At 64.2% G+C, this 65794-nt stretch overlaps 5 protein-coding genes across 12 annotated transcripts; 3 read left to right on the plus strand and 2 right to left on the minus strand.

Annotated features, from left to right (window-relative positions):
- Window positions 1-6231: 6231 nt before the first annotated feature.
- On the minus strand, window positions 6232-11817 carry FBXO2 (F-box protein 2). Its single transcript, XM_055331185.1, has 6 exons — window positions 11364-11817; window positions 8117-8524; window positions 7570-7699; window positions 7404-7499; window positions 6861-6999; window positions 6232-6666 (listed from the first exon to the last, which is right to left on the minus strand). The coding sequence occupies exons 1-6, from the start codon at window positions 11383-11385 to the stop codon at window positions 6532-6534; spliced, it is 930 nt and encodes a 309-aa protein (XP_055187160.1). The 5' UTR covers window positions 11386-11817; the 3' UTR covers window positions 6232-6531.
- Window positions 11818-12001: 184 nt separating this feature from the next.
- Window positions 12002-17536, plus strand: FBXO44 (F-box protein 44). Of its 3 annotated transcripts, XM_055331192.1 has the most exons (7): window positions 12002-12081; window positions 12550-12672; window positions 13144-13432; window positions 14632-14758; window positions 14929-15024; window positions 15137-15272; window positions 16125-17535. In XM_055331192.1, the coding sequence occupies exons 3-7, from the start codon at window positions 13168-13170 to the stop codon at window positions 16266-16268; spliced, it is 768 nt and encodes a 255-aa protein (XP_055187167.1). In that variant the 5' UTR covers window positions 12002-12081; window positions 12550-12672; window positions 13144-13167; the 3' UTR covers window positions 16269-17535. The 3 variants fall into 3 exon arrangements, with proteins under 3 accessions (XP_055187167.1, XP_055187169.1, XP_055187166.1); XM_055331194.1 differs by lacking the exon at window positions 12002-12081 and having other exon boundaries at window positions 12344-12672; window positions 14632-14729; window positions 16125-17536; XM_055331191.1 differs by lacking the exon at window positions 12002-12081 and having other exon boundaries at window positions 12344-12672.
- A 1183-nt stretch (window positions 17537-18719) lies between these two features.
- On the plus strand, window positions 18720-25377 carry FBXO6 (F-box protein 6). 5 transcript variants are annotated; one of them, XM_055331189.1, is made up of 7 exons: window positions 18720-18804; window positions 20572-20650; window positions 20924-21216; window positions 23106-23232; window positions 23648-23743; window positions 24637-24772; window positions 24948-25377. In XM_055331189.1, exons 3-7 carry the CDS (start codon window positions 20952-20954, stop codon window positions 25176-25178), a joined length of 855 nt encoding a protein of 284 aa, XP_055187164.1. In that variant the 5' UTR covers window positions 18720-18804; window positions 20572-20650; window positions 20924-20951; the 3' UTR covers window positions 25179-25377. The 5 variants fall into 5 exon arrangements, with proteins under 5 accessions (XP_055187164.1, XP_055187162.1, XP_055187161.1 ...); XM_055331187.1 differs by lacking the exon at window positions 20572-20650; XM_055331186.1 differs by lacking the exons at window positions 18720-18804; window positions 20572-20650 and adding an exon at window positions 19315-19632.
- Window positions 25378-25501: 124 nt separating this feature from the next.
- Window positions 25502-30211, minus strand: MAD2L2 (mitotic arrest deficient 2 like 2). Of its 2 annotated transcripts, XM_055331196.1 has the most exons (9): window positions 30128-30211; window positions 29817-29868; window positions 29483-29601; window positions 28428-28499; window positions 27822-27922; window positions 26988-27082; window positions 26606-26679; window positions 26027-26119; window positions 25502-25846 (listed from the first exon to the last, which is right to left on the minus strand). In XM_055331196.1, exons 2-9 carry the CDS (start codon window positions 29854-29856, stop codon window positions 25805-25807), a joined length of 636 nt encoding a protein of 211 aa, XP_055187171.1. In that variant the 5' UTR covers window positions 29857-29868; window positions 30128-30211; the 3' UTR covers window positions 25502-25804. The 2 variants fall into 2 exon arrangements, with proteins under 2 accessions (XP_055187171.1, XP_055187170.1); XM_055331195.1 differs by lacking the exon at window positions 30128-30211 and having other exon boundaries at window positions 29817-30072.
- Window positions 30212-49240: 19029 nt separating this feature from the next.
- On the plus strand, window positions 49241-59341 carry DRAXIN (dorsal inhibitory axon guidance protein). Its single transcript, XM_055331184.1, has 6 exons — window positions 49241-49649; window positions 51821-52011; window positions 53949-54060; window positions 54422-54511; window positions 55840-55929; window positions 59209-59341. The coding sequence occupies exons 1-6, from the start codon at window positions 49241-49243 to the stop codon at window positions 59319-59321; spliced, it is 1005 nt and encodes a 334-aa protein (XP_055187159.1). The 3' UTR covers window positions 59322-59341.
- The last annotated feature ends 6453 nt before the right edge of the window (window positions 59342-65794 follow it).

A 65794-nucleotide genomic window follows, 5' to 3' on the forward strand; every position in this document is an offset into this window, starting at 1 on the left:
GGCCTCGCTTCACCAGCAGGGATTTCTGTGCGCCTGCCCACCCCGTCCAGGGTCTTCGATCGTCCGGGAAGGTTCAGGACCCTCTTGGCCCAGTGCCCTCAGTCCTTGGGTCCCCCAGGGCTCAGATTTCGGCTCAAATCCAGCTAAGGCGAGGGCACCTGGCACGCTGATGAATTATAACAATAAGCCTCAGGAAACGACCAGTTAGTATCATGGCTCCAACCGAGGGGATGGGAAGCTGAGAGCTGCTTAGGGAAGGGATTTACCTCCCTGCTGCTCCTCAGATCAAGACTCGACCCCCTGCTTCCTCCAGGAAGCCCTCGCTGACTAGTGCCCCTCCTCGGGGTTCCCAAGCGCAGTGGGCCGTGTCCTCCCGGCCCTTTCACTTCTGAACCATAAGCTGCCAGACTCGCCCATCTTCCCTTTCCAACAAACCCACCCCTAACACCCGCTACGTGCGGCCCTGATCTTCACGAATAGTGCTTTGGGCTTTCAAATACTAATTCATTTGGTCCTCGTGCCAACCCCCTGAGGCCCTGTTTATGGACGAGGAAACTGAGGCGCTGACGGGTTAAATGATTGGCCAAGGTCACCCCGCAGGGCGGGTCAGAACTGGCAATCTGGGTGTCACCCCCTTTAGCCGCTGAGCTCCCAGCGGACAAGGCTTTCGTGGGCTCCCTGGGCCCTGAGACCCGTGCCCTTCACCCGTCCCACCCCATACGGGACCAGAATCCACCACGAAAGCCACATCCTTGGTGCAGCCGGGGCTCCCCCCGCGATGTGGGTTCCAGCAAGACTACACCTGCCCGGTGCTCCCCGGGAGCCAGAGCTGGAAGGGCTCAGAAGCCGTGCACCACGCCGAGCCCGCGGCGCGCACGCAGCAGGTGTGCAACACCCTGAGCCAGGAAGCACAGACTTCGGGGACGCTCTTGCCAAGCTCAGACAACCCCAGAGACCTTATGGATCCCAGTGCAGGAAGCAAGGCCTGAGATGGGGACGGAAGGGTGAATTTTACAGTGGGAGGAAGATGGGTGGGTTGCCGAGAGTTACCAAGAATTTCGCAATCACACACGATCCGTTTACTTCTGGGCGCGACCAAGACGCGAGAGAGTCTGAAATGGGGACCTGCCGCGCCAGGAAGGGCACTGGAGCACCGTGGAGTCGGGAAGGGGCGCGAGCCCGGGGCCCCCCACATGCACCCCGGCGAGCTCTGCAGGCTCCGGTCTGTGACCTGGACCGCAGCACCCACCCCTCGGCACCTCACGCTTCCCTGCCATAAGCTGGGGAGATCACGGAAGCCTCCCCCAGGGGCGGCTACGGGGAGTCCGTGGGATCCTGTGCACGGGGCAGGAGATGGGCCAGGCTAGTCGGGCCCCCATACGACGGGCCCAGCAGGTGCCAGGAACCGGGCCTGGAAGCTTCAGCTCCCCGGAGCCTCAGAGCAGGGAGGCAGGTGGGGTTTTGTGGCCGAGGACGAGGGGCAAAGCCAGGTGAAACCCAGGTGCTTCCGTCTCCAGATCCAGGCTCTTGCCCCCATTCCTGGGACAGGAGAGGAGGAGGCTGGACACCCCTGCACGCAGTCCTTTCTCCAAGGCGACCCCCGATGGAGCCCCCGAGGCTGACACAGGTCACGAAGCGAGTCTCTGAGGCAGGAAAGGCAGGGAAGGGCGTCCGGTGGCCTGGGGTGGAGCTGGGTGAGGGGTTGGGGCTTCGGGGAGCCAGCCCCTTGTGTGTACAGCGCCCCGATGCTCCCAGGGACCTCCCTCCTGGTCGCACAGACCTCACCTGGCCATCCGTACGCTTCACGTCCTCCTCCTCCTCCTCGGCGTCAGCCCCTTCTCTCGCCCAGGCAGCTCCTCCTCACGTGCAGCGGGAATCTCTCCGGCTGCGACCCCAGCTGGAGCCCCGGGGGGCACCCCCCGCCCTGCCCGCCCTGTGGGGTCCTGGTGGCTCCTGGCTCAGGGCGACCCCGTGACAATTCATTGGCTTTCCTCGGAGGAGAATGAACACCGTCTCATCTTAATCTTCTTCATTATTCTCCTTGTTCAGCGGAGTCAACACAAGATTAGGTTTAATTTACGGGGGAAAGAGTAGCAAAGTCATCCCTCACGGGGAGATCGGTGGGGGGGACGTGCCCGGGTGCCCTGTGCTTGCGGCTGGCGAGGGGCCAGGAGAGGGCCCGGGGCTCGGCCAAGTGGGAGATGAACCGGCGGGGGTGGGGGGGGTTCTAGGCCCCCACACCTACGTGGGGCTGGATTCCCAGAGACCACAGCCCTTCCTAGTCTTCGAGGACGCCAGCCTCACAGCACCCCGCGTCCCCAGCGTCTCCCGGGAGCTGTGGCCTCGGAGCCGACCCAGAGCGGACGGAGGCCCAACCCTCAGACCTGGCCTCAGCCTCGGCCCTGCAGGCGCCGTCCTCTGCAGAGAAGGGGGCAGGAGCCCAGTCCGGGGACTCCCGCGACGAGGCCGACACCTAGTGGTGACGCGGGGACCTGGGCCTTCCCTCCTCCTACAGCCGGGCGGACAAAGAAAATAAATCGGAGACAGAAATACCGCCCCCCCCCCGCCCACCCCCGTATTGCAAAGTTGCTAAATGGACGGACCTACCAGAAAGCTCAAAGGGACTTCCCGTTACCCCCCAGGCCCTTCCCCACGCGGCCCAGAAACACGCAGCCTCCCAGTCCTGCCCCGTCCGTCAATCAGCGGTAGCCTGGAAGGCCAGGAGCCCCGTGTCCCCCGCTTGCTGCCTCAGAGCCCCGTGGGGGGGGTCCTCCCTCTGCCCCCTGCCCGGCCCGTGCCCAGCTCTGACCCTGCACCGCCGTCCAGGGGCTGCAGGACTTGAGCTGGAGACGCAGCTCACCTGGATTTGAAACTGTGTCCGCGTGTGTGTGTCCCTGGGCGAGTGACCCCCCTGCCCCCCGCCCCCGGGAGCCCGGGCTCCTTCCCCCGTAAGACGGGATGTCTGCGCGGAGAGGCCCCGAGTGGACGGAAGGAGCCGCTGTGCCCACCGGGCCCCCACGGATGCTCACCCCCGTCACCGCTCTTGCCAGCGTCACGCTCATCGGTACTCGTGGCAAAGTCGGTCTCCCCGACGGTGAGCTGCGGGTCTAACGGGCCCTTCTCGGGTCCTGCTGGGCGTAGAGCAAAGGTTCTTCCTTGACGCGCTTATGCCCCGGGAGACCGAGCACACAGTGGGCGCGCAGGAAGCCCCCGGGGTGGCCCGCCTGTATCGCCCACCACGTCCTGCTCTCGCTCTCAGTGGATTTACTCCCACCTCGGGGCCCTTGCACGTACTGCGCCTCCAAGGACCCTGCCCACGTGTCGTCCCTGGTCACTCTGACCCAAGCCACCAGCCTCGCCCTCACCCTCACCCTCACGTCTGTTTACTTCGCTGTGGAGGTGAAGCGCCTGAGCGGCCGAGCGGAGTTCCAGTTCCACCCCGACAGGCTGTGTGGCCTCGGGCGACTTGCTTAGCCTCTCTGTGCTTCAGCTTTGCCACCTGTAAAAATGGAAGCGATAGCAGTGCGCCCCCCCATAAGGTTATTTTAATGAATCAATATGTGCAAAGCCCCCAGAGTATTGCCTGGTATGTACAGTAAGTGCTGCACCGTGTTGATGATAATCATCTTATGCATTTTTTTTACCGTCTTTAAATTTATTTTTATTTTTTAGATTGTATTTAAATTCAATTTGCCGACGTATAGTACGACACCCAGTGCTCACTGTGTTTAGCTGCCTGGATTTAAGTGTCTCCGTCCAGCCCGTGTATTCCGGGGGCACAGCCCTCGTCTGCTTCTACCGTCCCCAGCGATACACCCGGCACCTCGGGAGCGTGCACCCCTCCGTAGCTGATGCGCAGGGGCCCTCGTCCTTGGGGCTCACGGTCTGCTACCCACCCTGCGCAGCGTCCGCCTCCTGATGGACAGCGGTGCTTTCAGGAAGCTGCCCCCTGCAGTCCTCTAAGCAGCTGGTGGGGGGCGGACAGGAGTCAGTTGGCCGGAGTGTCAGCTGCCCAGTCTCGGCTCCCCAGTGCCCTCACGTGTGCAGTAGGGGTAGCGGTGCTGTGCCCCCCGCCTCCTTCTGGGCCAGGGCGGTGCCCTGTGCACAGTGAGCTCTTCTGGCCCCAACCCTGCAGCATCAGCCCATGGACGGCGTAGGTGGCTGTCTTGTCCTCCCAAGCTACATACCAGCCGTGTGTCCAACCAGCCCTCTAGTGCCAGGTACCCGGGGACAGTGGTTCTGGAGCCCCTCAGGTCTCCTCTGGGGGTCCCGTGCCCTGCGGCCCTCGGGCAGAGGATCTGGTCTCTGGGTTTCCTGCTCCCTCCTCTGAGAGCAGACGACTGGCTTCAGTGGCCTCGCTGGGCTGGCGTCCTCCCTCCCTCCCCACCCCCGCCTCCCTGGCTGCTGTGTCTGCCCCGTGGTGGCCCCAGAGCCTGAGGCTTCTCTGTGCCCCCACTCACCTCCCTCCACACTGGTCCCCAGCCCTCACCGGCGGCCTGGGCCACATGCACTGCACATCCTGTATCTCCAGTCTAGACCCCCAGCCCCCTCGTGGGCCCCTCTTCTCCTTCTTCGTCTTCTTTTTAAAGATTTTATTTATTTATTCATGAGAGACCCAGAGAGAGAGGCAGAGACACAGGCAGAGGGAGAAGCAGGTTCCACGCAGGGAGCCCGATGCGAGACTCGATCCCAGGACCCCGGGGTCACGCCCTGGGCCGAAGGCAGACGCTCCACCGCTGAGCCCTCCGGGCATCCCTGTGCCCCCTCTTCTGAATGCCCCACGCGGGGGGGGGGAGCTCCTCCACGCGCAGCACCTTCCATGCCCCCACATCACAGCCCTGACACCTGGTCCCCACAGGCACCTGGACGCAAGCCCTGCCTTTCATGCTGAGTCTCCAGCCAGCCTCCCCCCGTAGCCTCCAGGCGGGTCCCAGTTCTCTCCCCACCAGGGGCCTCCCCACCCGCCCCCCCAGTCCGTTGCCCAGAGCACTACCTTGCCTATTACTCTTTCGTGTGAACCTGAAGCTCATAGAGGTGACCTCTCCCTTCACGGCGCTCATCAAACTCATCAAGGCATCAATTCCCCTGATTGGCAACTCGGGTAGGTGTGAACGGCACCTTCCCTCATCGGACTGTGAGGTCCCCTAGGAGGGATGAGGGGTGCCCATGGGGCAGGGGCTGTGCCTCCACCCTCAGACTGGGAGTTCTCTGAGATCAGGGTTGTCAGGCTGAGGATGCCTTCCGGAACCAGAGTCCCCCACCCCGGGACACTGGATATCTCTTCCCAGGTGCCTCGTTCTTCTGGGACAAGAAGGGTCTTCCTCACCCTTGGAACCTCAAGGCCCTGCACAGAGCCTGGCCCCAGGGCTGGGGCTTCCGGACTCGGGAGTGAATGAGGGAACCCGGGAACACGCGCAGGTGTCCCAGCTTCACCTGCAATCCCCCCTGGCCAGCAGGTGACAGCAGGGTCAAACCAAAGGAGAGCTGGAGGGGGCCTCGGCAATGTCATTCCTCACCATTTCTGAGAGGAGAGCAACAGTGTGTGGAGGCGCCCCTCACTCCCACCGCCCGGGGACCAGCAGCTGAGGGTCCTGGGGAAGGACTGGGTTTAAGAGCTGCCCGGGGGGGGGGGCAAAAAAACTCCCTGGCACCCCACCCTTGCCCCTTCTCCTCAAGCGGTGCTAGGGGCCAGCCTCTGGGCAGGGCTTGGAAACCATCAGAGACCTGATGCTGATGACTCCCGTTCAGTCCAACACCGGGCCCGCAAGGACAGCATGAGGTGCGCGTGAACTGAGAGGGCACCAGGTTGCTCCCCCAGCCGCCCTGCCCATCTCCCCATCCCCACCCCGGCGGCTGGCATCCATCCCTGGGCCCGGGGGAATTTGTATTCCCGGTGAGGTGCTGCCCCCCCCATCCTGCCCTCAGAAAGGAACTGGAGGGGATCAAGAGAGGTCTGGAGGGCAACCCCCACACACACACCCTGTTCTGGCCTCTGGGCAGCTTGGGTGTCAGTCAGGCGCCAGGCCCAGCTCCCCACTCCTCGCCCTCACAATCCCAGCCTTTGTCCGGCCCGCCCGGGCCTGGCTGGCTCTGCACCGGCCCAAGGGCCCCTGGAAACCAGAGCAGTTGGAGCCCCACCAAGTATTTTTCCAGGCTGGGCCCGGGGCCCTCGGGAGACAGAGAAGGATGCAAAGGGAGCGGGGTTCGCTCATCCGTTTGTTCATTCGTTCCTTCCTTGGACAAATAGTATTTATTAGGCGCCCACTTTGTGGCAGGCACTGTGCTAGGTGCAGGGGATCCAGCGGTGGGCCCAGCCCAGGCCCATACCCTCCCCCATCTTATTTTCCAGATGCAGATAGATGCCAACACAACCGCTCCTTCCGGGTGTGGGGCTGGACTATAGGGCGGGAGAGAAGTAGGTGGGGGTGCAGGTGGGGGTGCAGGTGGGGCAGATGAGGATGCTACCAGCTAAGGCCTAAGTAACCCCAGCCTCTGGCCCTCCGGGGCGGCCGAGGTCGGAGACAGGGTGGCTCAGGGCTCCACCCACACGCTGCTGTTGGTCACCCGAGCCCCGAACCAGCCCTTCCAGTAGACCGAGTCCTGGCCCCCGTGCTCGAAGCGGACGAAGCGGACGCCGGGCCCGTAGTCGGTGAAGGTGTGGGAGATCTGAGGCGGAGGCAGGAGGGTCAGCTTAGGGCCCCGGGGCCTCCCCGGGCCACCCACCCCGGTGCACTAGCCCGCCCCGTCTCAGCCTGGGTGGGTGCCGTGGGCGGGGCTTCGGGGAGCCCCGCCCTTGGTCCCGCCCCCGAGCAGATAGCCCCGCCCCTCGCCCCAGGCCCCGCCCCCAGCCGCGGGCGCACCTGCACCCAGCCCCCGTCGTCGCCGTCGGGGGGCACAGCCACCTGGCCGCTGCTGAACTCGGCCAGCACGTCCTCGTGCTCCGACAGCAGCCTCACGGTGAGCTCGTACAGGCAGCCCGCGTCGCTGCGGCCCGAGTACCTGCCCCAGGGAGGGAGCGAGTGGCCGCCACTGCGGCCCGGCCTGCCCCGGTTCTCCTCTCTGCCCCACCCCGCCGGCCGGGCCGGTTCCACCCACGCCCCCGGCTGACAGATAAGGAAACTGAGGCCAGAGAGAGCAAGGACTCGCCCAGGCCCAAACCCAAGGACGACTCCCCGGGTGGGCCAGACCCAACTTTGGAGGCTAAAAGGCGCTGGCGGTGACACGTTCTGCTTTTTTTAATTGCCAGCACCTAAGAGTCCGGAGGGGAGGGGCATTTCCACCTTCTCCTGCAAACCCGGGCGTCCCGGGACCACAGCCGCTCCAGGGAACAGCTCCGTGTTGCCCCCTCCCCCCGCCCCCCCTTTCCCCACGGCCCTGGCCCATCCCCATCCCCGGCCGCTCACCAGTCCTTCGCCACGATCGCGGGCTGAGTGGTGTCCAGCAGCTCCTCCCAGTAGCCCTCGGCCTGCAGGTCGATGACCTGCGCTTTGCGACACCACCTGGGGAACTGGAGTTAGGAGGGAGAGCAGGCCCTTCTCCCCCCTCGGCCCTCCATCCCCCTCTGCTTACTCAAAGGAGGAGGCGAAGTACTTCTTGACGCTCTCATCGTGGATGAACTCCACCCCGCAGTCTCCGGGCAGCTCCTCCACCCTCCAGCCGTCCCCGCCGTGCTCCACGTCGCACCAGCCCTCCAGGTCCTCTGTGGGAACACGACAGCCCCACCCTGGTCACCCACGCCCTGCGGGGGCTGCGGAGGGGCTGCTCTTGCTCCTACACCTGGGGGGCAGGGGGAGGCGGTACTGGCACGGTGGGGGCGCGCAGGTCACGGTGCGCGCAGGTGCGCCCAGGCTGGGGGCACTCCTGTCCTTCCCCCAGAGTCTCTCTCCCTCCTGGGGGCGTCGGCCACAGGGCCTTTGTCGCCCCAGCTCGCCCAGGGTGGAAGGACCCGGGAAGGGGGCCCCCAGGGCGCAGGCGGCCAGAGGGCAACAGCGGGGACGCGTTTGCTGGGGGCGCTCCGCGGGGCGTGGGGCCGCGCTCTCCCCTGGTTTAGCCGTGGGGGGGGGCAGGCTTGCTGGGCCGCGGTGCACAAGGGTCCCGGGAGCGGGCGGCCCCTCACCTTCCCCGCACGGATTGCGCAGCAGGTTGCGCCGCCGCTTGCTCAGGAAGTAGAACTGCTGCCAGTGGTCGCGCTCGCCCTCCGCGCCGCCCTCGGGCACCAGCCCCTCCTGCTGGCACTTGAGCAGCCAGAGAGGGCCGCCGTCCACCAGCTCCTTCCAGCGCAGGCACACCAGGCGGCAGGCCTGCACCAGCTGGGCGGCCGGCAGCTCCGCCAGGACGCGCAGCAGCAGCGGCTCGGGCAGCTCGTCCAGGTGCGCGGCCGCCCCCGCCTCCGCCTCCGCCTCCGCCTCCGCCTCCACCTCCGCCTCCGCCTCCGCCTCGGGCCGCTCCTCCCCGCCGCTCGCTGCCTCCGCCTCCTCCGGCTGCCCCTCGGGGCTCACCTCCTCCTCCGGCTGGCCCACGCTCTCTGCAGGCGGGGGTGGGGGTGGCTCGGCTCAGACTGTCCCCCCCAAGCCTGAGAACCCCCTTGTGTCGGGTATCTGCCCCCCACGCACCCTCGGCAATCGCAGCCGGGCCCGCAGCTCCTGCGTGCAGAGACTGGTACCCAGGGGGGACTGGGGCCCAGTGGGAGAGGCCCGGGGAGGCCAGGCCCGCAGTGGCCCCAGAGGCCTCGGTGGTCCCTGAGCCCGCAACACCCGAGCAGACAGTGGCAACCGACAGTGTGACTATGAGCACGTCCGTCCATCCGTGTATCACACACCCCCGCTCCCCTGCCTCCTCTGGGGAGTGCTCCCGGGCTTCCTACCACCACAGCTTCTCACTGTGGAGCTCCCGTCCTTCCTAGCTCTTGTCCTAGGGCGCGTGTTGGCTTGTAGACACCTCTCAGGGGACTAGACTGAGGGCAAGAGCACCGGAACTGGGTCCGGGACACTCACTGCTGCATCCCGGTGCCTGGCATCTGGAACCCTCCCTGGCACGCTGTCAGCAGCTAATGTTTACTGGGCATTAAGCAAGAGCTGGGCATTGTTCTAAGCGGCTTCTTTACTCCAAATCCTTATGGCATCTCCCCGAGGTGGTTCCAGTCGCGGCTGTTGGTGGGGCAGCCGAGGCACAGGGAGGTGATACCAACCCAGGATCACACAGCGAATGCGTGGTCGGGGCCTGGACTCGAACCCAGGCAGTCCAGCTCCAGGGCCGCCATTAACCACCAGGCCCTCAATAAAATAATGTGCTGACTTTGGAGGCTCCGCTATGATTTTGATTTTGACGAGGTTACACTGCTAGTACGAGGGCAGGGCCGTGGGGATCTGAGGCCTGAAAGGAAGGGAGCACAGCCGTGTGACGAGGGGGCTCGTAGAAAGAGCTGGGAGACGGAAGGGGGAGACGAAGTGAGTCTTGCAGGAAGGAAGATCCTCTCACTCCCTTCTTTTCCCATCCGCAGCCCTCTGTTCCCCGGCTTCCTCGCCGTCGATGAAAGGGGAGTGATCATGGTGCCAGGCCATTCCCACAGCGCTGAGGCTCCGATCCCCGAGGAGGGGCCAGGGCACGCTAAATTGCAAGGAGGTGGACGGATGTCAGGAGCCGTGGGCTGGACTGTGTCCTGAAACCTGGCCGGCCTCAGCCGGGCCCTCAGAAGCTTGAGTAAGCGGATCCTGAGTGCACAGTGTCTCTGGAGGAGGAGGACGCGGTGGCGGGGAGATGGGGCCACTCCGGGTGAGGGGGGAGGCCAGGGCTCTCAGACCTAGGATGGGGGCAGGGGTCCTGGCCGCAGCCTGGAAAGCCCAGGCGGCGGTAAAAACAGGCTGAGCAGTAAGGGATGGAACGGGCCAGGCCTAGACCCAAGTCTGGGTGCTGCCAGGACCCCGGGCCCGCAGTGCTTCACCTCCCTCCCCACACGCAGCATTTTCTCCCCCTTCCCAGGGTGAGACCCTCAAGCTGAAGCAGGGTTTACCTCTTCTTCGGAGCCCAGAGTGCACAGTCCGTCCTCATAAACTTTCAGTGAATCTAATCGAGCATCGCACTTTCCTTCATTATTAGCTTTTTCCCTTCCTTTCCCTTTTGCAAAGAAGAAACTGAGGCCCAGAGAGGCCTACTAGCTTCCCCCAAGTCACACCGGAGCACAATGGGTGTGCACAGAGGGAAACGCCAGGCCCCGAAGCCACATCACCTGCTTGTCCTGCTGCCCGCAGCTCTCTGGGGAGCTGGGCCCAGTATCCTCACCTCGCCACCCCTCCCCCTGCCCTGCCCTGCCCTGGCCCTGGTGGACACCTGATGCTCCCCCGAAAGGTGCACCTTGCCCAGTCCCCTCTCCTGGCCTCAGGCCTGGCACTCCAGGCCCCAGATCTGATTACAGGCCCCCCCACCCCTTTCCAGCACACACAACTCCCCACATTGTTGCTGTTGGAAAGTTATCTGGGCCCTGGAAGCTGCCTCCCAGGCTGACTCACTCACCTGCGTTGGGCCCTGGAGTCCAGGGAATAGCTGAGCCCTGGGAAAACGCAGGAGCCCACGCTGGGGCCCTGTAGAGGGTGTGGCAAGGGGGTCACAGATTGGGAGCAGGGAGTTTCAGGGCTGGAGGGGAGAGGCTTGGCCACCTGAGCGTACCTCAGGGTTTCCTGAGGCCTCCTCCAAGCAGGGCCCACTCTCGCCACCCAGTCTCGGCCGGGCCCGCTGGGGCAGGGGTGAGGGACTGTGCAGGCAGGTCTTGTTCCCACCCTGACTCAGCAGGTAACCCTACAGACTCAGCAGGGAGTTCAAGAGCTGGGGCGAGGGGGTCTTGGGTGCCAGACGAGATGACTGGGCAGTCTCAGAGGGCCCTGAGCATAGGCGACAGCCGTGCCCCAACTCTCCGTGACGGCCACCCAGCTGGAGAGCAGCCCTAGCAGACAGGGGAGCCCAGGAGGACGACCGGGGTGGGCTGGGGAGAGGCCAGGAGCCCCAAGAAATCGTGGGGATGCAGACAACTCAAGGGCCCCAGCTGGCAAATGAGAGAAGTTGATAGAAGAAAGAGGCTTAGAGCCTCCTGCATCCCAGGTCATCGCAGGTCACCCCAGCCGCGACCCAGCAGCCCCCCAGGAAGCGGAGAGGCGGGCACCAGACCGCGGATACTCCTCTGCCCCCCCCCCAAACAGGACCCAGGAGCCTGGCACTCTGCAGGCCCGGCCCACGGGGGATCGTGCTCTCCATGGCCGGCGCGAGGGCTCTGCGCGGGGGACGGTTTGCGGCGCCGTGTCGGGGACCCCCGGCTCCCCGAGGCCCCTCTCCGCAGCGGGCGCCCGCCTGCCCCGGCGTCCCCTCCCGGCTACCTGGTTCGCCGTCCCCGTCCATCGCTGCGGAGGGCGGTCTGGAGAGGAGGAGCCGGAGCGCTGCGGGGCTGCGGGGCCGCCCGAGTCCCGCGGCCGCGGCGAGTCCAGGCGCTGCCCGCGTCTCGGTCGGGCCCCGCCGGCGGCGCCTCTTAAAGGCCCGCGCCCCCGCCCCGCCCCGCCTCTGGCCCCGCGCCCGGCCGCCCCGCAGTCGGGAGCGGCGGCCCCAGCCGAGCCTGCGGGCTCCTCGGCGGACCCGGGAGGCCGGGAGAGGTCGAGACTCGGGTCTTTTAACGGGATGGGGGGGTCCGATTTGGGAGCTCGCTCCAGGGGTGCCGGGGGAGGGAGGCGAGGGGCAGCGAGTCCGGGTCAGGCGGAGGGTGCGGGGCGCGCAGCCCGGGAGGAGGGAGGGACGGGACGGAGGCTCCTCCACGCGCGCCCCCACCCCCCCAGGTAATTTTCCTACGTCCCGGTGGGGGACGCGGCGCGGGGGCGGGGCCGGGGCGGGGCCTGGCGGGCGGGGGCGGGGGCGGGGCGGGGCCTGAGGGCGGGGCGGGCGGGGTCTGGCGGGCGGGGCGGGGCCGGGGCGGGGCCTGGCGGGCGGGGGCGGGGTCAGGGCGGGGCCTGGCGGGCGGGGGCGGGGCGCACGCTCCAGCTCCGCAGGCCGAGGCCCGCTCAGCCCCACCGCCGAGCCGGACCGCGCAGCGGCGGCCGAGCGCAGGTGACGGTGGGGAGTGGGCGCGGGGGGCGCGGGGGGCGCGGGCGGGCCGGGGCCCGGCGGGCGGGCGGCTGGGCGGTTTCCGGGCGCTGCGGGAGGGAGGCGCGGCACGGACAAGGCCCAGGCCTCGGAGGGCAGCGCGGCGCGGCCGAGAGCCCGGGCTGGGGTCGCTACTGCATGCGCAGGGGTCCGAGCCCCGGCTGGGGGGTGGGGGTGGGGGGCGGGAGGGCATTTAAAGCCACAACGCGAGGTGCGAGGCCGCAGGTGCGCGGGGGTCCCGGGCACGGAGGTCGGAGCGCAGGAAGGGCCTTTCCCCATCGCGCACCCCTCTCCGCTCCCGGCTGTGCGGGTCGTTTACTCTGCGGCCTTGAGAAGGTCGCTGAGCTCTTAGGACCTGCGTCAGAGCCGGTGGCGGTGGCCCCCCTGCCTCCAGCCTCAGCCCCTCTCCCTCCTCCGTTTGAGGACTTGCAGGACGGTTCCGGGGACTGCGCATTGTCACTGACGCTCTAAAGCCTGGCCTATTGGAAGCGACTCGCCCTAGAGTCACAGAAGACTCTTTCCGTCCTCTGCCCCCGTCTGGGTGACCTTGGGCAGGTATTCGCACCCCTCTGGGCCTCCTTAGCATCCTTTAGGGGCTGTTGTGAGGTGACAGTAAAATCAATCACCTTAAAAAAAAAAGTTTTATTTATTTGAGCAAGAGAGAGAGAGGCAGGGAGCAGGAGCAGAGGCAGAGGGAGAAGCAGACTCCCCGCTGAGCAGGGAGCGCGGGTTGAGGCTCCATCCCAAGTGTCTGGGATCATGATCTGAGCCCAAGGCAGATGCCCCCAAATCAATCACCTTTTATCGAGCATCTGCTGTGTCACATCATTTGAACCGTTTCAGTACCCCTCTTGGTCCCATTTTACAGAGGAGGAAACTGAGGCTCGCAGAGGCGCTGTGAATTTCCCCGAGGTAGTAAAGGCAGCGCCGGGATGGGGACGTCCTGCACCCTCCACCCTGGGCTGCTGCACACGCGCAGCTCTGGGGAGGCGGCCGGTGTCTAGTGGAGCTTTTCAATAACCACAGGGGGGCGTCCAGAAGCCACGCGCCATGGCCGTGGGGAACATCAACGAGCTGCCCGAGAGCATCCTGCTGGAGCTGTTCACGCACATCCCGGCCCGCCAGCTGCTGCTGCGCTGCCGCCCGGTCTGCAGCCTCTGGCGGGACCTCATCGACCTGGTGACCCTCTGGAAGCGCAAGTGCCTGCGGGAGGGCTTCATCACCGAGGACTGGGACCAGCCTGTGGCCGACTGGAAGATCTTCTACTTCCTACGCAGCCTCCACAGGAACCTGCTGCACAACCCGTGTGCTGAAGGTGGGGTGCGCAGTGGGTCTGGCGTATGCCCCCCACGCATACGCTGTCACCACAGCAGCTGACTCTCACTATGCATTCACTATGAGCCAGGCACTTGGGATGGTTTAACGCCTTTAATCCTCTCACAGTAATCCTAAGAGGTAGGTGCTGCTAGCGTTCCCGTTTTTCAGATGGGCAAACTGAGGGCAAGAGTGGCATTTTTGTAATCCATCCTTAAGATTATTTCCCCAGTGACCTTTTGTGGGAGAGGGACTGTTGTCCAGTTGGGACTACGTGTGCCCAAGACACAAGACCAGGAAGTCAGAGCCATATTTTGTTGGCCTGCTTCCCAGACTCCAGGGCTAAGCTCACTAGGACTCCCCCAGAGTGGAAAGGGGATTTTACTTATGGAAGAATGAGGGATCCAGTCTTCTTTCCAGCATATTACAACAACAGGTAAATGCTCTACATCGTCCAGACCCCCCTTTTTCCCTTACCGTGTTGTAACTCCTCGGCTCGACACTGGGACGGTTTGGGAGCCTCATTCCCCATTGTGTGCCCAATCCTGGAGCCAGTGGTAATGAAATGACTCCAAGCTGTCCAGAGCTTTCAGATGCCCGCCTCACTTGACTCCCCAAGAGCCATGTTCTTGACCAGCAGTTGGCACACGATGGTCCATGAGCCAAATCTGGCCCAGGAACTAAAAGTAGTTTTGGGAGTTTTAAATGGTTATTTTAAAAAAAAAAAAAAAGACTGCAAAAGAGATAGTAGGTAGCCCACAAAACCTAAAATATGTTGGCCCTTTACAGAAAAAGCTTGCCAGCTCTTGTTGTTCTTAACTCCAGGTCACAGAGGACACGACCCAGGCTCAGAGAGGGAAAGCAACTTATCTAAGGTCACGCGGCCCAGTGTTGGCAGAGCCACCAGCCTCAGATCTGGCTGGCTGGCGTCAGAGCGTTCTCTGACAGAGGGGTCTGGTCGTTCCCGTGGCACGTGTCTTGGGATTCCCAGTGGAAACCACCTAGCGTGGTGCTGGGCACACAGGAAGCACCTGATAGGAGACAGCCCCCGCTGACCTGCAGTGTCCCACAGCTTGAGGCTTGAGGCTTGAGGGCAGCTGCAGAGATCCAGGGAGAGGATGGGGGGCAGGGGAAGGGGCACCGGCTAGAAAGAGACCCCTGGGGGGCGTCCCTGTGATGTGAATTCTGCTTTCTGCCCAGAGGGCTTTGAATTCTGGAGCCTGGACGTGAATGGAGGTGATGAGTGGAAGGTGGAGGATCTCTCTGGAGACCAGAGGAAGGAATTCCCCAATGACCAGGTCAAGAAATACTTCGTGACTTCTTATTAGTAAGATCCAAGGCTGGGGAAGTCTTGGGGTGGGGGGGAAACCCAAGTCACTTCACCCCAGGGTCTCCTCTCTGGGAAGGGCAGTCCTAGCCCTCTCCCCCACCCCCCACCCCCGCCCCAGTGCCCTAATGCTGAGCCCCAGCCCCTCGCACTCCTCTGCCCGCCCCTAGCACCTGCCTCAAGTCCCAGGTGGTGGACCTCAAGGCCGAAGGGTATTGGGAGGAGCTGATGGACACCACACGGCCGGACATCGAGGTCAAGGACTGGTGAGTGCCTGGGGCGAGGGTCTGGGGGAGGGGGGCCTGCCACTCAGGCGCCCCACCCCCACCCTACCCCCATCTCCCAGGCCCTGATGGGCCCTCCAACCTCTGCCCGCAGGTTCGCAGCCAGGCCGGACTGCGGGTCCAAGTACCAGCTGTGCGTTCAGCTCCTGTCGTCAGCACACGCACCCCTGGGGACCTTCCAGCCAGACCCGGCAACCATCCAGCAGAAGAGCGATGCCAAATGGAGGGAGGTGTGTGGGCCAGGGAGAGGGCAGGTGGCATATCGCCCATGGCCGAGACTGCAGTCACACAGGCCTGGGTTCACATCCCAGCTCTGCTGCTTCTCACCCGGGCCTCTGCCGCCCGAGCTCTGAAAAGACGCTGGTAAAGCCACGTCCGAGACGGTTGACCGTTCCTAGTCACGAACGTCGTGGGCTCTTACTACTCTCTAGACCGGGGGGGGGGGGGGGGCGCAAACGTTTTCTTAACGGGCCGGAAGCAAGTATTGTAGGCCTTGCCGGCCGAGCTGTCTCTGTCACCGCGACTCAGCTCTCCGACGCTGCCGTTGTGCAGCGAACGCAGTTTTATGGACCCGGCTGTGTTCCAATAAAACTTTATTTACAAAAACAGGCAGTGGGCCCCCAGGCCATAGTTTGCGGATCTGGCCAGTGCTAGAAACGGTCTGTGTCTGCATCTGTGCAGTACGGTAGTCGACGGCCCCGTGCGACCACGGAACACTTGAATATAAGCCAGTGTTTGCTGTGACTGAGAAACTAAATTTTTAATTTTATCTGATTTTAATGAATTGCAACTTAAATAGCCACGCATGCCCAGTGATGACCATAATCGGACATCTTTTGGCAGCTTGCAGAGTTCCCTTCAGTGCCTTTGAGCTGCACTTGGGCCATCCTGTGGAGTGCCCCTGGGAAGATTTTGCTCCATTTTACAGATGAGGAAACTGAGGCAGAGAGAGGAAGTAGCCTGCTCAAAACCACAGGGTTCGGATGAGAACTCAGATCTGCCGATTCCTGGTCCGGCAGTGAGACCTTGGCCCCTTCCTTGCCCCTTGACCTCTCTCACGCCCTCCCCCTGTCCCCACCCAGGTCTCTCACACGTTCTCCAACTACCCGCCCGGCGTCCGCTACATCTGGTTTCAGCACGGCGGCGTGGACACTCACTACTGGGCCGGCTGGTACGGCCCGAGGGTCACCAACAGCAGCATCACCATCGGGCCCCCGCTGCCTTGACGCCCCCCAAGCTCTGATCCCCCACACCCTGGCTGCTGTCAGGGAAGGGCTGGGTTAGGGACGGGGAGGGGGACCAGGCTCCCCCAGACCTCCTAGTTCACCCTAGACCCCCCGTTGCCTATTTTATGGAGACTCTCAGTTTGTGTGGCCCTCACAGGCCACAGGGGGCCAGTGCTCCTGGCCCAAGGTCTCAACCTGGATGAGGGCAGGGGGGCCCTCTACGAAACAGGGCCCCTGAGTTTGGGGAGGTGCGAGGTATTCTCGCGGGCTCCTCCCAGAGTGCTCCTCAGGCTCAGGTGCCCACCTAGATGACCCAGATGTGTGTCTCTGCCTTCCCCTCCGGGGCCCTCGCTCCCTGTCTCCACTGGGGGCCCTCAGAGCAGGGACAGTCAGGACACCCTGGCTGGCGCCGATGCTGAGAGGTGACCGTGTGGCTCGACGGACCTGGGAGCGGACGGGGGCTGTGCCGGCCTCTCTTCTATCCCATTCTGTCACTGCCAAGCTCCTTGCTCGGCCTGCCTGCTCGGGGAGGGGACTCGGGATGAGGCTCAGGCCTCGTCTGACACGGGCAGGGCCACGATGGGGGTGGGGGCCAGGCCAGGCCTGGACTGACCCCACTGTCCAGGAAGTCCCAGAAGTCAGGTGGACATCATGTGGGGGGGGGACTGGGTCTCCAAAGACCCCTGGAATCCTGTGCATGGTAACCCAGGGTGTGTGGGGGGTAGGGTTAGACCCTGATTCTAGGAGTGGGGCATGGAAGCCCTGGGTGAGGTGAGTGGCTGGCCTTCAAGGACCACCCGTCGGCCCCACGCCTCGGCCAGCTCCCCTGCGGCTTGGGATGCCCGCCCCCAGCCCTGGAACCGCCACCCCCAGAGCCCCCCCTCCCTGTCTGAGGGCACCCCTGCCTCTCCCTGCTGCTGGAAGGAAGCAGTGCTCTGATTCTGCCCCTGCTGCATGCAGCTGAATAAAAGGTGTTCCCAGCCCAACCTGTGCCCTGTGGTTTCTGGGAGGAAAGGCGAGGTTCGTGGGAAGTCGTGCCCTGCACCTGCAGAAGGTACCGCCGGGCAGCTTCTGTCCAAGGTACGGGGAGTGGCTGACACGCAGGAGCCAGACTACGGCAGGGCGAGGGCCTGGTACAGACCCCTTAATCCGCAGCCAGCGTCTCGCCCAGCAGCCCTCCGGAGGCCCGGCCGCAAGGCTGGGGTGGTGGCGCGCCTGCGTATCTAGGCGGCCCCCGAATACGCTGACGCGCGGTGCATCACAGCACTGCTCGCTGGTGTCTGACTCTGCCAAGAGCTTCCCTGACATTAGCTGAGGCCAGAGCATTGAGAACAGTTCGTGGCACACAGTAGGTGCTCAGTGACCTCAGTGGTACCTGGACTGGGGCCTCGGCCATGGCAGGGACACCACTCCCTAGCCGTAAGGGTGAGTTAGCAAAAGGCCCCCTTGGGGGACGTGCAGCCCTGATGGGTCAATGAGGTGGCCTGGGCCAGGCACCCTTGCGCAGTGCACAGCCTGCACGACCCTTTGTGGTGGCCTCACGTAGGTGCTTGATGATGACTTGTTGAGGGAAGAAAGGAATTAATGACAAAAACGCAGAGAAGCGATCCCTGGGTGGCGCAGCGGTTTGGCGCCTGTCTCTGGCCCAGGGCGCGATCCTGGAGACCCGGGATCGAATCCCACGTCGGGCTCCCGGTGCATGGAGCCTGCTTCTCCCTCTGCCTGTGTCTCTGCCTCTCTCTCTCTCTCTCTGTGTGACTATCATAGATAAATAAAAATCTAAAAAAAAAAATAAATAAAATTAAAAAACGCAAAGAAGTTTTCACCTTTGAGTAAACTGAGCCCTACCTGAGGTCATGCCCTCATGAAGGTAAAAGCCAGGATCCAGTCCAGAGTTTCAGAAATCTCCGTGGGGTGGAGGGGGGGGAGGTGGGGAGTGATGGGGGGTTAGGAAGAGCCAGGAGAGGTGGGGGGCTGGGAAGGGAGGGGAGAGGTGGGAGGATGGGGGGCATGGGAGGGGTAGGGGGTGGGAGGGGAGGGGAGCTGCGGGGGTTTAGGACGGGAGGGGAGGGGGGGTGGGAGGACGGGAGGCCCGCACGCCTCCCCACAGCGAAGGAACTGGTGAAGAGTCCCGAGAGGGCTGCGCAGGGGTGGAGGCTCGGCGAGGAGAAGGCTGGGAAGCCCCCGAGGGAGGCGGGGCCCTGCAGGCGAGACAGGCTCAGGCTACGGGGTCCCCGCGGCGGCGGCGGCGGGAGTCGCTGGCTTCCGGGGCGGGGCGAGCGGGCCCGGGGGCGGGGCCGGGAGGCGGGGGCGGGGCGAGCGGGCCGGGAGGCGGGGGCGGGGCGAGCCGGGGGCGGGGGCGGGCGAGCGGGCCCGGGGCGGGCCGGGAGGCGGGGGCGGGGCCGGGAGGCGGGGGCGGGGCCGGAGCGCGGCGCGTGACGCGGGGCGGGGCCCGACAGCCGGCAGCGCAGCGGAGGCCGCAGGCCCCAGGCCGACCCCGAGCTCCGGTCCGGTGGGGCGCGGAGCCCGCGTCCAGGTGGCGGCCCAGCGGGGAACGGGCGGGGCGCGGCCCCGGGGCGGCGGGGCGGGGCGGGGACTCCGGGGCGGCGGCGGCGGCGGCGGCGGCCGGGGCGGGGCGGGGCGGGGCGGGGCGGGGCCGTCCGGGCCGGGGCGCGCGGGGCCGGGCTCTGGCCCCGGCTCGGGGAAGCGCGGCCGGGGAGCGACGCGGGCCGCACCTCGCGGGGGGGCGGGGGGGCGCCGGCCGGGCGGGTCCGGACCTCCGGGCACCGACGCCCGCGGGCCCTGGGCGGCACCGCGCTTCCCCGAGCCTCAGCTTCCGCGTTTGAGCAATGGGCGCAGCGCGCGCTCCGGCCGCACACAGCCCGGAACTGAGACGTGGGCGCGGGAACGGTGCCCGCGGGGCCTCGGGCCGCACACGGGCAGCCCCGGCCCGCCTCGCCCCGGCCGCCCCGCGCATCGGGCCCCGCCGCGACCCCCGAGCGGCGGAGGGCAGGGGAGCGCCTGTGGGTGACCAGGTGCGCGCGGGACCGGGCGCGGGGGGCGGGGCGGGGCCGGTCCTCCCGGTCGCCTCTGCCCCGCCCAGCGACGGGGCCCCGGGGTCTGTCGGGAGGCGCCGCGCTGCACACCTGGCGGCCCGGACCCTGCAGGTGGCTCCGGTTCCTCCTGAGAACGCAGGAGCCCCGGCCCCTCGGACCCTTCGCATCAGCACTGCTGCCGGGGCCGTGTCGGGGCGTGTCGGGGAGGCGCGCCTGGCCCGAGGCTTCCAGAGCCCTGCGAGCCTTGGCCGAGGCTCCGTGCGACGCGAGAAGTGTCCTGGAGCCGGTGCGGAGCCGACAGGGCCCATGTGAGGGACGGGGCTGCCCCCCCCACCGGGGCCCTCAGTGACCTGGCTAGCCCGGCAGGGCTCCCCCGGGCAGGGCTCCACCGGGCAGGGCTCCGCCGGGCAGGGCTCCGCCGGGCAGGGCTCCACCGGGCAGGGCTCCCCCGGGCAGGGCTCCGCCGGGCAGGGCTCCCCCGGACAGGGCTCCCCCGGGCAGGGCTCCGCCGGGCAGGGCTCCCCCGGGCAGGGCTCCCCCGGGCAGGGCTCCACCGGGCAGGGCTCCCCCGGGCAGGGCTCCGCCGGGCAGGGCTCCCCCGGACAGGGCTCCCCCGGGCAGGGCTCCGCCGGGCAGGGCTCCCCCCGGACAGGGCTCCCCCGGGCAGGGCTCCGCCGGGCAGGGCTCCCCCGGGCAGGGCTCCGCCGGGCAGGGCTCCCCCCGGACAGGGCTCCCCCGGGCAGGGCTCCGCCGGGCAGGGCTCCCCCCGGGCAGGGCTCCGCCGCGCTGCTGGCACTGTGGGAATCTCCAAAACCCGGTGGTCTTGGTGGCAGGCGGCCACAGCTGCTGGGAGGGAAGCCCAAGTCCTGACGCTCTGCAGCACTTCCCCGCTCCGCTGGCCCTGGGCGGAGAGCTGCGCCTGCACTGGCTCCGTCCTCCGGGCCCTGCGGAGGCTGGGAGGGCCTGGCCTCTGTCGCCCCGCTAGCCACGCAGGCCGGGGGTCCAACCCCGGGCAGCCTCGCTCGGGGTCCCTCAATCTGTTGTGCAGTGTCTGAGCACTTAGGAGTGGGCCCTGGCCTGATGCCCGAGCCGGGACGGAGGCGGAGGTGCTCCCCACGAGGGAGTTTCATCACATCGGGCTTCCAGGCCAAAGTGCGCGACCTGGGAGAGGACTGCGGTTGCCAGCACTAGCCCCACCCCTCAGGGAAGCTGTGACCTACACCGTAAAGCCATTATTACATCCCCAGACTAAGGCTGAGCTGCCAGCACTAAAAGAACGTCACCGCGACCTCCTGCAGGGGCTGCAGACGACAAAACGGTGGCCAGGTGTGCCAGCTCACTGGGCCCAACAACTTAAAATTTAGCAATCTTTTTTTTACTAGGAGAGGCCTCTTTAAATATTAGCCCCTAAAGTTCTTCTTAATGTTTATCACATGTTTTCAAATGCACGTAACGGTGACCACTCCACATTTTTGCAGCCTACTAAGTCCTGGAAAGGTGCTCAAACCCTTTTGGTTTCACAAAGCAGAAGAGGATGAGGAGCCCCTGGGTCCTGCGTCCCAGGTCCCGAGTGGGGGTCATAACCAGTTGCCCCCACAGGCCTGTGTGCGCCCCGCCCGCCCCCGCCATGGCCCTGGTCGGCATCAACGAGCTGCCCGAGAGCATCCTGCTGGAGGTGTTCACGCACATCCCCGCCCGCCAGCTGCTGCTGCGCTGCCGCCCGGTCTGCAGCCTCTGGCGGGACCTCATCGACCTGGTGACCCTCTGGAAGCGCAAGTGCCTGCGGGAGGGCTTCATCACCGAGGACTGGGACCAGCCTGTGGCCGACTGGAAGATCTTCTTCTTTCTGTGCAGTCTCCGCCGGAACCTGCTGCGCAACCCGTGTGCTGAAGGTGGGCTGGGGGCCGCCCGGGGCTGCTTCCCTCCCTTTCCTGAAGCTCAGGGCCTCCGCCCCTGGGGTTCCCACACTATCTGGGGTGTTCTCGCACACCCCTAGCACCTACCAAATGCCCTCGGGTCAGACGCCCGCCCCGGTCCCCCGCCTCAGCACCCTGCACCCGCGCCTCTGTCCCGTCCGCTCTGCTCAGGACCTCTACGGCACTGTCAGAACCTGCGAGCCCATGCTCTGGCTCGGGGTGGCGGGGCTGTTTCTTTGCCACAAGCCCCAAGGTCCAGGGGCCTAACAGGTCTTGCTCGCCACTCTGCCCGGTGTCCCCAGTGATGCCTTCACATAGCCCGTGCTCGAAAAATGTTTGTGGAATGAACGAACCAACTGCTCGTTCACCTCCCCCCCCCCCCTCCAGCGTGGTCCAAGCTTCCTGACGTGCGTGGAGGGCTTCCCCCGTGCCAGGTCCTGGACTTCACTGGCTGCCCTGGCCACAGTGGCTGCGGGCTTCACAAAGGTCATTCCCTCCTACTGTCCCCGTGACCCAGAGGAAGGAAATGAGGAATTCCAGATGTGACTGCATGCACATCATTTGAAGCCTTCGTTTAGCTTTTAATGTTCTCTTGTACTTGCCAGGGTTTTTTTTTTTTTTCCTTTCATTGAGCACCTACTATACACCAGGCACCAAACTTCATGTTGGGGCTTCAGCAACAATCAGTGCAGGCACAGTGTGTACACTGAGAATCCCTCTCCTGTCGATTTTCTCTCCTGATCCTCACGAGGACCCCAGGAGTTGGCCAAATAAGTAGGGTTGGCTCCATTTTATAGATGGGGACCCCGGATGAGCATCCCTCCCAAAGATCCAGAACCGGCCAGTTGCCAGGGCCTGGTCCTGATGCAGGCGCTCGGGCCCCTCGGAGGCCCCAGAGACCGTGGCTCACACGCTCCGTCTCTCTGCCTGGCCCAGATCCCACTCAGAAGCTGCCCCGCCGGGCCGCCAGCTCAGCTCACAGCTCCCCAGAGCCCGTCTGCAGCCCTGATCACGCTGGGCTTGGGCTGGCAGCTGTCTAGCTTAGGTCTCTCCTTCGCCTCTGCTCGGCACAGCCCCACTCCTGGATTTCTGGGTCACTCCTCTTGTTCTCTACTGGCAGCAGGCCGCGGGGCACCTGGGGAGTGGGTGCGGGCTCCTAGTAGAGCACAGGACCAATTGGGAAAAGCTCCCTTGGCGATTGTTCTGGAAAGCCGGGGTAGAGAAACACTGCTGCGTTTTTTTAAGGTCCTCCTGTCTCAGCCTGAAGGGGGAGACGGGACCTGCCAGGCCAGCCCAGTGAGAATACGGGGTTACTGTGAGCCGCCAGCCCAGGATGCCCACTGTCGGTTAGCCCTCCCGCGCTGGGCAGAGGGGGTCCCCGTGACCCAACGGCAAGCCGGTGAATCAGTCTTTGGGCCCCTTCAGATCTCAGCTAGAGTTAGGGTGTCGGGGGAGATGGCAGTCAAGTGAGTGGTTTGCACTGGGACAAGCAGAAGGGTCATCACCGGCCCCTCATAACTGCGTTTTGAGAACTGAAACTTCGGTGTTTCCCGGAGCCCCTCAGCAACTTAAAAGGAAGGAAATGCTAGTTTAGCCTTTTGGTAGTGCTCCCCCACCCCCACCCCAGCTTCATGCTAGGAGTCAGGCCAGTCACAGACAGGGTGGGAGGGAGGAAGCCCCAGACCACACGTGACTTGGCGGCACAGGTGGAAACGTGTTGGGAGGAAGGGCACTCTGTCGGGCGCCCCGAGGCCCAGCTGGGGTACACGCCTTGAGATGTGAGCCTGAGCAAGCCCAGCCCAGGCGGGAAGGACCCGGTCGCATCTTTACACGGGGCTCTGACCTCGGCTTCTGCTTTTCCCTAGAGGATATGAAGTCCTGGCAAATTGACTGCAATGGGGGAGACGAATGGAAGGTGGAGAGCCTCCCTGGAGACCACGGGACAGATTTTCCTGACTCCAAAGTCAAGAAGTACTTTGTCACATCTTATGAGTAAGATAAACCACCGGGCTGCTGTGTTGAGGGGAAGAGGGTTGGGACTTTTGTCAAATCTCAGGCCAGAGTGAGGGCCTGTCTGTGCAGCTCGAGGAAGGTGGAAGGTGGTTCCCGGACGGGCTCAGAGTCTCTCGCTTCTTAGAGCAGGAGAACTCCGTGGCCAAGATTAATAGCAGTGGGGGGTGAAGAATAAGGGCCGAGAGCCCCTGGGTGATTAGGGCAAGTCGGGTCTGCGGGTTCCTCCTCCAGGAACATGAGTTCATGGAACTAGACCACAGGCCGCCACACAAGTGCGTGTTTCCCGTAGGCCAGCACCAGCCAGGGGCAGCAGTCCTGCAGAGTCAGGGGACAGTGCTGGGTCCAGCCATGCAAAGTGCACCTGGGAGCGTAAGCCTTTCCTTTTGCTCCACAGGATGTGCCTCAAGTCCCAGCTGGTGGACCTCAAGGCCGAGGGCTACTGGGAGGAGCTGCTGGACACGGTCCGGCCTGAAATCGTGGTTAAGGACTGGTGAGTGGGGCCGGCCACGCTCTGCATCGTCCCCTCATCTTCCCGGGAGCACCGACAGGCTGCACCCACTCTGCCCAGCCAAGTCCTAGGGTGGGGCTGCCCCAGCGGCTGGCCCACCTGGCCCTGCATCCACATGCCCCTGCCGCCAGCCAGCCCTCGGCCCGCTCACACCTCCTGGCCTTCCTGCACCCTGCATCAGCACGTGTTAATTCCAGTTTATAGATGGGGAGACTGAGGCCTACAGATAAATTGTCACAAATTGATGCTAGAGCACCAGAGACACCGGACCCAGCCACCCTGGACCTTGCTCACAGGCCTTCTGCGCCTGCCTCCCCTGCCCCTTCTCTGTGCAGCCCTCTGCTCCTTCCCAGGCTCCTGCTCTGTGCCCAGAGCTGTACAAGGTTCTGGCGTGGCCCACAGCAGAAGCGGGACCCCAATCCCCGTGGGGCCCCAGGGCCACCCTTCTAAGGCAGGGGGTGGGGTTTGAGGAGTGCGCAGAGCTGTGGACAGCGGGGCTGAGCACAAGGTGGGCCCTGTACCAGCCCCATCACACAGGCCACCCCTAGAATCTCCCACGGAATCCCCAGTCTGATCCAGTACAAGGTCCAGGGACACAGCTCCCACCGCCCAGGCCTTTATCTCTGTGGAGAGCCTTTTGCTTTGTTAAGGGGACGTCTTCACTGGACACCCAAAGGAGTTGCCACTCGGCCCCGACGCGGCCCCGCACACTGCTTACGCCAGGGACACAGGAGGGCCCGGAGAGCTGGGAAGTCAGCTGGGCCTCGGGCAGGGCAGGACGGTCCGCCTCAGGGCTCCAGTTTGTGGGTGAGCGGCCTGCCTCCAGGGCCGCCTCCCGTCTGGGGCGCGCAGTCCTGAGCCCCCCCTTCCCTCAGGTTCGCGGCCAGAGCCGACTGTGGCTGTACCTATCACATCCGAGTGCAGCTGGCCTCCGCCGACTACATCGTCCTGGCCTCCTTCGAGCCCCCGCCTGTGACCATCGATCAGTGGAACAGCGCCAAGTGGACGGAGGTGAGGCCTCACCTGCTTGCCCCTCACCACCCGCTTCTCCGGGGCCAGGACGGCAGGAAACCGGGGCCTGGAGCCCCTGCCTCCCGGCCTCCCTGCTCCTCCCCACTGGAGCTGTCGCCCCCACCTGTCCCCTCCCCAGCCCTGACGATCACTTCTTCCCCTGCCCTCCTGCCAGGTCTCCCACACTTTCTCCGATTACCCCCCCGGCGTCCGCCACATCCTCTTCCAGCACGGAGGCCAGGACACGCAGTTCTGGGCGGGCTGGTACGGGCCCCGCGTCACCAACAGCAGCATCGTCATCGGCCCTAAAGTGACCGGGGACCCGGCCCAGTCCCCCGCTCAGCCCGAGCACACACAGGGCCGGGAGAGTGCTGCCCGCTTGCCCTCCTCGCTTCATCTCCACTGACCGTGTCTGCTGGCCACTCCTCCATCCTGTGTCTGGACCAAACCACCTGCAGCAGTGCCCTCCGCTGAGGCTGCGCTGGGCGCGAGGCCCTGCTGGGGAGCTGCTGCCCCACTTCCAGCCTGGGGCAAACCCACCAGTTGGCGGTAACTCCGTCACGTACTCTGACATTTTGGGACAATAAACGTTTTCAGTAAGACCAGCGTGGGGTTGGGTCTGGTGGCGGGAGGCCCTGGGGAGGCCCTGGCACTGCGGGGGCGAAGCAGCCCCTCCCCCCCGCCAGCGGCTGCTCCTGCGCTCCCCGCTCCGGTTGGGGACAGCCCAGCTCGGCCCTTGGCGCCCTTTATTGAAACCGCTCACAGCACAGTATTTGAGACAGACCGTGTTGACCGGCCAGACCGCAGGAGCTAAGATAAGGAATCCAGGTCCGAGCACCGTCCCTGCCCTCCTGGGGCGAATTCGTCCACGAAGGCAGCCGGACCTGAGTCCGCCGCGCTGGAGGGGGGCCGGTCCATACCCCGAGGCAGTAAGAGCACTTGAAACCAGGGTGGCCCCGCAGCCCTGCCCTAGGCCGGGGCCCCGGCCGACGTCCAGCCGTTGCAGCATCCCTGCCAGGGCCACTCACACCCTCAGCTGCTTTTATGAGCTCGCTCTTCCACGTAGAGCTGCATCTAGGGGACAGGAGTAAAGAGCCGGGGTCAGGCGGACGGCCGGCACCCCCTGGCCCCTGGCACGCAGCTCCGCCCGCGGCTGTGGGGTTTGGAGCCTTAGCCCGGGCATTCCCTGGTCATCTCCAAGCCTCGAGCCACAGGCCTCCGGCAAGGCCTCGGCACACCTGCGGTTCGGCTCACCTTTAAAATGTCGGACGTCATGGTTTTCAGTGGTATCAGCCGGGGGTCATGCATGTGGACGTCCTGCTCATCTGCCAGGATCCAGGGAAAGTCCTAGGGAGGGGACCAAGGTCGGGAGGTGGACGGGGCTAGGCCGGGAGCGGCCTGCGCTCACGCTGCTGCCCCCCGCCCAGAGCTGGGGTCCTCAGGCTGCAGGGAGCCGCAGAATCACTGGGGAGGTCCCAGCTCTGCGGACTGCCGGGTCCTCCACTGGCGAGGCCGGGTCTCGGGTCCGAGCTGGGCTGGGAACCCGAGTGGTTTAACAAGCCCCCAGCACCGGCTGCGAAACTGGTGGGCAGAGCCCCCCGCCTCTTGAGAGCTGCGCTGGGCTGGCTGCCGCAGGCAGGGCGCCACCCCCTCTGCTGAGGGCCGAGGCGGGGCACGGCGAGCCTGTGGCCACCCGGTTAACACAGCTAAACCCGCTGGATGCCAGGCGCTGCCCTAACGGCGGCAACATCCCCGCCCACTCCGAGCTCGGGCCCCTGGATTCCAGAGCCCGCCAGCTGTCTCCTGCCCGCCTTCCCAGACCCCTCATCTCACCTTGATGACCTGAATCTTCTCCATGTTGCGAGTGGCAGCCTCTCTCGTGTGCACTAAGACTGTGAAGGTACAGCCTGAAGAGGCAAGAGTTTGGTCAAGGCTGGGCCACTTCCTGCCTGCCGCCGGTCAGGGCTCCCCCCTCCCGAGCTGGCTTGGCAGTGCCCAGAGGGGAAGACTGTGAGCCGAGGGCCAGGCAGCACAGTCAGCTGGGAGACTGAACCCAGGGAGGAGTCAGGGTAGCTTCCTGGAGGAGGTGGGCTTCCAGAGGTTCTAAAAGGCAGGAAGGAAGAGAGGCGGCTTGCTGCGGCCGAGCAGGGACCTGAATGCAGACCAAGCCACAGGAGCCACGGAAACGCCTGGGACGAGGAGGGGGGGAGCGCACCTGGGGGGTTGTGGTCCAGGACCGCATCACAGACGCTGATCTTCAGGATGAAGGCTCGGAGCAGCTGCTCCACGTGAGACAGCAGGGAATCTGAGCTGGAGGGAAAAAGGAGGGTCTCCCATCACAGCGGCACCCTGCTCACCAGCAGGCAATCGGCCCTGGGGGCAGAGCCCCCTCTGCGTCTGAGTGCGTGCGCTCCTGGGGGCCCGGCTACCTCCCTTGTCTGCAACACGTAAAATCACCTGGAGACCGGGCCACAGGGAGCCCAGCCTGACAACCAGGCCGCAGCCCAAGGCTCCGCACACCCCAGGAAGTCTGGAAAGGGCCAGGGAGAGGAGGGGCTTGCCTGAGGCCACACAGCAAGCGGGCGATTCCGGTGCCCTGACCTCACCCCGGGAAGCCAGCCGCTGACCCGCTGACACAGGGCCCAGGGTCAGCTTCGGGTTGACTGTGGGCTGGACGTGTGACTGGGAAGTCAGGAAACTGGGTCTGTGTCCTGGCTGTGCCACCTGCTGGGGGACCCTGGCCAGGACCAGCCAGTCAGCGATACTATGAATTCCCAGTGTGGACATCTCGGGTTACATGGAGACCACCGGGCGGCCGGCCGTGGCTCGGCCCTAACAGGCCCTGTGAGGATGGCCTGCCTCGTCACTCTCCTCTTTACCCGGCTTCCCGGAGGAGGTGGGCTTTCAGAGGGGCCCTAAGAGGCAGGAAGGAAAAGAGGCGTGGGGCAGCCCAGTAGGAACCTGAGGACGCCACCCTCACGGGGTGAGCGCCAGGGCTGTGTCAGGGCCTCCCAGCAGCCAGCCAGGACCCCAGGGAGAGGCCGCTCACCTGATGGACAGCAGTGGAGGCTGGGTGATTTCAAAGACGAATTTCTCCACCGGGCGGTGCTCTTTGTCCAAAATTACCACCACCACTTTCTCCACATCATTCTGCAAGGGCAGGAACCCCCTACTCCAGAACGGGGTAGCCCACCCACCGCCACCACCACCCTGCCCAGGAAGGATGGGAGGGCACACTCACAGCGCCGCTCGGCTTCTAGGCTGAGGGCCCCTGAGAAGTTCAGGTAGGCACCCCTGCCGGGTACAGACTAAGAGGGGAGGGGATGCCTGGGCCCCATGGGGGTACCTCTTAGGGGCAGGACAAGACAAGGAGGAAACCCTGAGGGAACAAGCCTAGCAGAACTGGAGGGCAGGGAGAGAAAGAGATGTGGGAAAAATCCAGAACCCTCCGGGGCAAGTGCCACTTGGCCAACTCCAGGAACCAGGGCCCCCCTGCCCTGGGGTCTGTCCCTGGGCAAGGCTGGTCTCCAGGGTACAGGAAACAGGCTTTTGGGTGCGGAGCATGGGGACTCCGCACGGTCCCAGCATCACCGCGTCCTGCAGCGCAGGAGGAGCAGACTGGGGGCAGGGAGGCTGGGGGACTTGGTGCCCTCACCTTCTCCAGGAGGGGCTTGACACAGTGCAGGGTGTCCTGGATATACTGGTTCAGCTCCGGGTGGCAGGACATCTGCACACAACCCCAAGACGGCTGGTGAGGCCCGAGGCACCAACGGGGAAGCCCCCTGCCACCCCTCCGGGAGCCCAGGGGGAGAGGCCAGCAGCTCCCTGGGGCTCCCCGCCCAAGACCCTGACTTCCCATCATGGAGCTAAAGAACTGCGAATGATCCAGGGAGAGGGAGAAGTTAGAAGACAAGAATTTAGTTCAACATTAGCACTTAATATAGCGGTGGGCGTTTCTAATGTGGGCTCCGTGGGCTCCTCCAGAGGCCGAAGTCCCTGAGTTGTGTGTATTTGGGCATGCAGGCGTTTCTCCCAGAGAAGGGACCCAGAAGTTAAATCAATTTTCAAAAGTTGCGTGCTGAAACTAAGAGCTATGTGTTCTCAGGCAAATCTCTTAACCTCTCTGAGCTTGACTTACTTCATCTGTGGAAGATCTTGTCGAGACAAAGCGAGTGAGATAAGGTCCCAGGACACAAGGCGCTCGTAAATGCTATTCCTTTTTCCTTTCCCTGAATACCCTTCAAGCTCCCACCACCTCCCAGCAGCGGGGCCACTGAATTACTCTAATGTTTACTTAGAGCCTAAGGGGCCGGCACTTCTAGAGAGTGGGGGGGGGTGCGGGGGGAGGGAGCACATGTTACTGCTTTGTCTGCCTTTTAACCTAAAACCACCCCTACCATCGAAGGTAGAGAGAAGGTCCCTGCGGTTTATAGAGGAACCATTCACCAACCTCAGGAGCCCTTTCAAACTTCGACCATGCCCCAGGGGCAAGTCTGACCCCAGGGCCTGGTCCCTAACTGGGGCAAGGGGAACTCCCAGGTCCAGGGATGGAAAGAAAAGTCCAGGCAGGAGGGCAGGAGGCCGTCGGGCTGGGAACTGGAAGGCAACGCCAGGCCGCTGGGGAGTGGGAGGAGGGTTCACCATCCACCCTCTACCCACTTTGGGGTTCGGGGGTGACCCGGTGGCCCAGGCCGCGGCGTGGAGGCTCACCTGCACCGGCACGTTGTACTTCTTACGCTTCTGGAAGATGCCCACGGGGTAGACCTCGCGCACGTAGAGGATGAGGTGCACGGCCACCTCCAGGAACTCGCAGAGCACGTCGGCCACCACTGGGGGGCACAGAAGCGGGAGAGCTCGGGGAGCCCCCGGCCCGGCCCGGGCCCTCCCGCAGGCCCCGCCCCATCGCCGCAGGCCCCGCCCCATCGCCGCAGGCCCCGCCCCATCGCCGCAGGCCCCGCCCCCGCCCTCAGGCCCCGCCCCATCGCCGCAGGCCCCGCCCCCGCCCTCAGGCCCCGCCCCCGCCCCGCAGGCCCCGCCTCCCTACCTTGACCGAAGTTGAGGTCCTGGCGCGTGAGCGTGGTCATCCTGACCGCCGCCTGGGGGGGGCGGGAGCGGGGCTAGTGCCACGGTCCGGGCAGCCGCGGGGCCGCCGCCTCCGCCGGGGCGCTCGGGCGCTCGGCGCCCCGGTCGAGGCCAGCGGCTGCGCCCCCCGCGCCGGTGGGCAAGGCCGGAGCTGCGCTCGCGGGAGGGCTCGGCCCCGGGGGCCCGGCGGGCTGCGCAGGCCCGCGAGCGCGAGGCGGACCCGCCGGCCGGAAGGCCCCGCACGGCGGCCCGCCCGCTCCCCCGCCCGCGTACCGGCTGCGGCCCCGGGGACGCCTGGCCCGGCCCCGCGCGGGGAGCCCCCGGCCGGACACTCGCGCCTCCCGCTCAACCCGCGGCCCGGACGCCGCTCGGTGACGTCCGCGGGGCTCCGGCGGGTCCTAGAGCCCGCCTCGGCCACGCCCACTCCGCCGCCAGCCAACCGCGGGGGCGGCCGGGCGGCGGGGGCGGGGCCCGGGGCGGGGGCGGGGCCTGCGCGGGGGGCGGGGCGCAGGGTCCCCGCGCGGGAGAAGGCCGCGGCCGCCCGCCGCCCGCGCCCCCCCCCCCCCCCGGGCGCGCGAGGCAGGACACCTGCGCGGGCCGCGCTGCGCATGTGCCCCGGGGCGGTCTCCGCGCTGCGAGGGGCGGGCGGGCGCTGCTGGCGGGGCCCAGGTGCGGGCGCCCCCGGGTGAGCACAGCGACCCCCACTGCCGGCTCCGGGGTCCCCCTCCCGGCCTCAGCTGCCCAACCGAAAGCGCATCCGCCGGCCCCGCCCCCGCCGGGAACTAGGTGCCGCCGGGGTTACCGCCCTTCCGAGGGCGCCAGGCGTGTGCCAGGCCGCGGGCCGGGTGCGGCCTCGGCACAGTCCCGCGGGGCGACTACTAGGCTTGTCCCCGCTTTACAGGCGAGCGAACGACGTCCCGAAGGGGGAAGTAGGCTGCCCGAGGCGGTGCGCGGGGTCGGCCTCGGCCACCGCTGACCAGTGCAGCCCCGGGGGACGCGGACTCTGCAAGGGCTGGGGGGCCCCTGGGGCGTAATAACCCTATAGCATTAAGATCATCACTGGCAAAAAATAAACATAGATAAGTCCCTAAAACATGATAATGGATATAAAAAAGTCAAGTTGTAAAATGATGCAAACAGAATGATCCACTTACAGAAAGTTTAAGGACATGTAAAACAATGTTATATAGTTCATGATACTGCACGTGTAGTAGAAATAGTAAGACATCCTTGGGGATGATAACAAAATCCAAGATAAAAACAAAATCTATCTCTGTTTCGGAATTGGAATAAAGAGACGTAGTAGAGAGTTGAAAAAAAAAAAAAAAGATCATCACTGGCATAGATCGGACATTTACTACCCAGCAGTGATTTCTTTGATTCCCTCCTTAACCCGTTGGCAAACAGGCTCAGAGCCATCCCCCTCATTTGCCAAAACCACACGGTTGGAATATGAACCCAGTGCTGACTTCTAATCTGACGCCGGGGCTTCAACTCCTTTTCAGCCGCCGTTATACTACAGGTGGGAAAACTGAAGTCAGAGAGGTTGCCGCGGAGCTACAGGCAGCAAATCACGACCAGAAGCCTGGGGACCTTGACCCTGACCTCCAGGGACATAAGAGCTTGTTAAGGGGCACCCGGGGTACCTCTGCGGTTCAGCGCCTGCCTTCGGCTCAGGTCGTGACCCTGGGATCCGCGGTCGAGTCCCGCATCGGGCTCCTGGTAAGGGGCCTGCTTCTCCCTCTGCCTGTGTCTCTGCCTCTCTCTCTCTTTCTCTCTCTCTCATGTATAAATAAATAAATCTAAAAAAAAAAAAAAGAAAGAACTTGTTAGGAGTCACATCCACCTGTGGGCACACAGATCTCGCCAGGATGTTGCTTAGTTATAGCTCAGGATTAGAGAACTGTACCCCCTTTACACTGGGACGTCTTCAAACTTGCATTTGCCAACTTCTGATGGGGCAAAGGCAGGGGAGAGGGTAAGTGACTCTGCCCGTTAAGCCAGGAATACCAGCAAACCACTTCTCAAGAGCAGTCCTCAGAAATCTGCATGAGAATCCCCGGGGAACTCATTAAACACCTGGAACCCAGGCCTCTCTGACCTACTGGATCACTCTGGGTGCAAAGTGGGGTGTTGGCCTTCTAACAAGTTCCTGAGGGGCCCCAATGCCCAAAAACATATGGGGACTGCCCCAGCAGTTCGGGCCGTTCCATGCTTACCCCAGAGGGATAGATGATTTATTTCAAGAACTGATGCACCTGGCAACACATTTTGGACACAACAACCCTTCTCAGGACTTGGGGACCCTGCCCATGCCATGCCATTGGTAGGAGAAGACCATTTCCACACAGAGCCAGTTGAGCAGCTCACTGGCTTGTCTACAGTGTCCTCTGGCTCCCTGAGATTTAATCACTGTGGATACTTGGGCACTGGAGAAAGCAAGGGTCCTCCCTGCCCCTCTCTGGAGGCTGTTCAAGCAACTTTTTTCACTGTCAACAGGAAGTGGCAGTCATGGGGGCGGGGGGGGGAATAATTCCTTGTAAAGGGTTTCTTAGGATTGGATCCTGGGGTGGGAAGCTCAGAGTCCGGCTGGTGGCCCCTAGGGTACAGTGTGAGCAACATCGGGACTCATGCCAGGCCCCCAGCCTTAGCCCGCTCCCCCAAGAAGACACAGCGCAAGCCACCTGTAGGTTTCCTGACCCCAGAGCTAAAGCACCTCAAAGAAACCTTGGTGGACACACAACCCAACGCTCAACATTGTTCAGATGCAGAAAGTGAGGTCCCAACAGGCTTTGTTTGACACTGGGGCACCTGCCTTGTCAACTAGAAACCCATGGACGAAATGCCAACGTTTGCAGCTTTGGATCCAAAGCCAGCCATTAACAGAGGAAGGCGGGCTGGGACACAGGAGGACAGGTTCAAACCGGTCTGCCCCCGTAGTCCCAGAAAGGCCTCTGTCTCCTCGTTTGTGAATGAACAGGCTGGACAGATGTTCCCTAAACCTCTGACGGCCTTGGGTTCCACGGGGCCAAGAAGCTGGGGGCGGGGGGCCGTGAGGGAGCTCTGTGAACACTCATCTGTCATTTCTATCCACCGGGCTCTGCGGCATCTGGGTTTCTAGATCTTAAGCACATCAGCATGATGGATAGTCTTGGGACCCAGATTACATTATGGGGTTAATTTATTACATTTTTGAATACCCATTTGCTGGGAGACTGTTTTTCAAAGTTATTTGCATATTTTTCACCATAATGACAATATGTAGGAGGGCATCTGGGAGGAAAGGATGGATGTTTAGGAGGAGAGAGAGTTTATTTGCCAACTGAAGCAGGTCCCCGAGGGTCTGCAATGAGGACAGAAAGAAAATCACTCCCAAGAGACATTTAAATTGAAACTAAGAGAAGGCAAGATGTAAGAAAGTCTTGCAAAGACCAAGGCCTGCACGGACCAAGGGGGATTCCTGGGGTTCACTGAACAAACATGCAGTGAGTGAGCTGGGGAAAACCACACGCTATGGGGGCACCTGCGTGTTAAGCCTTCAGCTCAGGTCATACACCCGGGGTCCTGGTATCGAGCTCCACACTGGGCTCCCTGCTCGGCGGGAGCCTGCTTCTCCCTCTCCCTCTGCTGCTTCCCCTGCTTGCACGCTCTCTTTCTCTCTCTGTCAAATAAATAAACATTTTTTTTAAAGAAAAAAAAAAACAGGCAATGAAGTATCCAGAGTCCTAAGATACTTCCAAAGTCCTCCTATACCCACCAGGGTGATCACAAGACACAACATTCGTCCCACCCCTGTGTAAAATTCCTAAGACACCACACGCAGGAGGGGGCTGGAGTGGGAGAGCTACAGAGAGCCAGCCACATAGCCTGGTGACAATCCCACTGGTGCCCCGCTGATTGGGACCCGGCCAGTTACAATACCCCCTGAGCAGAGACCCAGGGCCTTGTTCATTCTTCTGGTCCAGCCCCTCCCCCAGTGCCTGGCCAGGCCCAGGTTCTCATTCATGCGAATGAGTTAAAGAAAGAACAGAGAGAGGAAGTAATGGTGCGCAGTGACACTCTGCCACTCGCCCCGTTCGAATCCTAACTTATCCTGGATGAGAACAAAGACCTCGGATCCCAGTGCCTGAGCTACAGGTGGCGATGTGCAGAGAAGGGCTTTCAAAAAATGAAGCAGGAACTGGGGAATGCTCACTACATGCCCCCCACTCCCCGCTCTGCACCCACCGGGCTGCTCCTGTGCCTAACACCCTGCTCCTCTCCCACCACTGCTCCTCGGCCAGCTGTGAGGCCCTTCCCTCTCTAATCTCGGGGTCCTCAGCCGTGAAAAGGGGTAATGGTAGCACTGATGATGCCACAGGGCTCTGGGGTGAGGGGGGACAAGTGAGATGCTCATAAAAATATAAAATCGGGGCAGCCCGGTGGCTCAGCAGTTTAGCACCACCTTCAGCTTGGGGTGTGATCCTGGAGACCCGGGATCGAGTCCCACATCAGGCTCCCTGCATGGAGCCTGCTTCTCCCTCTGCTTCTTTTTTTTTTTTTCTCCCTCTGCCTATGTCTCTGCCTCTCTCTGTGTGTGTCTCTCATGAATAAATAAATAAAATCTTTAAAATATATATATATATAAAATCCACAATGCCTGGCCCTCTGTTGGTGCTGCTATGACAATGACAGCACTTAATGAGATTGAGATCTACACGCGCTCTCTAAGCCCCTAGAGCAGACACTGTAACCAGCCATCATGCTTTTCAAAATCCCATCTAAGACATCCTGGGCTGCACCCCGTTCCCCATTTCCATTTCCCAAGGCAGCCCCCGCCCGAGGTGCCCTAAGGGAGAACATGCATCCCCATGGCCCAAGTTGCCTAAAAACAAGGGACTGTGGGCCACACTCGTCTCCTCCCCTCCCTCATCTGGGCTCCTGAGGTGGGGCCTGACCTACACAGCTCCCCAGATCCTCTGCTGACCTCAGACCCAAGCCAGGGCCCTGACCTTAGGCAGAGCCCACACATGCCATTCCCTCCCCAGTACTTTGCTGACTCCCCAGCATCATCGACCCCTTGTCGGTCAGAAGGACCCTATAAATCCTCTCTTCTTAAACTCAAAGCCTCCACCCAGAGACATGAAAGGTCTTCCACAATTTCAGGGGTTCCTGGATCCTCCGAAGTCATGCCAGACCACAGGGTAAGAACCCTCGATCCAGCTCGACTGCCACTTTTTTTTTTAAATAACTGCTTTATTGAGATATATTTCACAAAGCATAAAGTTCACCCTTTAAAGTATGCGATCTGGTGGGTTTTAGTAAGCTGTGCAGCAGTCAGCAGTAATTCCAGAACATTTTCATCAGTTCAAAAAGAAAAACCCCACATGCAGTCGTGGTCACTCCCCCATGTCCCCTTCCCCCAGCCCCAGGCAACCACTGGGCTACTTACTGTCTCTATGGGCTTGTCTATCTTGAACACTTCATATAAATCATACAACATGTGGCCTTTTATGTCTGGCCTATTTCACTCAGCATAATGTTTTCTATTATTATTATTATTAATTATTATTAATTCATGAGAGACACAAAGAGAGAGAGGCAGAGACACAGGCAGAGGGAGAAGCAGGCTCCATGCGAGGAGCCTGATGTGGGACTCGATCCCGGGACCCCAAAGGCAGACGCTCAACCACTGACACCCCCAGGTGCCCCCAGTATAATGTTTTCTGGATTCATCCACACTGTAGCACGTATAGGTACTCCAATCCTCCTTATGGCCAAACACTATTCCACGCTATGAATCCACCATGTTTTCCTTTATCCTCCCATCAGTTGATGGATATTTCAGTGGTTTCCACGTTGGCCATAGAACTCTGGAGAAACTGAGGCCCAAAGTCACCAAAACCAGGGCGGGACAGGCGTCCAGGCCTCTCCTAACATCTGTTCTTTCCCCGCTGCCTCACTGTGGGACAACCCAGAGGACACAGAGAGGCCAGAGCAGCAGCTTTTGAACCTGAGTCTGCAGTGAATCGTGCCCACACACCCCCTGGCATCCAAGCGACCGTCACCTCTTCCCAGCCAGTTTCTGTCTCCCCACTTTTGTCCTTGCCCTGCTACAGCCTATTCCCAACTGTAGGAATTGGAGTGAATCAGAGCCGAAGTCCGGTCGTGCCTCTGCTCTGCTTGGAACCCAGGCGGCCGGGTGCCCACCAGGCTGGTAACAGCACGATAACAACAGCACTTCATTTCTCTAGAGCATTCCCCATGAGGCCAGGATCTTGGGCACATTATCTCCTCACAAAGGCCGGGCACTACTGCTGAGCCCTAACGAGCTCAGCTCGGGGTGGTGGTGCGCTCAGCCCTGGGCCGGGGGCTCAGGTCAGGCGCCCTGCCCAAGGTGGCCAGGACGGCGTCGGGAGTCCTGGGCGCTGGGGGAAGCTCCTAAACCCGGGCCACACTCTGGAGGAAGAATCGGAAGGTGCTGGGGGCTCAGCACAGCGCATCCCCGGGCTCCCGGGGTCGTCGGGACGCGCGCCCCGCGCGGTGATGGATGAGCCGCCCCGGGGGGGCCGCGCTGGGGAGCCTCGGGCGCTCCGTGGCGGGGAGGGGAGGGGCGGGGCGGGGCGGGGCCGGGACACCCGGTAACGGTCTGAAGCCCCGTGCCCCCCCCCCCCGCAGGGCGACCTCGGCGGGAGCCGCCCCAACCGCGCACTGCTGGAGCCCACAAGGGCCCGGGCGCCCCTCGCCCTCGCCCTCGCCCTCGCCCTCGCCCTCGCCCCGGGCCTTCCTTCCGTCCGTGGGCAGCGGGGCCGCGCGGTCCTTCCGGGGACCCGCCGCCCCCGCCCAGCCGAGCGCGCGGCTCCGGCCCGTTGTCGGGGTCCCGGGCCCCGCCGCGCCTCGCCGCCCGCTCCCCGCGGGGCCGCTGCACCGGCGCCCCCGGCCCGCCCGCCCCCGCGCTCGGGGCAGCGCCGGGCCGGCCCGTACGCACCGGGAGGAGCGGGCCGCCCGGCTGCGCCCGCCTTTGTCTGCCTCCTTTGTCTGCCCCGCGCCCTCGCCGCGCCGGCGCCCGGGCCTCCGGGGAGCGGCCCCCACCGCGGGGCGCAGCTGCGGGGACGCGCCGGCCGGGAGCGCGCGGGGCCCCGCCTGGCCCGGGGCTGCCCCTCGGCGGGGTCCGCCGCGCCCGCCCCGCCCGCCCCGCCCCTCCCCGCCCCGCCCGCCCCGCCCCTCCCCGCCCGCGCTCCAGCCCCGCTCGGCTCCGGCGCATCCTCCCGCCGCCCGCGCACCTCTCCACGCCGTCCCGCGGCGCTCGGCCCCCGCAGGCGCTCGGCCCCCGGCCCACAGGTAAGCCTCGGCCTCGGCCCGCCCCCGGCCCCGCCCCCCGCCTCACCTGGCCGCGGGCCCCGGCCGACGTGGGCTCCCGGCCCCGCCCGCGCACCTGCCGCTCCCCGCGCGCCCCCCGGACCGCGTGTCTCTTTGTCTCTCTGTCTCTGCGTCTCTGCCGCCCCGGCCGCGGTGGGGGGGGCGCCGCTCCGAGTCGCTCGGGAGACCCCGGAGCCCCGGGCCCCCGCCCCTCCCGGCTCCGGCTCCGGCTCCGGCTGCCGCGCGTCGCGGGAGGAGGCCGGGTGCGCCCCGACGGCCGCGCAGGCCCCTCCGCCCGCTCCCCTCCACCCGCGCCCGGGCCTCTGCTGCGGGCCCCGAGGCTGCGGCCGCGGGCTTCCCGCCAATCCCCCTGCGCCCTGCGCCCTGCGCCCTGCGCCCTGCGCCCCGGCCCGGCCTGCGCCTCCCTCCGGGCCCGCCCGCCGCTGCCCCCCCCCAGCCCGGGCTCCCGGGGCCCCGCGGGTTCAGCACCCTGCCCCGGGCTCAGGCGGACAGGGGCCCCGGGAGCCGTCTCGGACAAAGGAACGCATCTCTCTGAGCCTCAGTGTCCCCTTCATAAGGCGGGGACGGTAGCACCTGCCTACGGGGATGTGTGTCCCGACGGTGCCAAGAGCCGTGGATGCCAGCACAGTACACACCTGCAGGCCATGGGGGCCCCAGGCCCCGGCTGCGGTGGGATGGGGGCGCCCCAGCCTGGGGGGACGCATCACCAATCCAAGGCTTAGAGACGCTACAGAGAAACAGGCCATGCCCCCCTCCCTCCCCCACAGCCCCCGCCCACAGCAGGGATGGCTCTCGCAGGCAGGAGCCGTCCTCTCTTCTCCCTCTCCTCTCCCCCTGTCCTAAGAGCAGCTTAAAAATCAGGGCGAAAAGGGGTCTCCGCTCCCAAAATGGGATGAGTGTCACTATGTCAACGTTGCCAGCCGCTGGCTGTTCGTCATGAGGCATCCATGTGGCTCATTCCCGATTCCGAGCCTCTGTCGCGCCCTGATTCCTTTTTTAATGCCGCTGGCTCACAAGCCGTTCCCTTTCCTCGGGGGGGGGGGGGGGGCCTCATCTTGCTGGATCCCGGACCCGCTGTGCGATGGCCCAGGGCCGCCGACCATCATGTGGCCTCTGTCCTCATAACAGGTGACACGCCACCCCTGGAGCCAGCAGGGATAGGGGCCAAGTGGCTCGATGAGGGCCACTTCCCCAGAGGGAAGCCTTCTCCCAGCGGCGAGTTCTAGGCTCCCCTGGCTAAGTTCTTGTTTTCAGCCCCAGCCAGGGCTGGCCACCCGAGCCTTTCTCTTAGAGGGGCAAGAACAGGACTAGGGACACAGGCGCACCCATCCAGCCTCCTGCTCGCCATCCTGGCAGACAGGCCCAGCGTCAGCAGCCAGGGCCCTCCTGCCGTCTCTGCCCCTCCGGCCACAAACTTCCTCCGGAGCGCCCAGGGCCCAGCAGCCCTGCAGCCCTGCAGCCCCTCACAAATGTGCTCAGAGCCTCCTTCCTCCTCACCATTCAGTCCACCCCCTCCCCCAGCCCTAAAGCCTTCAAACGCTCCCTGTTGCCACTCAGTCAACAACTCTACTTGCCTCCCACAATACTCTGCTCTGCATCTCCGCTGTCAGCGGGAGGGGGGCTGAGCGCCTCCGCGGCGGGCTCTGAGCTTTTGCTGGGGCTCTTCCCTCCACCTCACACGTTGCCTTGCCCCGCGCTCAGCAGAGCCGCCCCCGGCAGCCCAAGGCCAGCTGTCCCCTCTTGCGGGGAGCCCCCGGAGCCCCCTTCCTCCCCGTGGTCTGTGCTTCGCTGGGCGGGGCTGAGCCTCGTTCCCCTTGTGGTCCCAGTACGCACAGGGGGTGCTCCGTGCACACGTGGTCTAAGGAACGGAACCCTTGGTCAAGGGTTAGGTGTGACCTGAAAATTGCAAGCCACAGATTGTCCCTGGATCCTCGCTGGGCCCTGCTGGCCAGACAGGGGCAGGGGTGGCCTTGGAGCAGAGGGCCGTGGCTGGGAAGGTTGAAGCAGGAGCAAGGCACCTGGAAAGTCGCTGAGGTCCTCGGGGCTCTTCATCCTTCTGGAGGATGAGGATGATTTCTGTGCCTGATTAGAGACGGGGAAGCCGCTGCCCAAGTCCTGCAGGGTGGGCTTGAGCAAATCCCACTGATGGTTTACTGGCTCTGTGACTCACTGGTCTCAGCCAGGAATGTGGTGGAGTGGGGACTTGCACCCGGGCCTCCCTGATTCTGCAGCCTGGGGAGAGCAGGTGCTCCCTCCAGTGAAGGGTCCTGCGGGGAGGTGTTCCCGAGGGGAGGTGTCATACAAGCAGCCCTGTTCTAGCCCTTTCAGGTGACACCTGCCTCTCTTGCTGCCCCAGCCCCTCTACCTGTCTCCCACCAGCCCCTCCTCTTGGGGAGCTGTTTGGCCCACAGAGCACAGGCCCTCCCCCAGGAAGGGCTCAGGCCCCCCCAGGAAGGGACAGGCTCCCCCCCAGGAAGAGCACAGCCCCCCAGGAAGGACACAGGCCCCCCCCAGGAAGGACACAGCCGCCCCCAGGAAGGGCACAGGCCCCCCCAGGAAGGACACAGGACCCCCAAGAAGGGCACAGCCCCCCCCCAGGAAGGCTGTGGGAGGGTGGCTGAACCCTTGGGGCTAGAGGGCCCGCCCCTCGCCACCACCGGGTCCCAGCGTGGGCAGCTGTCCGTAGCACAGCACCAGGGAGTGGCATTGGCCATCTGGTACCCGGCAGTGGCTGGGCGTGGGGGCGCAAGGCCTGAGGCCCCTGCTAGAATCCAGAGCGGGTGAGATGAAGTCTCACCTCTCGAGACTACGAGTTGACACTCTCTGCGCCGGGCCCCGGTTAAAGCCCCCAGCGTGTGCCATCCTCGAGTCACAGCACGCGCCCTGGTGTGGGTCACCACGTGTAGCATGAAGCGTGGTCAAGACGCTGCCTTTGGAGTCAGAAAACCGTGAGTTCAAGTCCCAGCTCGCCACATCCTCTACCGTGGAACCCTGGGCAAGTCCCTCAAAGCTTTGTCCCACGGTTGAGTCACTTTTGTCCACTTCAAAGGGCTGGATCAGAGGATGCAACGTGGAGCTCTGGGCCCAGCTTGCGAAATGGCCGATAAGCGATACTGTCACCACATTCATCTTGCAGACGTGGGCCTGGAGCCCAGGGAGGTTGATCGACTTGCCCAGGGTCGCGCGGCTGTTAGCTGCTGGAGCCGGGATTCCTCCCCAGGCTTGCGCGGCACCAGGTGTCTCCGCTCCACGCTGGCCTCTGCCCCGAGCCAGCAGCAAGCATGTTGTCACTTGATGATGAAGGGACGGGTCCCACCAAACAGCAAGTGGTGTTTCATTGTCTGGATACCAAGATAATGAAGTTTGGGGAAGAGGGAGCCGGAGGATTGGTTGGCGGGGAAGAGGGGTGGCAGGAGGCAGGACTCTGGCGGGACCTGGTGGGACCCCTGGGTGGGCGGCAGGGCTCTGGCCGCCCCCCAACTCCGCAGCGCTGTGTAGGTTTTTTGAGGTGTGAGGCCTTGGGGGGTTGCAAATTCCCAAAGCTACGGTTGGAAACAATGTAAGCAGATGGGGCCGCCCCGGTGGGGAAGCCAAACCTCATTTACGGAGACAATGGTCCTCTCCAGGCAGGCCTGGGCCTGTGGGGCCCCACCCCCTCGGAAGCCATCCATCACCCCATGAGGGCTGAGGACAGGGCCACCTGCGCTTGCCCCCCCCAGGCACAGAGGCACACACGCTTCCAGGCCCCCCCCGGCCCCCCACTTGCAGCCCGCGCGCTCTCCCTCTCTTCCCCATAACTGGGGCTACTGCTTATTGGCCCCTTCTGGGGACTGCTCACTTCTTATGCCGTTGCCTTTCCTCCTGGCATTTTACAGGAGAAAAAACTGAGGCTCAGACAGGTTCAATGACTCGCCCCGGGTCACACAGCCCTTCGCGCTCCACTCCGTGGGGCTCAGCTTAATGGATTTGGGGCCACGTCTAAGCAGGGAGCCGGATGCGGGGCTTGGTCCCAGGACCCTGAGGTCTTGACCCAATAACACGGATGCGTGGAGCCTGAGCCGCAGGTGCCCCCGACATCTGCATTTGAATCTGGAGGGCAGGGGACTGCGTCTTTGCCCACAGATTAGAACCTCTCCAGTAAAGGATGTGTTTCTCCATGTTCTGGGAACTTCCAAGGCCGGGCCTGCGTCTGTTCTAGCAGGCTGGGGGCAGCAACTGGATGGGCGGCTGTGGACCGCAGGCCTCCTTGGGGGACGGGCCGAGAGCTCTGTGGGCAGGAGCCGTGTCTCTCTTGGCCTCGGGGAGTCCTCCGCAGATCCCAGGCCAAGGCAAGACCTGCACCTCCCCTACCGCCCTCGGGGCTCCCTCGGGCCAGGGCTAGTGTCCCCGCTGGGACTGGCAATTTCCAGAGCAGAGACCAGGTCTCCGCCTCAGACTGGAGCAGGCTCTTTACATGACCTCCAGGTCCTGCCCCCGGAGGGGCTCACAAGGGGTGACCGCCTGGTGTCACTCTCCCCTGCAGCCTGCGGTCACTCTCCCCTCCCCTTGACCCCTGGGATGGCCACCCCCATTCTCCAGGGGTCAAGATGCACAGGCCTCTGCCCGAGGCCAGGTTGGCTCAAGGCCTAGGGGAGGGTAGGCCGAGCTCCGAGCTCCGGCTGCTCTGAGGCCCCTTCCTACTGGCCAGGGAGGGAGAGCGGTAGGGACTAGTCGGGACTGCCAGCCCCCGGGGCAGCGCCCCGCCACTCATCTCCTTGCTGGAGCACCTCATAGACTACCTGGGCCCATGCATACCCACTCCCCCCGCCCCCATACACACAGGCAGGAGTACTGATCTCCCAAATAATCCCACCTCCTGGCAGTCTGCTGATCCCATTTCACAGACAGGGATGCTATGACTCATGAGGAGGTCTCACGGTGGGAGGAGCTAGAGGGACAAAGTCTAGTCCCAAAATGCCTTGGGAAGAGCCCAGCCCATGAATTTAGGAGCCACCTGCCCCTCCTCCACCCTCATCTAGGATATAACATGGTTTTTTGCAGTAGGGGGGAGGCTTAGTTTTCTTTTTCTTTATTCACGAGAGACACAGAGAAAGAGACGGAGACACGGGCAGAGGGAGAAGCAGGCTCCCTGCAGGGAGCTCGATGCGGGACTTGATCCCAGGACCCCGGGGTCACATCCTGGGCCGAAGGCGGATGCTCAACGCCTGAACCACCCAGGGGCTCCTCGGATATAACAGTTTTGATTGAACAAGCAAAATGACCCATTTTCCCTCCCTCTAAAGGAATCCGGGATCTGCTCCCAGGAGCCCCGGCTCTGTGGCACCCACGCGCCCCAACCTGAGCTGCGGCCGGGGCAGCCCCACTGTTCTCAGAGCAGGAGGGCCTGGGATGGCCACCCCCATTCTCCACTAGCCCTTCTAGGAGGCGGCCGACCTGCTGAGAAGGGGGCGCCCGAGGGAGGGGTCCGGCAGATGGTCCGTCCAAGCTGGGACGTTCCTAGTCTTCATGGACGTGTGGGAGCGTAAAACCCATACGATCCCTGCAGCAGAGTCCATCCCAAGCGCTCCTGCTCCCGGGCTCCCAGGCTGGGGGTCGGGGCTGGGGGGCCAGAGCTCTTTATATGTTCAGGAATCATCTCTTGTCTGCGGAGCCGGTGGCAGCAATGTGGGAGGAATGTTTCGGTGAAAAGCGGGAGCAGAGGCGGGAGAGCGGCGGGGCGTGAGGGGGCTGTTCTGGTCACACGGGAAACACGGCAGGGAAGGAGGCCAGGGTTTTATGGTGAGGGGGCACCTGCACGGAGGCCGGGCCGCCTGCGGCTGCTGCTCTGAAAAACAATTCAGGGGCGCCTGGGGGGCTCGGGGGGTGAGCGTCTGCCTTTGGCCCCGATCGTGATGCCGGGGTCCTGGGATCGAGTCCCGCATCGGGCTCCCTGCTTTGTGGGAGCCTCTCCCTCTGCCTCCGTCTCTCTCTGTCTCTCATGGATAAACAAAGTCTTTAAAAAAAAAAAAAAAAAAAAACAAGAACAGAATTGGGCCCTCGGTGCTCAGGATCCCGGGTGGGAGCTGTGGGCTGCGCTGCCTGGCCACACGGGGGGCCGTCCGCCCCTGAGCCCACGGGCTCATCCCGGCCGAGAGAGCCACGCGGGGGCCGGGCAGCCTGCTTGGGGTGGGTCAGCGTGGCCTTCCCAGCTGGGCTCTCGAGGGAGCAAGATCCCGGGGATGTTTCGTGGCCTCTCGGGGGTCAGAAGGCCCTTCCTGCGCAGGTTTAGGGCTGGGTAGTGCCGTCCAGTTCCTCACGAGCTGGGAGGTATTCCAAGGGAGGCGTTTCGGGTGACCCATGGAGAGGGCCATTTCGAGGCGCGGGGTGTGGCCCACGGAGAGGCAGGAATTGGGAGCCCTCTGCCGCCAGCCCCGCGCCACCTTCCCTGAAGAGGTCTTGAGAGATGGAAATGCGCCAGTGTCCCAGAGAGGCCCATGCTGGCGTCCGGGCGCACGGCCCAGCCCCTCTGGGGACAGTGTGTCCTCCGAGCCCTTGTCGCCTCACGACGGGCCCCTCGCCCCTGCCGGCTAACTCTGGATCCTGGAGGCTGGTACCTGTCGCCCCTCCCCACAGGGACCCGTTGCTTAGACAGACATGGAGGCTTGTCGCCCCGGGTGGGGAATCCCCGGGCTCCTGGGCAGACCAGGCCCCGAGGCCTCCCAACCTGCTGACCCGGGGCTCTTCCTCCCCGAGTCCCCTCACCCCGACGTTTTGAGCACAGCAAATCCTCCCCGTGGAGTCTTCATAACCCGAGCACGGGAAGCCGACAGGCCGTGATGTGCGACCGGAGCACCCCACGGTCCCCACCCGCAGCCTCTCCCCGGAAGCCCCGTGCGCCCCATCTTATACGGACACAGCGTCAGGGCCCCCGGCGGCCAGGCCGGCGTCAGCCTGGTGCGCGGACATGCGGGTGACCACCGCTAGGCGCCCGGTCTACGGTGCGGCCTTGAAGCGGGTCCGTGCGAAAGAGAGCTGGTCCCCAGTGGTGCAAAGGCACCTGTAGCCATGGGCGGCACCTGTCCCGGGGAGGCGGGGCGTCCACCCAGCGGCGGTGGTCACACCTGGGGGACCCTGGAGTGGGCACACAAGTAACCGCAAATGGGCACAGTCGTTCTTCGGAACGGCTCACCTTGTGTCCCTGGGTGCCCTGCAGGGCCCTGGGGAAGCCCGAGCTGTGCTCGTGTCGGGAGTGGGGCAGAGGACGCATCTGAGAGCGTCTGCCGTTCCCACTACAGCTTTCAGGGTCGTTTAAAATATATTTTTAAGAAGTGACGTCAGAACCAGGTGATCCAAGCACCCCTGGCCCGTCTCTACCAAATCCCGCGGCGGCAATGGGCTGCTTTCCCACGTGAGGAGGAGAGCCAGGGCCCGGCGGGGGCTGGGGGGGCTGCGCGGCCAGGGTCTCCCGGCAGCCGGCTGCGGGACCAAGCTCCACGATCCTCGGCTCCGTCGGAGCGCCGCTCGTATTTGGGGCCCCGGTCCCCGCCGGACGCCCCTCAGCCGGCTCTGCTCCCACCGCCACCCGCTCCCCGGCCCCGGGCCCCCGGCGCAGCATGCAGTGGGCGAGCCACTCGCCAGGCATGAATGCGAGCCCTGCAGCGGCCCCGGGATGCCCAGGGGCAGCCCAGCTCCACAGATGTCCATCGGGCGGGTGGGCCACGAGCCCCCCTAGTCTCCCGGGCCCCAAATGCCAGGCTGTCGGTGCGGGAGGGGCTCCGGAACCGAAGCAGGCTCCAGGCTCAAGTCGTTGGCTTCGCTTGCACATGCAGCCTCTGGATGGAGACAGGTCACAGGCCAACCGTCCCCACCGAATAGGGACAGTGGAAGGACACGACGATCTTTCCCCTCCGTCCCCAGCTGCAGGTGCCCAGTCCCCCTCTTGGGCCCTGACTGCACTCACAGCAATCACAGACCATGTGGGGGATGCAGGGGGGACCCCGGTGAAGCTCAGTGCACCGACAGTGGTGTGAAGGACTGTCCCGTGTGTGCTGGGCGAGCGTCGTGTATGGCTTACCCGCCCCCCCCCCGCAGGCTCTCAGCTTCCTCGTTGTATAAACGTGAAAAATGACCCACTGCACAGGGCAGCTGGGAGGACGCGGGGAGAAGTGGGCGAAATCTAAGGGCCCGGGCCCCGCAGGCCCCGGGAGCCGCGGCTCCTATGATCGCGTTTGCTTTTGTTCTGTTTTGCTTTTAATGAGTCACTGAGATCTCAGTTACGGCGGGGGGGGGGGGGCTGTCCCTGGGCTGTGGATGGCCCCAGGGTCCCTGGACAGACCTCATCCAGGCTGCTGGGGAGGGGCTCAGACCAGGCCCGGGAGAGCAGACTTGGTGAGCCGAGCACCTGCCGAGCACCTGCCGCCCCTTTCTGCCTGGATGCTCGGCGCCTCGTGATGCGGCCTCCAACTGGCTCAGAGTGGCAGAAACCGTTGGCGCCCCTCGTCGCCGCGGATCCCTGGCACCACTTCTGTAGCACATCCCACGTGTCCTGGGCGGCGCTTTGCCAGGCTGGCATCGTGGCTGCGGGGCTGTGCCAAGATCCGCGTACAAATCCTGTGGGCTGGGGGAGAGGCCCCCATCAGCCATGCGGGCAAAGCGCTGCCAGGATCCCCCGCCCTCACTCCAGCCCTCGCTCGCTCGCTCGCTCGCTCGCACACGTGCACGACCACACCCTGAGAATGTATTTATGATCCTCTGCTCGGTGGTCAGTTTGTTCTCAGTCCACTTCCATTCTGATCTATTAGTTAGTGCCCATTATTTGCAAGGTCTTTTTTTCTTAAGATTTTTAAAAAATATTTTATTTATTCATTAGAGACACACAGAGAGAGAGAGAGAGAGGCAGAGACGCAGGCAGAGGGAGGAGCAGGCTCCATGCAGGGAGCCCAACGTGGGACTCGATCCCGGGTCTCCCAGATGAGGCCCTGGGCTGAAGGCGGCGCTAAACCGCTGAGCCACCTGGGCTGCCCTTTTTTTAAGATTTTATTTATTTATTCATGAGAGACACAGAGAGAGAGGCAGAGACACAGGCAGAGGGAGAAGCAGGCTCCATGCGGGGAGCCCGACGCGGGACTCGATCCCAGGACCCCGGGTCGTGCCCTGAGCCAGAGGCAGGTGCTCACCCACTGAGCCACCCGGGTGTCCCTATTTGCAGGGTTTTATAGATGTGATAGGAACAGAGGGAAGAGTGGGATGGAGCCCCCCTAGGATCAGAGTCTTGTGAAAAGGGTGAAAAGGCAGGTTGCTGCAGCACAAGACGGCACGCGGGGTCCTTCAAGAGCTGGACAGAGCCGTGTGGGAGCGCGACGGGGAGCCCTTGTCGCTGGGACACAGACAAGCTTCCTTCCTGGAGGAGAGGACATTTGGGACGGACCGCAGAGGACGGGCAGGATTTGGACAGAGAGATGGGGGTGGAGGGAAGAGGTGATTTCAGGCAGAGGGAACGGCCCAAGCGGGAAAGACACAGGGGAGTGGGGTGTGTTTGGGCCCAGGGAAGAGCCCCTGTTGGCTGTGAGGTTGGGGGGACAGTAGAAGTCAAGGCTGCAAAGCCAGGTCGGGATCACATCCTCCAAGGTCTTGAGCGCCAAGGTAAGGAGTCCACGGTTAAAGGGGAAGGCCTTAGGGAGCCAAGGACCGTTTTAAGCGCGTGAGGGTCCCGGTCAGAGGAACGGTCAGCAGTGGGGCTGGGCTGGGGCAGGACGGGGCTGATAGGGTCTGGGCAGAGGCATGGCTCCCGCACGCTGAGACCCCCCAGGCTTGCCCCAGGCTGGCGTGTGCCTGATTTGTGGGGGGCGGGGGGCGGGAGGGGACAGGTGGCCCTGGAGTCAGCTGGGGTGCGTTGAGATCTGCAGCCGTTGGAAGAGTCGTGGCAGGAGGACTTCAGGGGGCCAGACTGACGGCCGCGGACGTGATGCCCCGGGGTGTGGGGGGCCTCCTTCCTGGCGCCGCCTCCGGGACTCCGCCTGCTCCCCCCCCCCCCGCCCACCAGGCTGCCCGGCCCTGTCTCCCAGAGGCCCCTCGGGGTGCGGGCCTGGCTCTGCCCACTCCTCCTCCCGCGAGCCTCTCTGCTCCGGCCCTTCTGCCGTGACCTGCCTCCCGCCCTCTACCCCCACGGGACGGGGGTTCCCAAGCGTCCCTCCCGTGACATCACAGGGGCACCCCCGGCCTTCTCCCAGGCCATTGTCCCCCGAGACACAGGCCAGGCCTGGCGGGGACAGCATCCCACTTGGCCCTAGAGCCTTTCTCGTCGCGGGAGCACGGAGGCTGGCCAGGCCCCCCTGGAGAGCGGCCTGCACCTGCCTCACCCGGAAAGGGGTTCCAGGGGTCCCCGCGCAGAGCAGTCCTGCACTGGCAGGCCGTGGGAGGGTCCTCCTCCCGCCCAGCCGCCTTGGGAGCTCTGGAGCTGCCCAGCTGCCCGCCTGGGCCTCCGCAGCCCCTTCCAGAAGGGCTGCAGGGGAGGCTGGCGGGGGCACCCTCCTGGGGGGTGAGGCGGGGGCGCCCGGGACAGCCGGCGGGGCTGCGTGCTTTACTCTCTCCACGGCGGAGGGGTCATGCCAGGGCACCCCAGGGTCCCACACGGTTCCCGAGGCTGTGCAGGCAGCTCGGAGCTGGGAGGTGACTGGACGGCCTCTGTGTCTGTGTCTGTGGTCCCAGGGGAGCAGAGCGGAGGGTGGTGCTGGGGACCGGGACTCACGGGGGACCAGGCCACCCCAGGGGGACGAAAGGAGAGCAGGATAAAGGACGGCGGGAGCCAGGCAAGGTGCGAGTCCCTGCTGCCCCCTGCCCCCCCCACCAGCCTGGTCGGCGTGGCCCGGGGGGCTCCAGCCTCCCCGCCCGCTCCAAGGGCCTCACTGGGAGCTGGTTGACCATGAGGCCAGTGGGGGAGCAGGGGGCGCAGGGGAGGTGGTGACGGGGCAGCTCCAGAGCCGAGGAGGCCGGGGAGAGACCCGGGAGTGACCACAGCCCCACCAGCCTCTCCTCCCCCCTGGGCCATCACATGGCCACAAATGCAAGGGAACAGTCGCGTTAGAGCCTTTGCCGGCCTAATGGGGTACACGGGAGACCCCGGGAGGCCGTGGAACTTCAATCAGCCTGGCCAGCCTGGTGCCGGGCCTGTCGGGGCGCGAGAGCCTGGTACGGGGGTGGGGGCTGCGGCCAGGGCCACGGGGGGTGGGCCCCGGGTTTCGGCAGACACCCCACCCTCCCCCAGCCACGGGGACGTCAGGGGTGCTCCCCCCCCGGGGCCCCGCGTGTGGCGGAGAACGGAGGCTTACCCCGACGGTGGTGGGGTGGTGGTCGGGGTGGGCTCACCCCCCACGGCCGCCGTCGGAGCCCAGCGTCCAAGGTGCTCGGCCCCAGCAGGGTCAGCAGGGGTCGCAGCCGCAGGCCCCGGGAGGAAAGCGAAGGGGAAAGTCAGGACTGGGCTGTCTCGGGGCAGCCACGGGCGAGCGCCCGAGCCCAGACACGGCAACGACACGTGCGGCGCTTAGTCTCGGCTCCGGAAAACGCTGGAAGCCACTCGAGAGCCGCGGGGAAGGAGCGAGTGATAGAAACTCCCGTGAGCACTGAGCCTGATGCTGAGTCCAGCCCCGGGGGACAGGCCCGCCTCTGAGCTCGGAAGGACTCGGCCCGGTCCGGGGGCTTGGCGAAGGGTCCAGGTATGCGCGGAGAAGGGAATGTTCTAGACTAATCTGGAACCTGCCTGGAGCTTGGACTCTAAACCAGGGCTTCCAGCCTGGGCACCCTGGTCTCCCCGCCGGCCTCCAGGGGGCCGGGCCGTGCACGCGGGGCTCCCGGCGGCGCCCCGACCCCGGCCGCCGGATTCTGCAGCCCTGCGGCCCCGGGGGCAGCTCCACAAGCTGCCGAATGTCCCCCGGACAGAGCCCCCTCCGCCCCCGAGCCGCGGGCCTTAACGGGGCGCGGAGGCGGGAAGCAGGAGACCAGGGGCTGGCTGAACCGTGCCTCACGGGCTGCTCCTCTTCCAGACCAGAGCCCATGGCCCGGCCCGGCACCCACGCTGTCCCCGTGCTGTTCGCCGCCCTCCTGCTGCTCCTGGAGCTGCACCCGGCAGGCTCCCTGGGCCCCGGCGCCCCCGCGCGGAACCTCCCCGAGAACCACATCGACCTCCAGAGCCCGGTGCTGTGGGTGCCGCAGACCAGCCACCACCGCCACCGGGGCCCGGCCAAGAAGGAGCGGGCCCAGGACGGGACTGTGGCCTCCACCACCAGGCAGGCCTCCAGGCTGCCCGGGCAGAGGCCTGCGGGCCTGCTGCAGGACGAGGACCCGCTCCTGGGGCTGGCGCTGCCCTACCCTGAGAAGGACAACCGGCCTCGTGGGTCAGAGAGGGTCAAGAAACGCGGCAGGGAGCACAAGAGGCGCAGGGAGAGGTTGAAACTGCACAGAGGTAGCCGGAGGTCTGCCCTGGAAGGGGGGGCACGGGGGAGGGGGTCGGCAGGGGGAGGGGGCCATGAGGGAAGTGAGGACCCTGGGAGGACGTCGGGAGCCCCGGAGAGGGCAGGCACTGAGCCCCCGGGGCGGGGGGTCTCTCTGAGGTCAGAGTGATGCGATGGGGGCGCCGGGCGAGGCCGGGTGGTGGAGCTTGGGGGGGGGAGGGAGGCATAGCCGTCGAAGCTCAGCCCGAACAGTGAATGATCCTCCTCAGTCAGGAAGCTCCCCCTTGTGTCTGACCTAAATCCACGCGCGCATCACTGACCCACATCCAGGGCTCGGACCGGGCGCCCAGATGCTGAAGCCAGGTGTGCCCAGGCCGGGGTTGTGGCCCTGCCCCTTACCAGCTGTGTGCCCCGGGGCAGGTCAGCCTCCTGCGCCTCGGTTTCCCCGTCTGCATGAGGACGATGGCCCCGCGGACCCTAGTGTGGAGTCCTAGACGACTCAGACGCTTGGGAGGGCAGCCGGCGGGTCGGGTGCGATGAGCAGCGGGCGTCACAGGCCAACCCTGGACTTGTTCTCAGGCTGGGATCCCCGTCCTCGAGGCCAGACGCAGATGAGCTGGGGAGAGACGTGCTGTCGTCCCCCCGCCTCTGCCCCGTGTGTCCCTGGGGTGCTCCCCGGCCTCCGACTCTCCCCCACATCCCTGAATGCCCGTGAGGGCCTAGCTGCCCCCTGGCCGGCCGCCCCCGCCCTGTGCCCGCTCAGCTCCCGAACAAACACGTCCCGGCAGGTGCCCCCCCGCCCCACGCCCTGCCCTGGGCGGCTCCTCCGGGGGCAGCTGGCCCCGAGGTCACCAGGCAACCTGGGCTCCCGAGTCCCTTGGCGGACCAGGTCCCACAGATGTGAGATGGGTGTTGTCGCGCAGGAGGAGAGACAGAGGCTCGCCCCCCGGCCTGCAACAGCCGGGCTTGCTTCCCCGCCAGGCCTGCCCACCCCCGTGGGTGGCACACTCAGGAGGGCCCAGCTGACTCGGCCCGCACCACCGGAGCCGTGGGTCAGGCTGCAGAGGGGACGCCGGCATCCTCGAGGACGCCAGGGCCGTGAGCTCGTCCCGGCTCAGCGCCGGGCCCCAGCTGCATGGGGCCGAGGGGACCCCTAAGGGGGGAGGAGGCCGTGGAGGTCTCCAGGTCAGGTCCAGCCCTGCTCACGTGCCGTACAGCTCCGGTGACTGGGTCCCCGTTGCCCCATCTATAAAATGAATGGGGTGGATTTACTGGTCCCCGAGTCCCCTTTGACTCTTTGGGACTTGTTTTTGGGGCTTGGGGTGGCCTCAACTGGCCCAACCAAACGTACACTCGGAGCTTGCCTGAGAAGGAGGCGAGGATGAGCCCAGGCGCCCCGGGCTTCTCTCAAAGTCCCTTTGTTCTTGACCCCCCACCCCGCCGCACCCCGCACGCTGTCCCCTCCGCACTCAACCTCCTGCAACGGCCCTGAGTCTTGAGAGGTGGCATCAGTGGTTAAAAGACATTGGCTTCGTGCTCAGAGGGACCTGGGTTTGAATCCAGGCTCTGCTGCTGCTGGCTGCCGGCTGACCTCTCTGTGCGTCAGTCCCCCCATACGTGAACCTGAAGGAGCACCCAGGTCCTAGGCGAACGCCAGGAGAAGGGTTAGATAGAGTAATGCCCCTAAGGAAGGATCCGGCCCACGACGGGGCCCGGCACACAGCAGGGTGATGATCGTCACCACGTAGGAAGCACCTGTTCATAGAGGATAAGCTGCGGCTCCTACTTGTCCAGGTCCTCTCCCCCGAGATGCCTCCCATCACGTTATCCCCCCACTCAAACCGCACCTCTTCCAGGAAGCCTCCCGTGGTCAATCCCACTTAGTTCCCATTTGTCGCACTTGCACCCAACCCGGCCTTGAACGTGCTGGAATGTTCCTTCAGAGAGAGCATCCTTGGGCCGACCGTCTCCCCAGCAACACCACAAGTTCATCCGCGACGTCCCCTCCCTCCTCTCTCCCCGCCCCACCGGCCCCTCATCACCTCCAGGAAGGTGGGCAGCAGGAGCACTGGCTGAGCCCACGCCTGTCCCCCGGCCCTGCTGCCGCCCTGCTTGGGGCTGAAGATGGGCCTTGCCGTGGGCTGACGCGGATAAAGGCCCTGTTGCCCGCCCCGTGTCTCAGGCCGCGCCGTGCTCCGAGGCCCTAGCTCCCTGATGAAGAAAGCAGAGCCCTCCGAGGACCAGGCCCTGGAGGCCACCATGGAGGACTCCTCCACCAGCCTGGCCCCCACCATTCTCTACCTAACCACCTTTGAGGCGGCACCTGCCACGGAGGAGTCCCTGATCCTGCCTGTCACGTCCCTGTGGCCCCAGGTAAGGGGCCCCAGACCAGCTGGACACGGAGGCCCGGGGGTGGGAGGCAGCTGGCCGAGGCCTCCGAGCCAGGGGGGCGGGTGCCTGTGCAGCCCAGCTGCACCCCAGTGCACGCTCTACTGGGAGGGCTGTTACTGTCCGGGAGGAAGGGGTCCCAGGGGCTCAGTCCAGGGACAGGCAAGGAAGCAGGTGCCAGCTCAGCACGCTGGCTCTGCGTGGGAAAGAGCAGGGGCCTCGGGGAGGAGCAATCGTACGTTTGCCCAAAAGTCCAGAGAATAATAATAGTAATAATTTAAAAAACCATGTCCCCAGGGCGCCTGGGTGGCTCAGTCGGTCAAGCATCTGCCTTCAGCTCAGGTCATGATCCCAGGACCCTGGGGTCGAGTCCTGCATCTGGTGCCCTGCTCGGCGGAGGGGTCTGTTTCTCTCTCTCCCTCTGACCCCCACCCTGTTCCTGCCCACACATACACACTCTCTCTCTCAATGGAATACATAAAAAATCTTAAAAAAAAAAAAAAAACCATGTCCCCATGACACAGAATTAATAAACGTAAGTCAGCACTTTGAGCTCTCTGCTTCAGATCTCCCAAAAATCCACATGGCGCACGCAAGCCCGGGTGGCAGACGGGCGCGCCGTCGGTGATTGTAGACGGACGGGCACGGAGGAGCTACTAGCATCATTCTCGGAACTAACAAGAGGCGCACCCTTCTTGGACCCCTTCCGTGGCTTTGATTTTTTTCCCAAATATGATTATTTAAGGTGATCAATAAAGTATATGCATAGAAGAAATAAAACTTTTTAAGCAGTAGGTCATTCTTACTCCCTTTTGGGTCTTGTCCCCCCCCCTTGAGATTTTTTTTTTAATTTCATTTTTAAGGGGCGCCTGGGTGGCTCTGTCGGTGAAGCGTCTGCCTTGGGCCCAGGTCACGACCCCGGGGTCCTGCTGCTGGGGGGGGGGGGACTCTGCTTCTCCTCCCTCTGCTCCTTTCCCCCTCTCACACTCACTCTCTCTCCCAAATAGATAAATAGGATCTTTTTTGAAAATTTATTTTTTAAGTCATCTCCACGCGCACCACGGGGCTCCAACTCACAGCCCCGAGGTCACAGTCGCTCTCTGCACCGACTGAGCCCGCGGGCGCACCGCCTCCCCTTGAGATTCTTTTTTTTTTTTTTTAATTTATGATAGTCACACACACACACACAGAGAGAGGCAGAGACACAGGCAGAGGGAGAAGCAGGCTCCATGCACCGGGAGCCCGATGTGGGATTCGATCCCGGGTCTCCAGGATCGCGCCCTGGGCCAAAGGCAGGCGCCAAACCGCTGCGCCACCCAGGGATCCCCCCTCCCCTTGAGATTCTGATGAAAGCTAGGGACCCTCTCCAAGGACCACCTGGCAGTGATCCATGCTGTCCAAGGCCCCCTGAGGCCCGTCGGTTGAGAGCCCAGCCCTCGAAGATGCCATCAGGGCCCATGTCCGACCCCCAGGACCGCCGGCCAGGGCTGTGAGCCCAAAGGAGCTGTGGCCTCAGGGCGCCACAGAAGAGCCAAGAGCTTTTTGGGGGGAGAGAAGGGGCGGGGAAGTGAGTGGGTGGGCGACGGCCTCATCCAAGCCCCGCCCCCCGCAGCACAGGTGTAGAGACCCGCCAGCAGGTGCACCTGCTGCCCCAGCCGCTCCCCCACAGGCCCGGAGGGATATCACCGGCTGCACCACCCCTGCACCATTCGGGCCCTCCCGCGGGGTGGCGGCTTTGCGGCCTGGGAGCTGCCTGAGTGCGGCTGGAGCGGGGCCTGGGCAGCTGTCCCCGTGTCCCCCCACCCCGGGCTGGGCTTCCAGGCTGGCCTCTGAGGATCCCTCCTTTGCCCTCGGGCTCTGGGGGCCCCCATTTCCGCTCCCGCTGTGGGAGCTGCAGGCCCCCCCTCATGCGCTGTCTGCAGGCTCCGCCCAGGCCTGACGGGGAGGTAATGCCCACGCTGGACATGGCCTTGTTCGACTGGACCGACTACGAAGACTTAAGACCCGAAGTCTGGCCCTCTGCGAAGAAGAAAGGTATGTCCGCCTACCCTGCCACCCCCGTGTCGGGGCGGGGGCCCCGGGGAGCCCAGCCTGACCTACAGATGTCCCGGGGGGGCGCGTGGAGCGGAAACGGGAGCTGACAACGGGGTGCAGATGTTGCTATCGGGCCCGAGGGCGTGCTCGTGCTTTCCTCCGGCAACTCCTTTTACCTGCAAAAAACCCACAACCTGCTGGGTCTATCCTACCATCGATCCCATTTTAGAGAGGAGACGACTGAGCCAGAGAGGTGGACAGTCCTGTCCACGCGGCCCAGCGCGGGGGGCAGCACGGGCCGGCGCTCAGTCGCTCTGGCCTGCGGGCGTCCGCTTCTGACGGCGCGTCTTCTTGTCCCCAGAGAAACACCGGGGGAGACTCTCCAGCGACGGTAACGAAACATCCGCGGCTGCAGGGGCGCCGTGCAACCACCACCAGGACTGCCTGCCAGGTACCTGAGCAGCGTCCACGCGCAGGGCAGGAGGCTGGGAGCCAGGAGGGGGGGAAGGGGCGGCGGACGTCCCCGGGCCCCCAGGATGATGGACGCTAACAGCCATGTGGGAAATCCCCATAGCAACCCGCCGAGAGGGCCCCTCCCATGGCCACTTTCCCAGCCCAGAAGTGGGACCCTGGAGAGGCTGAGTGTCTCTGCTGAGGTCACACAGCCAGGAGGTGGCTCCGGCCGGGGCCTGTCTGGTCCTTAACCACCGCCCCACGCTGTCCCTCGACTTTCTCGGGCTTAATTCTGCCCTCGTCCCCTTAGGACGCTGTCAGGCCTGGGGGGCGGGTGCCGTCACGACGGCCTCACCTGTGCAGCAGCTGCGCCCATCATCCCGTTTTGGCTGGTGTCCTCAACTGCTGGCCCTTGTTGGGTCCATGGGGACCCCCCCAGGGAAGGAGACACTGGGGTGGGGCGGTTCCAAGTGCAGCAGGTTTACTCTGGGGGAAGACGGCAGGCCTGTGAATGGCCTACGGCAGGGGGCGGGGAGCAGGACCGGACCCAGAAACCGGGGAGGCGGTCTCCGCCAGCCCGCGGGGAGCGCCGGGGCAGGGCTGCGGCCCACGGAGCCCGCGTGGGCCAGAGTGGCTAGGCCTGGTCGCCCTGCTGTGCCCGGCCCTGGCTGGGCTGCCGGGGAACCCGGGTGGCGTCGGCCTGGGGGGTGCCTGAAGGTGCTGCAGGCCGCCAGCTGACCGCCCCTCACCTCCCGACAGCAAGAAGGGAGACCAAGCCCTCTTCCGCGGTGCCCCGCTGGTGACCTCAGCGGCCAGAACATTGCACAAAGTAGCGATCACGGCGGCAGTGTGGCTGTTTAGGGCAGGCCACCAGCTCTCGGACCCACTGTCTCCGCTCCAAACCATTGTTCCCACCCCAGGGGAAAGGGCTTGAGCTGGGGCCAACCGGGCAGGCGGCCGAAGTGCGGGCTGCATCTCTAGAGGCCGAGCCCCTGCCTTGGGCCTCCCCGGGGCCTCCTTCTGGGCCGTCCGGGGGCTCCCCGGGGGTCTTGGTGTCCCCATTGTCAAAGAAGGTGTTGCAGCAGGTGTCCCTAGGGCCCCCCCAGCTGCTCTGGCCCCTCCCGCCCCGCCCATGAGGGGCAGCTGGGGTCCCTGCCACCGGCCCCGCGGGGCCCTGGCCCTGAACGTCCTCGGTGGTCCTGGTAGGGGGCCTTGTGCAGCAGGCGGCCCTGCCTCGGAGATGACGGATCTCCTGTCCGGCGGGACTTTGTGCGTGTGGGGGGAGGGTCCGGGCGGCTGGGCCGACCGCGCTTGCTGTGTGGGCAGGGACCTGCTGTGACCTGCGGGAGCACTTCTGCACGCCGCACAACCGAGGCCTCAACAACAAATGCTTTGATGACTGCATGTGTGTGGAAGGTGAGCCTGCGCTCTCTGGGGCGGGGGGTCCCCCGGTTCTGCACGGAATAGGGGCGGAGACGTCCTGGCAGAGGGCGGGCCGGGGCCCTGGGGAAGGAGAGGGTGGCGGGATCCCTTGGGAGCAGCGCCGCTCGGTGCCTCCCCAGTCTGTGAACTCATGGAGTCTCGACTCCTGGCATCGTTTCTCAGATTTGCTTTCCTCGCCTCTTGAAACACAAGCTGGCGTGATCGCCGGCGAGATCGGAGGTGGGAGGGGGAGGAAGGGAGCACGTGTCTCCAAATAAGACGGAATCTGAGAAGCCTGGCGCTTTACCCCCGAATTCTACCCCGGGGCCGGCATTCCCGGGGTGAGAACGAGGGCTGGGCGGCGGTGGCGGTGGCCTTCCACCAGCCCGGCGGCGTCCTTCACGCTCCCGAGCTCCCGCCCAGGTGTGCCCGGCTCTGTGCCCTGCACGTCACTCCAGTTATCTCTCATCATCCTCGCAACCGTCCCAAGTTAGGACCTGTTACTGGCCCATTTCACGCCTGAGCCAACTGAGGCACGGAGAGGCTAAGCCACCTGCCCAAATTCATGCAGCTGGAAAAGTCGGGGAATACTTTTAATTTCGTCCTCCGAAGCATTTCCAGTATATGTGTTTGAAATAAGGAGCCCCTGCTTGCCGTCACTCGGCTTCAGTACTTACCAGCTCCCACCAGTCCCGGCCGTCTTCCCCCCACTGAGCTCCCCGATTCTAGTCTGATTTCAAAGCGACTCTGGGGGGAGTTTACTCATCTTCCACCTGCGAATATTTCAGGATATATCTCTAAAAAGATAAGGATTCCTTTAAAAAATAAAATACAAAAAAAATATAAAAAAATAAAATAAAATAAAATAAAATAAAATACCGGGGCGCCTGAGCGGCTCAGCCGGTTGAGTGTCCGACTGTTGCTCTTGGCTCAGGTCACGATCTCGGGGTCGTGGGACCGAGCCCTGAGTCGGGCTCCACGCCGAGTGCAGCCTGCTTAGGATCCTCTCTCTCCCCATCTCTCTGCACCCCTCTTGCTCTCCCAGGCACACGTGCTTTCTCTCTCTCAAAAAAAAAATTTGAACAATAATTACTCAATATTGTTCAGTAGCTAAACGGTTGCTCACATGCCCTGAGTGGGAGAATTTGGTCTCGGCCCTTCTATTAACCATCCTGGGACGCAAGCCCCGTTTTTGCTCGGATTAGCCTCAAAAATTATCTGCTGTGACAGCAATAAAGCTACTTGGGTCTAGTCAGTGAAGAGGTATCTACCGAGTGCTCTCGAAGGTTCTGGACCTTTGAGATGCCGGGGCAGAGAGAACTGGCAAGCCGCTCCCACGGATTCCATTCTAGCGAGATGCGCAGATATTAAGCAAATAAGGCGACAAGATGTCTTTAGAAAGAAATAAAGACTCTAAAGAAAATCAGGGTGGTCCGATGAGGAGTCAGAGTTGTTTTAGAAAGGACAGCGGGCGGGAGGGGGGTGTGGACCCGGCCACCTGAGGATGGAGGGTGCAGGGAGCGAGGGAGGGCCCCACCCATGCAAGAAGCAGGGCAAAGGCCAGAGTGAGGCTGGCGTGTTGGAGCGCCCCGGCCCACGGTGGCCCACAGAGAAGGTGGCTGGAGGGGCAGGGTGCGGGGGACGCTGGCGGAGACCATCACGCAGGACCTGGCTTGATTTATAACGGAGGGCGTCGGCCGGCTGTACGCCGAGCAGTGACCCGGCCTGGCTGCGGGCCTCTGGGGGCAGGAGCGGAGGCCGGGAGGGCCCATGGAGGTGAGGGGATGGAGGCAGGCGGAGGTGGCGAGGGGCGGGAGATGCGGAAACGACCTCCTGTTACCTGTGTGCAGCGCTGAGGCCCCATTTCACAGAGCAGGAGACTGAGGGGTGCAGGGAGCAAGAGGGCAGTGCAGCCCAGGGAGTCCCGACAGCGCTGAGGTCCCCTCACAGCTCCTGGGCCCCTAGGTCCACCCCGGCGCCCGGGTGAGGGGATGCGGCCCTACTGAGCTGCACGTGCCAGGTTGGTCCGGGCTGGGCGGCCCCTCTGGCCAGGGAGCCTTCCTTCCTTCTTTCCTGCCCTGGACCCTCCCCAGGCCACCCCCCAAGCCCCTGCAGCTCATTTCCTCTGATCCCTCTGGATCAGGAAGGAAGCTCTTGCTTCCTCCCTGGAGACTTAGGATCCAGAAAAGAAAAAGGAAGGCTGGAAGTGACCGCCCAGGAGGCTCATGAGAGCCGGTCCAGGAGGAGGCTGTCACCAAGGTGCCACGCGGGAGGGACTCCCTGCTTCCTCAGCCCAGGGTCCTCGGCCAGCCTGGGTCGTGGACGGTTCTGGAAGGACTTCCGTGGGAGCCAAGCACTCCTGCTCGTGAATCCCCGGCTGCTTCCCAAGTGTCACTCGTGTGGCCCCATGACCCAGGTGTAAACTCCAGGCCCCTGAAAGCACAAGCTTCACAGCGGTTCCTTTATCCTCTCGGGAGCGACACGAGTGGATCCTAGAGTAGCCACGTCCTCTCCTCCCGGGGCCACGCCTGACCTGAAGTGCAGGGATTGCTCGGGCCACACTCACACCACCCAGAAGGTGTGGCCTTCTGAGGCCTTGAATGAAAAATATGCTTAGCCGTGTCTCCCAGGGGACGCCTGTGGCCACGACAGACGGAGCTTCGGCTACAACCCCTCCCCGTGGTGGCCAGGAGGGCCACGCCCACACCAGCTAGAGGGGTCGGGGAGGGTCTCTGAGACCTCAAGGCCCCAAAGAGGCCAGTGATGCAAAGCTTGGGCCAGGGAGTTTGGCTGCGAGAACAGCAAGTGCAAAGGGCCTGAGGCAGCACATGGCTGGGTGTTGAGGAAAAGCAAGAAGATTGTGTGGCTGGAGCTCGTGAAGAGGAGAACGGACGGGAAGGGGCAGACAGGAGGCAGGTCCAGGTCCCGGGGGGTCTTGCAAGCCAGAGAGGGAAGTTTGGATTTCCTTTTGAGTACGGGGGCAGGGGTCGTGGGGGGTTTTATAGGGAGGTTGGAGTCTGCCTTCCTTTGTCACTTTTTTAAATAGACGCTGCATCCTCGAGGCATCCGCCGCCGGAACGACGTGGGGCTCTAAATAGCCTCGAGCTCCATCTGTCTCTCCATCCTTTCGCCTTTTTTAAGCCGGCTGGGCTGGGCTGCCAGTGGGGACGGGGCGGGCGGGTTGTGCGGCAGAAGAGGAGGGCGGCGGTGAGAGGGCGTGGGCTGGGGGTGCCCAGGCATGGGGCGCCCCTGACCCCTGCCTCCCTCGCTCAGGGCTGCGCTGCTACGCCAGGTTCCACCGGAACCGCAGGGTCACCCGGAGGAAGGGCCGCTGCGTGGAGCCCGAGACGGCCGACGGCGACCAGGGGTCCTTCATCAACGTGTAGCGGCCCAAGGGGGGCGCCCCCCACCGGCCTGGGGACCCCGCAGGTTTGGAGAAGCCGGACGTTTTGTTGACAGCTAGTGGGCAACCCGATGGGGCCCAGAGACCGGGGCTGCGGGCTGGAGCCCGGGACCCTCGGCCCAGAGGGGAGCCCCACGCCAGCCGCCCCCCACCCCCGCCCCAGCTCCTGCCCCAGTTCCCGCCACGGCGGTGTGGGGAGTGGCCCCCGTGCCCGGCCTCGGCACTGCAGCGGCCTCGAGTCCACGGAGAGGCTTCCCTCGACGGGAGGAACTGCCCGAGACGCAGAAGCCGCAGCCGGGGCCCAGCGTTGTCTCCCCACTGAGCTCCCACAACGACCGTCCAGAGGAGACATGACCGCCGTCTTCCAGGCAGGGAAACCGAGGCAGAGCCCGCTGGGACTTGTCCAGGGTCCCAGATCGATGCTCCTCACACCTCACCCTGTAAGGGCCCCGGGGGTCTGACTACCACGCAGATTCCGGTTGGGTCGATTCTGTGTTAACAGGCTCCCGGGGTGGGGGGGGCGGGTGAGGGGAGGACCCCGCTGAGAGCACCCGGATCCTAGGGAGCAAAGCCGCGCCGAGCTGGGATCTGCTCCCGGGCCAAGCGTGTGGGGCTCCCCGCCGCATCCCTGCCTCCCCTCAACCAGGGGCTCAAGCCGGCTCCCCCGCGGCCTTCAGTGAGACGCGAGCGTTCCCCGGCGGCCCCCTCACCGCCGCGAGGTCCGCGGTGCCCGGAGGTGCTCTTCCCTCCTGGACAGAGGCGTGCAGCGTCTTCGGCTCGGCTAGGCCCCCTCCTGGTAAGGCACGCGGCGGGCAGATTGGCCGCTGCCCCTGGATGCGCTGTCCTGGGATCCGACGTGTTCGGGGGAAGGACCGTAGTGCCGCTTCTCGTCCTGCGGCTCGCTCGCCCGTCCCAGGCCAGGCGCCCTGACGTTGCTCGGACAGCCTCTTTGGCTTCTGTAGTCCATGCCCTTTGGGAATCCAGTGCCGATATGGACGCGAAAAAAAAAAAAAAAGCAAAAATGCATACGCTGTGCACGTCCAGCCACTTTGCACACTGCCTCCGTGGCTCCCGGCCTCCTGCGGACCCTCTCTAGACCCCCCACCCACGCTTCTGCAGCAGAGCCTACTGAGGAGCTGGGGCCCCTCGGAGTCCAGGTGCTGCCTGAAAGTGACTGCCCCCCACAAGCTAGACCCCCGCTGCCCCGGCACATCTGGCCCCGGGGGTCACTTCGGGAGGGCTGCTTAAGTGCCCCCCACTCCTGGTCGGCCCTTTGGTCCCGGGCCAACCAGGTTGCAAAGGACAAAAGCCTTCCCCGTCCACATTCCCCGCCGGCCTGGACGCCTGCCGAGGGCCCACACCGCGGGCCTGGGCTGTTTGCTCCCCTGGGAAAACCAGCCGGGGTCAGAGGTCTGGCACCAGCAGAGCAGAGACATCTAGGAGAAACCAAATATCCTTGCTCATTGCTCCCTGCCCACGTTCCACGGGCAAGGAATCCTCGGGGTGGGGGCGAACGAGGCGAGATGAAAGCGGCTACCGGGAAACCGAATCCGCGGCGGCTTTGCCAGAGGGCACCCAGGCAGCGCCCGTGCTCTGCGTGTCTCGGGGGGCGGCTAACTGGAGACTGTGACGCAGCCCCGAGGGGGCAGGCCGCAGGCAGGACACGCGGCAGGACTTACACGTGGCCTTGCATGTGTCGGGGGTGGGGGGTGAGGATAACAGGGTGGCCCCGGGACATCAACAGCGGAAAGCACGAAGGGCAGGACAGCGAGGGCCCCGAGGAGCTGTGCTCGTGCACCAGGGCGGCTCCAGGGCTGGACGGCCGGTGTCTAGCTCTCCGCGAAGGGGGTGGGTGCAAACCTCCTAACACCAGGGTTAGAGACCCCAGAGCCCCCTCAGTTCTTCCTTAGGTCTCTCTTAAGTTTGTTTGGCGAGTGCAGAGGTCACTTCCCCTTAATCCGGGGTTTCAGCAAGTTTTGACCATAAAGGGCAGGTAAATATTTTAGGCTGTGGTCCAATAAAACGGTTCACGGACGCTGAGATTGGAATTTCATATGCTTGTCACATGTTCCGGATACTACCCTTCGTTTGATTTTCCAAAACCCACTCAGAAATGTAGAAAGCCCCTCCTGACTTGCAGCCGCAAAGCCGGCGGTGGGTTGGATGTGGCCCACGGGGCCGTCGTTTGCAGGTCCCTGCTCTGGTCGGCTGTGTCCGGCGCGGCTCACGTTAGAATACTTTGGGGAGCCCTCGAAGGAGCGGGTGCCAGGCCCCTGCACAGATGCCGGGTCCTCTGGTCTGGGTTGTGTCTGGGCTTCGTGTGAGCGAGGCCCCCCAGGCGGGGCCTGAGCTCCGGGCCCCTCGACCCCGCGAGTGCCTGCCGCTGGCGACAAGCTAGTGCTGGGGTGTCGGGCGCGCGACCCCCGCAACGGGATCCACTTTGCAGGGTGGGGGGGCAGGGAGCACCCAGAACCCTGCCCGGAACGAGTTTACAGGACAGCAGAACAGCAAGGAGAGTGGGTGCTCGGGGGGACCCAAGGGGAGCCAGGGAAGCAAAGCCGTTAGGATTTCGCGGGGCGGGCCCGTCACCGCCTTGATGACCTGGCCTCTCGTGGGCGGCAGCGAGCGTGCACGTGTGCATCTGTGTGTGTGTGTGTGTGTGTGTGTGCGTGTGTGTGTCTCAGGGAGGGGGCGGCAGGGTGAGAACCGGAGACCTCCGCTGCAGGGAGTGTGTGTTCTGCACCGAGTCCGGGCGGGTGGTCTGAAGTCGGATCCTCAGCTTCCTCTGGGCGCAGGAGGCGCGGGGTGGGCCGGCAGCGCGGCATCGGGCCGGGGCTCGGCGGGAGTGCGGGGTCCCGGGCCCCAGCCCAGCCCCGCTGACCCCGAGCCTCTGGCGGTGCTGGCCGGGGCAGGGGGGGCGGACATCAGGGTTTTAACAAGTTCCCGGGCCGCTCTTGAGCACAATGAAGCGTGAGAGACCCAGGTCTTGGACACATAAAGGGACACAGAAGAGGTGGATGGTCGGGGACGGCTGGCGATTCAGGGCGTCTGCGTTCAGCTGGGAGCCAACTTCCAGGACCCAGGGCCCTGCCTCCCTGGCGGGGGCCTCAGGCTTTGGGTTTTCCGACCCTCGGAGCTTCCCTGGGGTCCTGTGCCTCCTCCTGAACGTGTGGGGCGGCGGGGTGCCGTGCCCCTTAGTCCTGTGATGACGTGTTGCATGTGTTCTCTTGAGCTGTAAATAAAGAGCCGATGGTTGTCGAGCTGCCTCACGGTCTCTCTCTGCCTCTCCCCGAGACCATCCGGGGCAGGCGGGGAGCACGCTCCCTGCGGGGCCCCGAGTATTTCCTCCACCACATCTTCGTCTTCGAGCATTTGCGCTGAGCTCAGCGGGAAACGAGACCGTCTCTGTCCTCAGCTGGACCTCTTCGTGCTCCTTCCGTCAGCCTCTGGGTGGGAATTTGATATCTGCACCTCCCTCTCCATTTTAGGGCTGGGGCAGCCGAGGTCGCAGCAGGCCGGCCTCGGTCGGGGCCTGGGTGGCCACGTGCAGTGAAAAGCAGACGCCGACTCCCCCCGGAATGGGAAGGATAAAGTGCCGCCACCTGACGCGGGGCCTGGGCAGGCTCAGATGGCATCCTGGGAGAGGGCATGAACTGGCCAGGGGGTGGCCTGGCTTGGCCCCAGGAGGGCCGTCGCTTATCTCGGTGGCAGCTCCAGCCAGCGCCACCCGGCTCCGCTGAGCTCCCTGCCAGGCCTGGCTGAGGGCAACACAAAGCAAGGCTGCATCGCCGCTCTCGGTGCCTCCGCGTCCTGAAGCCAGGGGGGTCCAGGCTCTCCTGGGGGCTGGGGTACCACAGAGGAGGGAGGCCCCCAAAGGCCTGCTGTCCCTCTGGGACTCTCCCTGCCCAAGCACCACTGTAGCCTGGATGGAGGCGGGACGGGGAACCCCCTAATCCCGGGTTTCCCAAAACGTGGGCCTGGGATCTGGGCTGGGCAGGGAGGGGGGGTGCCCAGGGGGTGGTGAAGCGGTGAAGCGTCTGCCTTCGGCTCAGGTCGGGATCCCAGGACTTGGATCGAGCCCCACGTCAGGCTCCCTGAGCCTGCTTCTCCCTCTCCTCTGCCTGCCACCCTCCCCACCCCACCTGCTTGGGACACGAGCTCGCTTTCTACCAAATAAGTAAATAACATCTTTTTTTAATTTTATTCGTTTATTCATGAGAGACACAGAGAGAAAGAGACGGCAGAGATGCAGGCAGAGGGAGAAGCAGGCTCCCCGCAGGAAGCCTGATGCAGGACTCGATTCCGGGTCTCCAGGATCATGCCCTGGGCTGAAGGCAGGCGGTAGACTGCTGAGCCACCCAGGCATCCCAATAAAATCTTAAAAAAAAAAAAAGTTCCTCTAAGGGGAGAAAACCAAAGTTTGTGAGCCCCACTGGAGCCTGTGGCTCAGCGTCTCTAGGGAGGGGGCTTGGCCATCTGCGGGTTTGAAGAGCCCCCTGCCTGGGTTTGAGACCTTCCTGAGAGCTCAGTCTCCTCCCCACGCAGGCCCCAGGCGGCTGGTGAGCCTCGCGCTGGGGATGGTGCTGGGGCGTCGAGCCCGAAGCTCCCCCTTCATATGAGCTCCAGGGTCCTCGTCACCGTGGCCCTGCTGCTCAGCATCGCAGACAAGGCTGAAGGCAGATCCGCACCAACGAGTGAGCTGTAATCCTCGTTCACACGGAGGCTCTGCCCGGGGTCTGCAGTTTGCCGAGCCCCAGGCCTGTACGGCTGACTCCGGGGTGCGTGCTCGCAGAACCCTCCGCTAGGTATTTATTTATTTATTTATTTATTTATTTATTTATTTATTTATTTTTAATTTTTTTTTATTTTTATTTATTTATGATAGTCACAGAGAGAGAGAGAGAGAGAGAGAGAGAGGCAGAGACACAGGCAGAGGGAGAAGCAGGCTCCATGCACCGGGAGCCCGACGTGGGATTCGATCCCGGGTCTCCAGGATCGCGCCCTGGGCCAAAGGCAGGCGCCAAACCGCTGTGCCACCCAGGGATCCCCTCCGCTAGGCTTTTAAAAACCCCTCTGTCCCGGGACATCAACTCAAATCCATTTCCTTATTTTTAAAAGATTTTATTTCTTTATTCATGAGAGACACAGAGAGAGAGGCAGAGACACAGGCAGAGGGAGACACAGGCTCCATGCAGGGAGCCCGATGCCGGACTCGATCTTGGGACCCTGGGGTCACGCCCTGAGCCAGAGGCAGACGCTCCACTGCTGAGCCCCCCAGACACCCCTCAGATCCGTTTGTGCTCATGAGGGTCAGAACGGTACTGAAGTGAACCCACGGCCACGGGGGTCTCGGCTCCCTGCTGGCAGCCTGGGTGCTGCCCTCGGGGCTCAGGTAGCTGCCCTGGGGTGTCAGCCAGGGTTCTCCAGAGAAGCAGAACCAATAGAATTTGTTTTTTTTTTTTTTTTAGAATTTGTATTTACGTATCTTTACACGTCTGTGTATTTATACTGTATTTATGCCGATCTATTCTGCGGCACCGGCTCACACTCGCGCAGGGCCGGCAGTCCGCAGGGCGGGCCTGAACCTCCCGCAGGCATTGATTCGAGTCTCGAGACCACCTCTCTTCTCGGAGATCTCAGTTTTTGGCTCTTCGGGCCTTCACCTGATGAGATGAGGCCCACCCACAGGGTTCTCCTTTACCTGAAGCCGATTGCTTGTAGATGATGATGCCGTCTCGGCCGCGCCTAGGTCAGCGTGTGCTTAAATCCTCACCTGCTACAGCTGGGCCGCCACGAGACCGAACACCACTCGTCACGGGGGGCGCTCCTGGAGCTCGGCGCCCAGCTCTGGATCACAGCACCCGGGCACGAGGCAGAGTTGTGTTTGGTGCGTCCTGAAGTTCTGGGCTATCTGGGTCCTTTGTCAGCTTGCGCGTCAGGTGGCAGCAGTGACCACCATCTGTCATGTGAGGGGACACGCAGGTCCTCACCTCACATTGGGACGGGAAACCCTGCAGGGTGGGGGTGCGGGAAGGTGGGATCGTGGACCTTGCCCCTCCTCCTGCCCCTCGGTGATGGTGGACCCTGACACCTGTCTTTGTGCCCAGGGACGCCCGGGCCCCTCCTGCAGGTGACAGTCCAGAGGGCCAGGCTGGCCAGCCCCACACACTGCGGTCCTGGTGTCTGTCCACGCCAGGCCTTGACCTCGCCTCAGGGCGTGCACGGAGCAGAACGTGAGCTCATCTGCCGGGCTGCACCCACGGGGGTGGGGGGCACCCTCCCCTTGTGCAGCTGCAAATGGGTAGAGCCGCCCTCCCAGAGCAGGGCACACACCGCACCGAGAGATAAAGGCCACTTGTCCAAAGCAGTGCAGCTGCTTAGTAGCAGGTACCAAGGGCCCCGGCCGGGCCTCTCTGACTCCGGGACCTGATTACGAGCCCCCGTCTCACGTTGCCT

The sequence above is a fragment of the Nyctereutes procyonoides genome, unplaced genomic scaffold, assembly GCF_905146905.1.
Source record: "Nyctereutes procyonoides isolate TBG_1078 unplaced genomic scaffold, NYPRO_anot_genome, whole genome shotgun sequence".
NCBI lineage: Eukaryota > Metazoa > Chordata > Mammalia > Carnivora > Canidae > Nyctereutes > Nyctereutes procyonoides.

Coding starts and splice junctions, on each gene's coding strand:
- FBXO6 (XM_055331186.1), top strand. Junction 23,233..23,647: donor TACTTTGTCACATCTTATGA/GTAAGATAAACC, acceptor TTTGCTCCACAG/GATGTGCCTCAAGTCCCAGC. Junction 23,744..24,636: donor GAAATCGTGGTTAAGGACTG/GTGAGTGGGGCC, acceptor CCCTTCCCTCAG/GTTCGCGGCCAGAGCCGACT.
- DRAXIN (XM_055331184.1), top strand. CDS start 49,241: ATGGCCCGGCCCGGCACCCACGCTGTCCCCGTGCTGTTCGCCGCCCTC. Junction 52,012..53,948: donor TCACGTCCCTGTGGCCCCAG/GTAAGGGGCCCC, acceptor CGCTGTCTGCAG/GCTCCGCCCAGGCCTGACGG. Junction 54,512..55,839: donor CCACCAGGACTGCCTGCCAG/GTACCTGAGCAG, acceptor CTGTGTGGGCAG/GGACCTGCTGTGACCTGCGG.
- FBXO2 (XM_055331185.1), bottom strand. CDS start 11,385: ATGGACGGGGACGGCGAACCAG. Junction 7,700..8,116: donor GCGCAATCCGTGCGGGGAAG/GTGAGGGGCCGC, acceptor GTGTTCCCACAG/AGGACCTGGAGGGCTGGTGC. Junction 7,500..7,569: donor TACTTCGCCTCCTCCTTTGA/GTAAGCAGAGGG, acceptor CCAGTTCCCCAG/GTGGTGTCGCAAAGCGCAGG.
- FBXO44 (XM_055331192.1), top strand. CDS start 13,168: ATGGCCGTGGGGAACATCAACGAGCTGCCCGAGAGCATCCTGCTGGAG. Junction 14,759..14,928: donor TACTTCGTGACTTCTTATTA/GTAAGATCCAAG, acceptor GCCCGCCCCTAG/CACCTGCCTCAAGTCCCAGG. Junction 15,273..16,124: donor GCGATGCCAAATGGAGGGAG/GTGTGTGGGCCA, acceptor GTCCCCACCCAG/GTCTCTCACACGTTCTCCAA.
- MAD2L2 (XM_055331196.1), bottom strand. CDS start 29,856: ATGACCACGCTCACGCGCCAGGACCTCAACTTCGGTCAAG. Junction 26,120..26,605: donor AGAAGATTCAGGTCATCAAG/GTGAGATGAGGG, acceptor TCCCCTCCCTAG/GACTTTCCCTGGATCCTGGC. Junction 25,847..26,026: donor TGACGTCCGACATTTTAAAG/GTGAGCCGAACC, acceptor CCTGTCCCCTAG/ATGCAGCTCTACGTGGAAGA.